The 64,505-nt window shown below is 50.0% G+C and overlaps 3 protein-coding genes across 11 annotated transcripts; all 3 read left to right on the top strand.

Moving 5' to 3' along the window:
• The first annotated feature begins 3,700 nt into the window (after nucleotides 1-3,700).
• On the top strand, nucleotides 3,701-20,202 carry SFPQ (splicing factor proline and glutamine rich). Of its 9 annotated transcripts, none has more exons than XR_012155626.1 (12): nucleotides 3,759-4,479; nucleotides 5,041-5,229; nucleotides 5,331-5,632; nucleotides 5,816-5,911; nucleotides 7,121-7,317; nucleotides 7,904-7,988; nucleotides 8,366-8,483; nucleotides 8,709-8,757; nucleotides 8,833-8,957; nucleotides 11,804-18,511; nucleotides 19,039-19,555; nucleotides 20,103-20,202. XR_012155626.1 is itself a non-coding variant. In XM_073317682.1 (11 exons), the coding sequence occupies exons 1-10, from the start codon at nucleotides 3,847-3,849 to the stop codon at nucleotides 18,485-18,487; spliced, it is 1,818 nt and encodes a 605-aa protein (XP_073173783.1). In that variant the 5' UTR covers nucleotides 3,759-3,846; the 3' UTR covers nucleotides 18,488-18,511; nucleotides 19,039-20,202. The 9 variants fall into 9 exon arrangements, 2 of the variants coding, with proteins under 2 accessions (XP_073173783.1, XP_073173782.1); XR_012155627.1 differs by having other exon boundaries at nucleotides 19,039-19,112; nucleotides 19,280-20,202; XR_012155629.1 differs by having other exon boundaries at nucleotides 19,039-19,112.
• An 11,763-nt stretch (nucleotides 20,203-31,965) lies between these two features.
• On the top strand, nucleotides 31,966-38,995 carry TMEM35B (transmembrane protein 35B). Its single transcript, XM_073317683.1, has 3 exons — nucleotides 31,966-32,316; nucleotides 35,511-35,691; nucleotides 38,246-38,995. The coding sequence occupies exons 1-3, from the start codon at nucleotides 32,209-32,211 to the stop codon at nucleotides 38,374-38,376; spliced, it is 420 nt and encodes a 139-aa protein (XP_073173784.1). The 5' UTR covers nucleotides 31,966-32,208; the 3' UTR covers nucleotides 38,377-38,995.
• A 13,620-nt stretch (nucleotides 38,996-52,615) lies between these two features.
• Nucleotides 52,616-57,218, top strand: LOC140900578 (platelet-activating factor receptor-like). Its single transcript, XM_073318084.1, has 2 exons — nucleotides 52,616-52,728; nucleotides 56,198-57,218. The coding sequence occupies exons 1-2, from the start codon at nucleotides 52,616-52,618 to the stop codon at nucleotides 57,216-57,218; spliced, it is 1,134 nt and encodes a 377-aa protein (XP_073174185.1).
• The last annotated feature ends 7,287 nt before the right edge of the window (nucleotides 57,219-64,505 follow it).

Below are 64,505 nucleotides of genomic sequence, written 5' to 3' on the forward strand. Positions count from 1 at the left end.
TCCATGAGTCAAACAGCATAGAGTTTTCAATCTTTTCTGCACCCTTCCTGTGTATAGTCCTTTGAGGTGGGATAATCTGGCCACATTTATTTCTTGTTGGTGACATTTTAAAAAGCAGTTTAGTATCTCAGCTATTTTCAAATCACTACTTTAATCCCCTTCCTCATTTATTAATGTACTTCATTTCTCCCTATATGCCATGTTCTTCTACATTTGTAAAAGCCCTCTTAGCCCATTCGATAGCATTAGCTTATTTTGCTGTTTTTCTATATTCCTTGTATACCTTAACTGATTCTGAGAATTCTTGTTTGGTTGCCTCCTCCTTTTCTATTTCCAGTTCATATGGATATTGACCTCAGAACACCCTGTGAAGTCATATGGACTGATTCTTATTTCTTGTATTCTTTTCAGAGAAACTGCAGTTGTAGTACCTCATTTATAGTGTCTTTTAGGATTCCCTAGCATTTTTTCACACACATGGATTTTACTAATTCCTCTCTCTGCATCTTACTCACCAGATTTAATAATTGCCTAAAATGAGTTTTCTTGAAGTCTAATGCCTTGTACTACAGCATTCTATGAATTCATTCTTTACTATGGTCAATACAAATACTGTGTGTATGGTCACTGGTCCAACCTTCCCAATTGTACTCGTATTCCCAGGAAGTTCCTCTCAATAAAGCTAGGTTGAAGTCTCCCCAAATTGGAATCCCTGCTTCCTGGAGTTATAAAATTGTTTTTTATACAACTCAAGGACGTCCTTGATATTGCCTATTTAGCTGTCTTTGTTAGCCACAAGATATCTTGTTTACATCCCCCATGAACACAGCATCCTGACACTAAAAGTACATTGAGAGTTGGTCCCAAGAATTGCCCCTTGTTTCCACTCACCTCTTGTCCGGTAGGTTTGTAGCAAATGATCATAGTTGTTTCTCCATTGCCTTTCATACTTTGTATCTAATCCAAAGAATGTTGTCAAATAGAAGTTCCCTAAACTAAAAATAGTTTTCACTTAAGACACAGCAAAGGTAGAAATATTGACTGTATATTGAATATTCTCTGTTTTCACTGCCTACTGAAAGGAAATAGTCCAGTGTGAGGGAGAAAATGACAATTATTTGTATTTTGGTTAGACTGAGTTAAAAAATGCTTTCTCCTGTCATACAACCACTGAGACACCTAGCGGTGGAAATGTTTACTGCTCTTGGCAGTTGGAACTCACATCTCAGGAGAGCATCCATTTTAAAACATCATTTTGGGTTCCATCCTGCTGGAATTAAGTCGATTGAAGTATCATGCCTGTTATGTATATAATGTTTTGAAAAATAATTAGAGCTGTAAGAAATTTCTCTTTAAGAAAACAGAAGTCATAGTGGAATCCAAACTTTGTTTCATGTACATATTCCATGCTCTGCCTTGGATCATCCAAAGGGTTAACAAACAATTTCAACAAACCTAGCTCGGCTTTAGAATTTCACACCAAAACCACATGAATGTTTTGGTTTCGGTGTGAAATCAAGCAAAACTTTTTGGTTTTGATTGAGTTTTGTTTTGAGTTTTGGGTCTCCTTCCAACCTAATACTGAATGTAAAATGGAGGGGAGAGGGGGAGAAATTGCAAATCCGTGTGGATTGAAACACTCAAAACTGAAACTACAGACTACCACATGCCTCTAATTATAGCAAACAAAATGAGTCCATGATATAACTTCACTGCAGTTAACGGTGCTATCCACCTGGGATGTATTTGGCCTACTGTCTATATTGATCTGCAGAACGTTGTGACAGCAGTATTATGGAGTAGTGATCTGTGTAGTATTACATTTAAGAGTAACTCGCTAGTGGGACTCCTCTGTTACTACTTTTGGGTCCCAAATCTGCTTTTTCCACCAGCTAATTGACATGGGTTTTTACCATACACCCATCTTGGGGCTGGTATTAAAATCTAGCAGTTGGATAAAATGTTAGCACAAAGCTCAAGGTCACAGCTTAAATGTAATGACTAGTTCTATATAATAGCAGGGGTTCATTAAATGGCTTAATTTTTCTAACTTGAAAATTTTTCACTTGTGATTAAAATTGGGGGAAATTTCTCACACTAAGCTTTTTTTGGAGTGAAAAATGCAGATTTGGTGACACCAAAATGTTTTGTGAATTTGTGTTGATTTTGCCAAATAGTTCATTTAGGAAAAAATAAAAAAATACCCCCCCAAATATAAAAATGTTTTGTTTGACATTTTGAAAGGAAACATTTCCATTTTCCCCACTGAGATATTGAAGTATGGTACAAAAGAGCCTATTTTGGTACTAAAAGATGTCACCTAACACATTCAAAAGTGACTTCTGATTTTGAGGGCCCAGACACCATTTCCTTTCATTTTATTTAAAATAATTAAAAAACATTTTAAAATGGTCACAAGGAAATGTTTAATCTGACCTAAAATTAATTTTTTAACTTTTTGATTTGCTGGACATTTTCCAATCTGAAATGATTTTTCAGTATCTCAGAATTGCCAACAAACCAATAATCTGTTTTTTACCAAGCTTTACTTGTGATGCCTTCCTGAGCTGTAGATCAGGTTAAATTTAATAAAAATGTTAATGATTGCAACCCCCTAAATTTCCCCCAATCAACTGTCCCGTGGATAAAACGAAAGACTTTCAAACATCTCACCCGCAAAAGCACAAAAAACTCACATAAAATATGTCTAATTAAAATGTCATTACATTCTGATGCTTTTTTATATTGTGCCTACAATTATTTCACCATTTCTTTATTGTTTACATTTATTTATAATCTCTTCTGTGGTACATTTTTCAGAGTGGTCGCCATGTTAGTCTGTATCAGCAAAAAAACCCGAAAAAACCGAGGAGCCCTTGTGGCACCTTAGAGACTAACCCGTTTATTTGGGCATGAGCTTTCGTGGGCTAAAACCCACTTCATCTGAGCACCGCGTACATACGAACTCCCCACTGAGATAATATTTTACAGCAGGGCCTATGATCTGGCTTAACATATTCAACAGCGGCCTCTGATTTTTGGGTACCCAGACACCACTGACTTCAGTTGGAGCTGGGGCTATTCAGCCCCTTTGAAAATCAGCCTAAATGGGGGACCAAGCAATGGAAGAACCCCACTCAGGAAAGTTGCTTTTGAAGGGAGCAGTGAGAAATCCCACTATGCTGAGTGCCAGACCAGTGCCTTATAACCGCACGAAGAGTCTTCCTCGGCTATTATCGGACCTCTTGGAGCACTCAGTGACCGCCTTTCCGTTGTTAATTAGCCACTGGCTCAGCCAAAAGCAGGACCCCCCCCCCCCCCCACCACACGGAAGGCGAGCCTGGCAGCTCAGGGTCATGCGCACCACGTGGCTGAGGCTGCATAGCGGATAGCAGAGCCATTGGTTACATTGTGGCAGTTGACAGACTCCTAGTCTTCCCTGCAGAGCCGGTAGCTTACTAGCATGAGTGACTCCGCTGCCGTCCAATCGTAATACACATTGTCTCATGTCCGACCCGCCTGCCGGTCAAATTGTCCAATCAGCGCACAGGAGTATAACGGATCATACCGTCGGGTATTCGGAGGTCAAACGGACCAATCAGCGGGGAGCAGATTTCCTACCAACGGGAGAAAAGATGTGGCATAGTAGGTGCGGACTATTGGCTATTAGATCTATCAGTCTTTGCACACTCGGCTCTCTATTGGTTACTCCGAGATGGAGGGTGGTTTCCGGGGGCGGAGAAGGTATATAAGGGGCGGACAAAGGCGCCGGCGAGGCCGTTTGGCGGAGCCGCCATTTTGTGCGCAAGGCGCCGAGCCTCAGGAGAAGAGAGCAACAGCGGCGCCATGTCTCGGGATCGGTTCCGCAGCCGAGGCGGTGGCGGTTTCCACCGGCGCGGAGGCGGTGGCGGAGGCCGGGGAGGCCCCAACCACGATTTCCGGTCTCCACCGCCCGGCATGGGGCTTGGTCAGAACCGCGGCCCCCTGGGGGGCGGCCCGCCTGGCGGGGTCCCGAAGCCCGAACCCCCGAAGCCGCCCGTCTCGACCGCCACGCCGCCCGCCTCGTCCGCGTCCGTTACTGCCACGGCCTCGGGTCCCTCCGGCAGCCAGGCCGGCCCTGGGGCCCCGGCGGGGCCCACCCCGGCCGCGGGACAGCAACAGCCGCAGGCCCCGGCGGGCGCCGCTGCCGCCCCTCCTTCCACCCCGGCCGGCCCTGGGGGGCAGGCGCAGCCGAAGCCGAGCCCCACCCCTGTCGGCGGCCCCAAGAAAGGTCAGGGCCAGTCTCCGGGCGGGGGGCCCAAGGGTCCGGGGGGCCCCCAGCAGGGCCCCGGCGGCCCGCACCCCAAGGGGGGGCAGGGACACCGCGGCGGCCCGGGCGGCGAGCAGCGCGGGCGCGGCCCGGGCCCGCAGCACCAAGGGCAGGGCCTCAGTTTGCAGCAGGGCTCGGCCGGAGGCAGCGGCGAGAAGACCACGGACGAGGTGAGCGAGTCCGGGATCCCCTCCCCCACCGCTACAAGATGGCGGCGGCGGCGCTCGGCCTCCCCGCGCGCCCGGCGCCATCTTGAAGGGAGCCGCGGGGATGTGCCGAGGGGCGCGCCGGGCTGGCCGTACCGTGTGGAGGGGCGTGCTCCTTGGGGGAGGGGGGGAAGGGGGGCGAGGAGATACCCCTGCACGGGGCCGGGGACGTGGCTCTGCGGAGGGAAGGTGCAATGGGCCCATTGGACGGGGCTACTCCCTGCCGAGGGTGCGTGGCCTTGCCTAAATGCGGGGCGGGTTACGGCAGGGAATGAGGCCCCCCCGACAGACCGCGTAGGCGCAGTTTGCATATTGGTGACTAAACCCCGTTACAGCTAGAGGGCTGGCTGGGGTACCTGTGACCATACGGGCTCCTGCTTGTGTTGATGTGGGCGACGTGCGATATTTGGTGGGCGGGGCCGTACTGTGATCAAGAGGGTGGCAGCGGTCTGAGCTTCTTTGATTGAAGGCTTGCAGCTGGTGTGAAAGCCACGGGTCTTTGAACTGGTCTCTGTTTTTTTGTAGGGCTTTAAAGCAAATTTGTCCCTTCTGAGGCGACCTGGAGAGAAGACTTACACCCAACGTTGCCGTCTGTTTGTGGGGAACTTGCCTGCTGATATTACAGATGAAGAATTCAAAAGATTATTTGCTAAATATGGGGAGCCTGGAGAGGTTTTTATCAACAAGGGGAAAGGATTTGGATTCATTAAATTGGTGGGTTCTCATACTATAGCCATTTAAATGTGTTATTGTTCAGCTAAATTACGGCGAGACAATTGTTTTGTTGAAACTGGGTCTCATTAAATTTTTTTCAGGAATCCAGAGCACTGGCTGAAATTGCAAAGGCAGAACTTGATGATATTCCTATGAGGGGCCGACAGCTTCGAGTTCGTTTTGCCACACATGCTGCTGCTCTTTCTGTGCGTAATCTTTCACCATATGTGTCCAATGAGTTGTTGGAGGAAGCTTTTTCACAGTTTGGTCCAGTTGAAAGAGCTGTTGTGATTGTAGATGATCGTGGCAGATCGACAGGAAAAGGCATTGTTGAATTTGCATCTAAGCCAGCTGCAAGGAAAGCATTTGAACGGTGCACTGAAGGAGTATTCTTGTTGACAACGTAAGCTATTTGACTATATAGAAATGTATCTTACTTAAACATGGCAGTTAGAGGTACACATTTAGTCTTTTACTGCCATTTTATCACAAGTCAGCTTAAGTGATAATTGTTATAAACAAATTTTCCTCTAAAAGCTGCAAGCAGCATTCATACTAGAAAAATCTGATTTTTGTTTTTGTTTAGTACTCCTAGGCCAGTTATTGTGGAACCACTTGAACAACTGGATGATGAAGATGGTCTTCCAGAAAAGCTTGCTCAGAAGAATCCAATGTATCAGAAGTAGGGGCACTCTCTTTTCCTCCACATAGAGCTAAGGCATATTGATCTCAAATATATTACGGTTTTCAGAGTAGTAGCTGTGTTAGTCTGTATTCGCAAAAAGAAAAGGAGTACTTGTGGCACCTTAGAGACTAACAAATTTATTTGAGCATGAGCTCAAAAGCTTATGCTCAAACATATTACAGTAAATGATAGTTTAGCATATGTACCTTATGATTTTTAAAACAAACTTTGTGTGTGTGGATATCTAAGCACTATACCCAGATGTGCAGACACTTTTCTTAACCTGTGTAGTAATGTAATTTTTTTAACATTAGCTTTCATAAAATTTTTGCTATGAAGCCAATGTTGAATTTGACAACATCATAGGTTATTTTTCTTTCTATCCACTAAAATAACTTTAAAATCACTGTTCTGCATAAAAATAGCTTTACTAATTTTACAAGTAATACAAAAAAATTTCTTTGCTTTGTGCACTTAATAGCACTTTGGGAGTTTTCACACAGCAACAGAGAAGAAGGAAATTAAAAAAGCACAAACATTGCAATGGCAGTTGTAGTATCTGATGCTGGGTAAAATGTTCAGATGTACCCAAATCATTATTGAAAATGGGAATTCTTAACTACATCTGAAAATTGTTTAAAAAAGAGATTTCAAGTTGATGCCACTTTAATGAAATGTTTTAATGTTAATGGTTTGTAACCAACACATTCAGAAAAGTTTAAACAAAAATGATATTTCAGAGAATTGCAGTGATAAAGATGTGGATATCATTTGACTTTTCAATGAGCTGTGAGTGTAAATACCCTTTCTCAGTCCAACTGCTGAGTCACTTATCCTCATGAGCAGAGTCTGTGGTTCATTAACTGTGAAACAGAATTTTTTTCTAATTCTAATATAAAAAACGTGTTTTGGACCTAGCTAACAATGTGTTCCTCCTTTGTTTATTAATTTCCTGCAAGAAATTACTGCTTCTATTAGTGGGATTTTCTAGATTCTTCTGAACATCTGGCCTGTGGTAGAATATGTAGTGTCAGCAGCATAGTTTTAGAAAAGACTTTAAAACTCTAAGCATAATTCGAATATTTCTTGAAAATACTGTGACTTAGGAAGAAACTGGTTAATTTTGAACTCTGTATTTAAGTGACCCTGTTACACAGCTCCTCTTTTAAATTCATTATTAGTAAATATTTTCTATTCCATTTGTAGGGAAAGAGAAACTCCACCCCGCTTTGCTCAGCATGGCAGTTTTGAATTTGAATATTCCCAGAGGTGGAAATCCTTAGATGAAATGGAAAAACAGCAAAGAGATCAGGTGGAGAAAAACATGAAAGATGCCAAGGACAAACTTGAAAGTGAAATGGAAGATGCCTATCATGAACATCAGGCAAATCTCTTGCGTCAAGGTGATTGGCACTAATTCTTCTGTTGCCTTTGTTTTCTGGTTGTGTGGGCTATTTATACAAATAGTCGTATTATATGGATGTTTGTGTTTTAGGTTTTCATTAACTGATCCACAATAAACAGCCAAGTGGAGCCTGAGAATTGTTTTTAAAAAGTACCTTGCAATTTAAATCTTGCTTCCTGATCCCTGTAAATTTTATTTTGCATAAAAATATGGGAGCCTATTAATTGACTTTGTATAGTCTGGGTGTACATTGTTATCGTGGCTTTGCGAGACTGGGAATTCTGGTTGCTCAGTAGGCTGCTGTGAGGAGAAAAAGCTTACCACAAAGTTGTCAGTTTGTTTTTCAGGGTTTTTTGTGAGTATAGCACAAATTCTGTTTGGCCAACTGTAATTTAAAAGGGGAATGGTTTATAATGACTCTAATTGAGAAAAGCAGTCCTGTTTCAGTATCAGTTGTGTGCCATGTAGAACTTAAATGGGGCTAGGGTAAGTGGTTGAAGTGAGCTAACACTCTGTAAGAATAAAAACTTATACAAGGAAAAAATATGTACAAAGGGGATATTGACAAACTATTTTTTTTCCAGACCTTATGAGGCGTCAAGAAGAATTGAGGCGTATGGAGGAACTTCATAATCAAGAAATGCAGAAACGCAAGGAAATTCAGCTGAGGTAGGCCTGGATTTGATAAACAAGATCTTGTCACTAAAAACTAAATTGACTACTGTGCAACAATGATCTTTGTGCAAATGACAGTTGTGCATGTGCTGATACAATTGCAAGTTGAGGTTTGCATGTTAAAGCTAGCTTATTTTTACTTGAACGTCTTGAGATTTGAATCGTAGGTATTTTTGAGTGGTGTCCAAAAACTACTTAGCATTACATGGTTAATCTTTAGCTCTTACTGAAGTTGAATTCACTTAATCTTTTCATCCACCAATCACCAGCACACATTGTGAGATGCTCACTCTTTATGTTCAGGTTGGTTATATACATATTAAGCGTGTAAATATTGTGCTTTTTGAGGTATAATAACACACAATTATCAGGCAGGAGGAAGAACGTCGTAGACGGGAAGAAGAAATGATGATTCGCCAGCGTGAGATGGAAGAACAGATGAGAAGACAGAGAGAAGAGAATTACAGTAGAATGGGTTACATGGATCCAGTAAGTATTAACAAAATAAAGCCTTGTGGTTTATGGATAATTAAACTAATTTGAGATGCTACTGGGATTTTCTTAGTTTCAAAAAATAGTTCAAAGTAACTAATAACCATGTAATTTTGGTAGGTGAATGGATACTGTTAAATGTTGCATCTGCTTCATGAAATGCAGGCCTTCAAAAGGGGAACAGAACTGATTACTCATTCTGATCTGTTTTTGCCTTTGCAGAGAGAGAGAGACATGAGAATGGGTGGTGCTAGCACAATGAACATGGGAGGTAAGGATTGTTAAATCCATTTACATAGTTAACATATAACTTGTCAGAATATGATTATGTATGTTTCTTTCTTAGATCCCTATGGTGCAGCAGCTCAGAAATTCCCACCTATGGGTGGTGGTGGTGGCGGCATAGGTTATGAAGCCAGTCCTGGTGTTGGCCAACCAGCCATGAGTGGTTCTATGATGGGAAGTGACATGGTAATGTATCCTGTGGTGGCTTTACTTTAGTAGGGGGGAAATTGAGGCAGGAAATTCTGAACTCTACCAATTTTTGAATGGTAGATGGTTTAAACCTCTCTAAGTACTGACTGCTTTTTTGTCAGTGTATGTAATAGCAATATTAAGGACTAGTCTGGCAGTATGTACAGTAATTCAGTTTTTGAGTGGTCATTTAGACAGAAGTTGTCTGTAAACAAATTCAAATGTGCATATGTGCTGGTAACCCTGTTACTGGTTGGGTTTTGAGTACCTGCATTATATTTAGCCTTGGAAGGATTTTTTCATCAATTTTGATGTTTCAAAATACTGGATTGATTTCCAACAGCTTAAATATTTGCTCTAACAAGAAATAAGGCTTATTTATCAAGATGTAATTACTTAAAAATTAATTTACAACAAATTGACACGAGAGCTTGAAGCGTGTCAATTCTATCTAAAACTATTTCATAATTGTATCAATTGTCAGCAAGTGCTATGTTCTACTCTTGTTCTCCAATGTGTAATTACTGAGACCAATTAAAATCTGGTCCTTCCAAGCCTAATTACAAAATCAGTGCACCCTTGCATTGATAACTGCAAAATGCAAACTGTACTCATGTATGTTTATGCAAAAGATTACTCATCACCGCCAACTTGTGAGTAATCAGATGGCAAACAGTATACCATATTGTGTGCTAATGTTTGCCATAATATCAAAAGAGCAGAAATGCAGTTAGCAGCCTTAGGCATGTTTAGATATTCCCAGTACTCCTTGACCTTAGTCATTTTGTGACTCCTATCTGACAAAAGAATGATAGCCTGTTCTTCTTGTTTCCCACTTGTTGGGCATGACTGTAGATGCAGGTTCTTAATCTACTGCATACCTCATGTTTAGAGGTATGTTTCCAAACAATACTATTTTTGGCACACTAAATGTGTGCATGGGGTTGGAGTCTGCTTGGTGCTATCCCACTGGAGCAGTGCTGACAGAAATGCTTTAATAGGCTGGAAGTCTATTCTGGGTCAAGTGGTTGATGGTAGTATGCTTCCACCTTCCCTGTCGAGGGTACACACCCTCTGGCACAAAATGCAGATAATCTTTTTCTGGGTGGGTTTAAGGTTAGACTGTACTCAGGCCTCTGGCTTCATATGGTGTGCTACCACAGTAGCTTACCAGGTATCTTCTTTTTATGGAAACCATACCTCTGGTATCTAACTTTGCAAAGCATTGATTCAGTAGATGATGCTGCTGGCCTTAATGCATCTATAATCTACTGATAACATTTTTAAGCAATTCATAAGTGTCAAGTGAACAGTTAGGTAGTCTGTGGCGAATGCTGTGTACATTTTTTTCCTCATTTTAAAAGTCTTGGTACAGGTGCATGTTGAACTTGCGTAATATTTTAAAACAACTTGATACCATCAAAACATGGCTGTTAAGATGGTTTAACTGCCTAAAGTTCCCTAGGACATGGCTCTCTATGCCACGAAGTGCAGTCCCAGTTATTAAACTTAAGAGTTGCAATTAGGTTTTAGTTGGTGTATAAACTTTGTAAAGAAGACATGAATTATGGAGAAGCTAGAAACTCCTTGTTTTCTGAAAATTCCTTCCTCAGAAAGATTGAAGCTAACTTTTAAATAATTCTGTGCCAGTAACGGGAGAAAAGTCTGAATTAACCCATGGTCTGTATTTACAGACTTAATTTAGTAAATTGAAATTACTGTTCTTTCAGGGGGTAGTGAAACTTTTATTTGAAAAGGAAGTTGAAAGCTATCTTCGACTTCACAGTATTGATGTAACTTTTAGAGATCTGCTGCCAGCCACACCTACTTGCTTATCTGGTAGCTTGGTAGAAATACGTGCAGCTAGATGCATTAGTAAAGATATTTGAAGTCTCTGCTTTATTGCAGTCCAATTCATTGTTTGCAACTCTGATGGGGAGACAGTCCCTGAAGTCTTTTAATAATTGTAAAGTCTTAGTGGACTTTCCAAGAGCTTGTGGTGAAGCTGGGAAGGGAGGGGGGCTTTAATGGGTGCACTTGGTGAAATGCACAAAGGGCAAACTTGAAACACTGTGACTAAAATGTAGTTCTGTGAATCCATTTTTACATTTGGTTATATAGCAATAGACCTGAAAATGTGAGAATAAATTAAGGTCTTTTGATCAAGCAATTGTGTTGGTTAGGTAAATCACTGCTTTATTAGCCTTTCACATTTTTCATTCTTGTAATCCAGTAGCACTGTATTACAGTTGTTTGTTTTACTACTTAAGGCTTCTGCAGTTTAGTCAGCAGATGTAGTCTTAAAGCCCATCTTGAAAAGCACATGGTCTCTAATGCAGCACATGCCATTAACTGGTGAGTAGGCATCCTCTTTACAATGACATTTTATTAATGTCAGCTCATACTTCAGTGAACTGAATCTGCCTTTTCTGGCTAGGTTTATTTGGAAATAACTTATTGACGTAAACAAAACCTGTACTGAACTAAAGTTGAGTTTGCAAGCTGTTTGCGTAAACTTGGTTGAAAATTGCTAGAGCTCATTTTGGAAAGGGTGTTAATTCACATCTGCACTAATGCTTACATTTCTAGCACTGCAGGGAATATCTGTTCTTTGTAACAGATGTATGAGAATGCATCAAGTTGGGAACATACCTCAAGGCATGTTTTACAATAAACTAATTTTTAAATTACCCTTTTTTCCTTTCTATGTTCCCGGTACCTGTGGATCGGCTCAATGGTGATTGTATCGACGAACCTTGACTACGGAACCTTCTAAAAATATATACTTAACACACATGGACATCAACTACATATAATGAACTGTTAATATATTGTTCCAATAGCGTGCTGAACGCTTTGGGCAGGGAGGTGCGGGGCCTGTGGGTGGCCAGGGCCCTAGAGGAATGGGGCCTGGAACACCAGCAGGATATGGTAGAGGGAGAGAAGAATATGAAGGCCCAAACAAAAAGCCCCGGTTTTAGATGTGACCAGTAGTTTCATTCCAGTTTGTTTTTGTCTGCCTTGTTTAGACACCAACTTTTTAATTCTTGCATTTTAGTAAGAAAGCTACATTTTTATGGATGTTAGAAACTAGTGACCTAATATTTGTAAGTGGTCTGTTTGGACAAGTAAAATTTAATTATGTAATGCAGTGTTTCAAAAAAAATTTAGCTTTTTTTTGATGTATAACATCCCTAACTTGATGGCAGTGTACCAACTTTTTTTTACTGTGCTTCAAATAAATAGAATACTAAATGTAGTAACTATTCTGATCTTAAACTCGCCATTCACGGTTCTAAATGAGGCTAAATGCCATACCTTTCAACATAGAAAAAATGAGTCTTGGATTTAGAGGTCTGATTTAGACCAGGATGTGGAAAATTAGCTTAAGGGTGAGGCCTCCTCCTGTTATGCCTCAAGCTTTAAGTTTGGGTCAAATAGTTGTAGACCGATACTTGATCTTCCAATGGATACAGATTTTCAGAGCATTCGTTATACTGCAATATGGAAATTGTGCAAGTGTTGTAAGATGCAGTAATGGAAACTAAACTGCAAATGAGGCTGCTGTCATGTAATGAGTTTTAGATTTTAACAATGGAGGGTGGGTTGGTAACAGACTTCTCTTTGGCATCCACTGCTTGAAATCTTTAAAGAAGTTGAAAAGGTCACTTTTTAAAAGAAATCCACAGAATGGCTTGGATTGACTTCCCAATTAAAGGGCTGTAAATGTGACAATGTTAGTTTTATACATAAGCTGTCTGCCTGAGATGCAGGATTGGCCTGGTTCAGTATTTAATACCTAACTGAAATTGCTTGGTAAGAAGACCAGGGAGTATTGAGTAAAACAAGGTGGTTTTTAATATGTACTCTGTAACTTGCTAACTATGCTAATTGAATGGACTAACTCTTACAGTTCAGAAATCAACTAGGGTTAATGTCAGGGGTCTGTAAAAACTGAAGTTATCTTTCATAGACCTTGTAGTACTTAAATCCTAAAATGCATCATGTTAAATTCAGATAAATAAATAGCCTCTTGCACTGTAGTAGGGCTCTCAGCTTTTTTTGAGTCATGCCCAGTCTTCGCATTTCTTAGGTGCTTCTGCTGCCCAGGTGCCAGGTCACAGTGCAACTTAAGTTTGGCTCAGCTCACCACACCTTCTGGTTGAGAACCCCTGTTCTGATATTGTCAGATCTTAATGCTGACATTTGGAAGGCAAGAGTAGGACTAAACCTGGAGTTCAATAGCTACTGTTAACATAGTACAAATAAAACTCCCTCTTAAGAGTCTGACAGAGGAGATGGTTTGATGAATTTACAGTTTGCTGTCCATTTAATTAAACCCCATAAGAATTCAAGATATGCTGGACTTCATTACCGTTATTGTGCCTGACAAGCTGGGAGCATGGCTTCCCAGTGTAAAATGCCTTGGTGTTAAGACAGGATACATCAACCTGTGCAAAGTTGGTAAACTTACTTGGTTTGGTTGTATTTTTACCTGACTCCCAAAATGTTGAGCATTCTGTGAATAGTTTTAATTGTTAGGTCTTTCCACTGTTTGTGCTAAGCATTGGCTAATCCTAAATTTTGTGTCTCTGGATAAAGTTTTAGTGTTTAGATTTCATTACCTTGGAATACAAACAGTCTGTCTTCAGAAGTGAGCGCTGTTTAAATGCTGACTGTTAAACTTCAATTGTAAAATACTGGCAAGCTGTGAAATGTTGATAACCAGCTGTGTGACTAAATATTAAGTGTCTAAATAGAGACTCAGCCAGTTTGGCAAATCTGTTCCTATTTTCCCAGAACTTTTTAAAGAGGGTAGATGACACTTTACCACTATGAATTGAAATGTAGGAAATCTTAGATCAGCAGTTCTTAAACTGGAGATCAAGTGGCTGGGATCCTTTGTATAGGATTCTTAGTTTAAAATCAGCAGTCCAATTACAACTTGTATGAATTTTATAGTAGGGACTCAATGCAAATACTTTCAAAAGGGTGTTCGTGGACACCCACAGAGGGTGAAAGTGTCTGAGATGGGGAACTCTGACCGTAAACATTAAATTAATTTTTTTCAGTTTATTTTTCAGATTACATGTCATTCTTTATTAAAGAGATGCTGGCACATATCCTAAAATGCTTTCTTTTGTAGTACTGTAACTTTGAAGAGTGAAGGATGCTGATGTCCTAAATCATTATCTTCCAGAGGTTTTCTTTTTAGTACCCCTATTTGTATGTAAGCTGTTGCTATGTCTTAAAAATAGACAGTTTGCGAAACTGTGTTTAGCAAACCTATACTGAAAGATTCAGCAGTTTCTACAACATTTTGAAATAGTTTTATTAAACCGTGTACCCAGTGTTGTAGTTGCATAAGCAGACTTTTTTAAAAAACAGTCAAGTCCTGCTTTGAGTTGCGTGTGTTAAACAGGCATACAGTAGCTTCTGCCCAATTGGATTTCAAAACCTTTTTAAAGGTACAGTCTTAAAAGCTGACAGACAAATGTCAGAATTTTAAAATTTTATACCCAGTTATTAAGTTGGTGGGAGGTGTTAAGGAAGTTGTCATGTTCCTGTGGTCTTTCCCCATGGTTCTGTGGTTTTGGAGTCTTCACAAAGTCAGGTGATTTACATAACTGAAGTGTAAAGGGTTTTCAAATCCTTTAAGAAAAGTCCTTGGTCTGGCAGACCCGTTTCTAGATGGTTTAGACCACCATGTAGAACCTTTTTTTTGTACTGGACTTAGAGAAAATATTGGCTTTTACAATTTAGTCTGCTTTAATTAAATTGAGCCCATTTAAACTTTTAATCTGCTGCATATAGAAATGGGTATCCTTTTGCATGTTTTCACACTTCCTTAAAAATGAATACAGAGCATATCTACAGTACTATGTAGATACATCACACCACCTAATAGAAATACAGCTTATGAGAAATTGAAACTGCTTTTGAGAGATTTTGTGGTATTTTTATGGTAGAAAAATTCTTGGCTTCTCCTTGGCGGCAGCCACTTACTGTGGCAGCAAGTTTTTGCTGGAGTTTTTGAGACTGCAATTTTACACTCTTAAAAGTAGTGGCCTGCTACATAACTGCACTTAGCCAGCATTTCTGCAGTTCATAACTGTGAGGAACGTAGTACCACAAATGGCAATGGACATTAGGACCCGGATGTAGTATTCCTGCTTGCTCCGAGATTCTCATTGCCGACTGCGTACAGGTAGGTAACAAGCAATATAATATAACTTGGTGACTTTCTGTGTAACCTTATTCTGTGGGTATTCTGACATCACACTTCCGACTATGAAATTACAGTGCAGCACTCTTCATACTTGTATAATGTTTAGGTTGCATCAAAGTTGCGTGGCTTTCGGTTTTAAGCTGTATCTTTTTCAGCAGCAATAAGCAACTTATTGCAATTCTTAGATAAATATCTCAGACCCGATTCCTTTGTACATGTGTGACTTGGCTTGTGTGGATTTTCTTAAAGTACATTGTAATGAAGAAGATATTCTTAGGTGAGCTCTGTGGGGAAGAGGGAATGTGATTTTAGAACGATTTAACTAGTCAACTGGGTGCAATTTGCACCTAGAAAACCTGTCACTTGTATTAACTTTCTGTAGTAGCAAAATATCCCATCTGCAGTGCATCCCCTTGTAGAGTCTTGGCTATTATAGAAAATATATTGGTAATCATTGCTCTAGCCTTCAATGAACTAGGTGATAAAGATGTAAAACTCACTGTAGTGAGTTTTAATACTGGGTCTAAGTACTTCTCAGGTCATAAATTGTTCAAATATCTCCATTATTAGTTTTCAGGGTTTATCAACTTAAGATACGTTTGTTTTAATTTTTAGGTGACAGTGATCATGATATATGTTCAATTAAAGTCAACTGAATATGCTGGGAATCTGTGGATTCCTGTCTTTACATATTCATCTTGGTAGTGAATGTACTGATCAAAGTAGCTTAATTTTTCATCAAAATATCTTTCAAGTGTGTGCTTATTCTAAATTCACTGCTTGAAATACCAGATATGGTGTTTCAAAAGGTTACATACCTAAATGTTTCCAAACTTCCGAATGTGTCGACCTTCAGCTCCTATCTGCTTTGTTGTGCTAGTTAGCTGTAACTACAGGGTCTGAATGTCATACGTTTCCTTATTTCATCCCCTGATCTGGTTCTTGGCAATGCATAAGAAACCTTTTTCAGAGGTATTGCGAGGGTTTTTCAACTTGAGATGCAAAGTTTTACTTTGCATACTTGTTTCTGGTGTACATTTTTGTCAAATTTGGACATTATACTTCTGTATTGTATCTTCCAAGAAAGAATCTTACTCACTGGTAAGCAGTTTATAAACTAGATAGGCTTGCCCTCTACTGTTTGTATTCATGTTCTTTTGAAAAGTCAAAGTAATTTCTGCACTTCATAACTCAGATAGTAACAGCTCTTTAGTTACATTGAATGTGTAGCTGAACTTAAGCTGTTCAACCTGTGACACCATTAGTCTTTAAGCCAGTTTGGGCTGTTGCCATTGTTTAGAGTTTTCTATGAGTAAAATTGAATAATGAAATTGGCAGTATGTTTGCTGTGAAACTGCAAGAATTGGATTATTAGGTATCTCTAAACCAACAGTCAGGTCTGTTCAGTTTTGCCAGTGTGCTGGGTATTTACTAGACACGTGACTTACCTTCAGGAACATCATGGAGGGGTTATATGGACACATCTACCTTCTTCTGAATACTTGGAATGGTAATAGGCTTTTTACACTCTTGGAGCAAGCAATTTGTGACAAAGCAATGGGTTTCATACTAGCTTTGATTTGTCTGCAGTAACGAAACTTAGTGCAGTAGGTTTCTTAAACAAATAGGCATGTCTATTTTAAGCAAACAACTTGTAATAAGTGGGTATGAGAAATAACAGTACACTGAAGTGCTTGCATTGTGTTTCATCTTGGTTTTATCTTTTTCTCTATAAACTATACTTTTCCCAAAAGTTTATCTGAAGCTCGGAAGTGTGGTGCCAGAATACATATGCGTACCTGTTAGATCAGATACTGGTGCTGTCAGGGGAGAGCACAGCACAGTGTAGCATATGGGGGCTTTTACTGTAACATTAAGCATATCAAGTCTTGCTTGCAGTTTCCCCAATAGCAAAACACTAAACAGCTAAATATTGAGGCCTGTGAGTAGTTTTAGGACTTGAGCGGTATTGGGGTTGCATGTCTGTTAATCATTGCCAGCTGCAGTGACATGATCAGGAAGGCCTGTGCGTTGTAACATGTTAAATGAGGCTAAGCATGTTGGAGAAATTGCATAGTGTGCTGTTTTGGACTGTTACTTGGCTTCTTCCACTACTAGCAAGGCTGGAATCAACTGATCAGCTTCTGATTTCTCTCCATATCAGCTAGTGGGGTTTTTAAATGGTTGCCTACTGGAAAAGAAAAAAATGGGAGGATTGGCCTTCTCCCATGTATGTCATTGCTGCTAGATAATGATTGACAAGTTAGGACTCGATTGTGCAATCCCACAGTGGACTGTGAATACCCCACCTATAAATGTTGCTTTTGAACACCAGTACTGAAGAGCTATCTGGGGAAAAGGGGGTGGCTACAAGTGCATAATCTGGAGTGTTGAAAAGATGCACAAAGATATAGTATCCCTTATGCATGGTGTTTGGTGCTACAGCATAGAAAACAATGTGCATACTAAATTTTGTCTATTGTTGATTTATAATTCAGTGTCAACACTGTACTAAGAGGTGGGTTTGATATTAAATTTGGGTGTCTCATCCCCTTGGCTGGCTAAGTAGCATTGTGAAGGCAGTGTGCTTTGCCTCCGACTAATAGTGTGCACAGAACTTTGTACAGACTTGTCCCTAGTTGCTGATGAGTAGATCTTCATTCAGCCCCTTGCAGTTTGCCCTCAACATAGCTGTAGTGAAAGGCTTAATATGCAGGGGAGGGGGGGAGCTGTGACAGAATGAAGGTAATGAAAAGCACATGACAAACTCTAGTGTCTTCCTTTGGATTGCAATGCACTTTTAGGATTCTTGGGCTGGGCACAGCTAGTATCAGGAACACTTTGCTTCATCCATATGGAGCGTGGATTACTACAGATAAGCCAAACTGTGGTTAAATAACTAGTATAGTTTCACAGTTACATACCTTCACATAAGGGATAGTATACCTCTGACTGCAATCAAACTTCATTGTACTCAGACTGGTGAAGCTAGCAGTTATGGCTTGGTGTTCAGATTAGGTGCAGTTCTTCACTCAACCACCTGCATATTCTTTTACTTTCTTACAAGTGTTTAGACTAGCCTATTTCTGCCCCTTATACTACTTCCACCTAGTATTTTTGAATAATTTGTAAATTCCCTCATAACTAATCAGTCCATGTATCTTTTAAACTTTTACTTTTAATTTAAAGGTTAGAATTTTGTAATGGGTTAGAACTTTGTTTTCAGAAACTTCCTAGTGTGTATATTTTTATAATTTCAGTTGTTATCCTTTAGGTGAAGATGATGCAAGCTGAGTGAAACAAACGTGCTCATCCATGTGAAGTAAGCATATCTGTTGATCTTTCATTTTAAAAAAAAGTTCAGAAACTGTGGTCTGTCTAAAGGGCTATGGCATAGTGCTGGTGGTGGTTCTTGTTTCCAGTAGCTAAATTGTGTTAAACTTACATTTTTGTGTAAGCAATTGCAGTGGTTGCCACAGGCAGCCCATTTTAATAGCAAATGGGGGAGAGTAGGTAGTTCTCAAACAATCTTGTTGGTATGGTTCACCCTCTGAATACATTTTTGGGAACCCCTGCCATAGAGTTAACATGCTTTTTAAACCTTCAAGGTAAGTAGTTACGATTCTGCAAGCTGTCATTTTTGGTTGGTCATGTTCTACTTTAGACTCCAAACTTCCTCTTAATTCCATGGCCTCTACTTTGCTGAGATGCTGCACCTCATAAAGGAATGGCCAAATGGAGAGTCACCAAATAAGTAATGGAGAGTCACCAAATAAGTGACTTGTATTTGGGGAGTATAAAATCATTTTATGGGAGACATAACTTACGTATTTTCTCCTTACTCAACAGTAGAGCCTGAGCACAATCCAGACTGTGACCTGATGTCAGGTGATGTGGAGTAGCCAGACTGCAAAGTGAATGGGGTGAGTAGTAGATTAATCTTGGGATACTGAGTTTGTAAGAAGAAATGACCCGAAGTGTACTTAGCAGTTTCTGCCTAAAACTTGACCTGATCTTAATATAGATTCTTAAGGTCAGAAGTAAATCTTCAATGGATTGTATATAAAAGCTTTTAATCTTTCTTTTGTAGAACCAAGATAAGCATTGTTTGAGGCTTTCCGGCTCTGCAGCATCAATAAACCCTGCTCAGTGAACTCTACAGATGCTCAGACAAAAACAAGGAACCTAACATGTTAATTTCAAGCACCATAAGAAATGCATGGTGCATTAGGAGGAGAGGTTTAGGGCAGATAGCGTAGCTCTTGAGTAAAACAATTACCTAAATTAAACTCGATGCAAAAAATTAGTTCTGCTTTTCATCTTCAAAACATTTTACAAACAGTTGAACTTCACAGCACCCAGCAAGGTAGGTGAATCAATATTATACCTGTTTTTTATATGTGGGGGAGCAAGCAGATAGTAGGTAGTATGCAGGGACCATAAGGAGGAATCTGCAGAGCTGGAATTAAACTAGAGTTCTTTTCTCCCACCATTTGACTAGACTTCAGTCTAAAACACTTACAGAATATTATGCCAGTTTTTAAAACCACAGACCCGGGGGAAACTTGCTAAATATTTTCTTTTGGACTGTTAATGGTTGTATGCATCTGATCTATCCTTTAGGCAGATTGAACAGAATGAACACTTTACATCACTGGTTTCAAAAAAGATCCTTACGAGTTGATTCCTAATGCTATGTGGTCCAATTCAGAACTGCTTCTGTGTCCCTGTTTCTATGCTATTCACTTAATCCCAGGTGTATCCTGAAAGTTTATATACATTGCTAAAGAACGTGTTGGCCAGATGCTTGATTTTTTTGTGTTCATTCAATATTTCTGTTAAAGTGATCTATGTATGAAGATTGCTGGTAACATCTCTAGAGTTTGGGGCTAACTTTGTTTTTGCATTCACAGGAAGAAGCAGTGTTTGAAGCCCAGAACCCAGTGGAGAGGACCTAAGGACTTAAGTGGCAATGTTTTTCTTCAATAAAATACTCAGTTGCTGTACAAATGACATTTCTGTTTTCTTAAGTTTTACTCCAGAAGTTAATTTAGTTGAACGTATTTATGTACTGTGGATATCACTGCTAAAAATGAGGTGGTGATTTGGGGTGGGGGGAGTGTAGCACAATGTGATAATCTGTGAACCCCTCCCCTAAGCATCCAAACATCAGTGTGTGGGGAATACTTAAGACTCTTGTCTTTTGAGCTTGTGTAAGCATTTGCATGGTTAATGTCTTCCAGTACTGTGCTGCACCTGTACTGAAGAAGGCAAACCCAAGATCCCAATGAAGCCTAGAAAGCAGTAGGCAGCTGCGTGAGCTGGGATGGGCAGTTGCCTATCATGTTTCCAAAACTAGAAGCCTGATTCTGAAAGTTCTTACTAGACAAAGCATCTTGTTCCAAAGTGCTCCCTTAAAGAGATCAGGTTCTTAATCAGACCAACTGCTTCTCCAGCAGTAGATCTCAAAATTGCAGTTACTCATTAGCCAGAGCCAGCTACCTACTGCAAAATAAGGTTGGTTGTGTAGAAAGCATGAATCCTGCAGCTGTCCAATCCTGTTGTAATGCTTTATTGCTTCAGTCCGTGGATGAGGATTTAAGTCTAGCAAAAAAGGCACATCGTGTCTTTACTTTTCCACTTCAGGAAAGAGTCAAGATAGCAGCTAAGTTAATGCTTTCATGATGAATCACAAAGGGATGTGACGACATTGCAGATGAAGCTTCACCTGTATTTATCTAGGTCCTTAAAGTGGTTTGGTTGGATAGTCAGTTTTATTGTGCCATCAAACATTTTGGCACCCAAGTGATTGCACTCAGTGTAGCAGCAGTCCTAGGTGAACACACTCTGGAATTCATTGGTCTTCCATTCTAATATGTCCATACCAAGAAAGCTGCCACAACCCAACCAGTGCTGGATGAAGGTGATTGCTGTGTTTAGCTTTGAATATCCATATTTCTGATCTTGTCCTGCCATGTGATACGGAGCAGCTCATGAAGTTTATGCTCTGCCAATAGCCATTATTGTGTGTGTATTCCTTTGCTAGCCAAGATTTGGGAGTAAACATTAGAACAGCGCAGATTACAGTAATCCCATTCATCCACACTAAGATAATACCAGCTACATTTTTCCCATATGTAATCAACCTTTCAAATAAAAGATCAATCATGGGTTTCTACAGTGCTGTAGAAAATTTCTTAAAACAGCTGGATTAAGGGGTTAGGGAGAAGCAGCCTTTTGCTTCATTGCTGCATGGGTCAAACTGAACAGCAGCGTGACAAGATGTGGAAATTTGAGTAGGAAACCTGCTGTAAATTTGAGTAGGAAACCAGTGGAGGCTTAAGTGTTAAAAATTGAGTTAGTGTCTTAGATGTCCTGGGAACATTCTTGGCAATCCTTGGGGTGTTACTTGGGAGGGGAAGAGAGTACTAGATTGGAGCATATACATAATTGTGGGAAGTGTACCCATGCTGTAAGTGAACAATCAGCCACGTGTATGTTACAGGTGCTTGAAGTGTGATACCAGTGACTCCTGTTTTGGCTTTTGGTTTCCTAACCTTGCTCCCAAAAGTAGTATATCAGCAAGTGGAACAGTAAGTGGTATAACTGGCCTTGAGCTTCCCATCATGTGGTCTCAGTTATCCTTAACAAACCACCCTGTTCAGTATGGTTAGCAGTACCTGCTCAAAGCAGGCCCAGAGCTGGGGGCTGCAGCAGTGGGAGTCCTGCCCCACAGTTGCAATGCTGAGTTTGCTGTCAGGCTTTTCTTCATCATAACAAGCTTGTACTGAGCTGATTTCCAGTTATCCCTACAATCACTTCAGCATTTGTTCAGATACAGGACAATCTCCCCAGGAAAAGGGGGATTTCAGTTATTTGGCATCTCATCAGTCATTGCTCTTTCTTTCAAGCAGCTACAAAAAATGAGGGTTTCAGCTGCAGAGGGATGTCTGATGTTGCATTTTCTTTGTGTTAATGCAACCATTTGTCTGGCAAGCTTGTGGGCAAGTCCTCATGTTACATACTCAAGCTAACTTCCCTTTAGGTTTGGGTGGTAATTAGGTCCCATTTTACTCATCACTCATGAATATTACATAGCTGAACTGAATTATTCATGTTTGTTTAGACCTGAGCTAAACTGGAGGGGGGCAGATGGTCAGGGAAAGAGGCTTAGAGATCTCTTCCAGGACTAGGTCTCGCCACTGCCTTTGGGAAGTTAGAAATGAATGAACGCAGCAGAATGTTACACTTAGCAGTGCCAAAAATATCCTTGGGACTGAGCAACCCACTTGTTCTGGACTTGCAAGCAAGGAAAGGGACTCCTGCTCTTCCAGATGCTGGGTATGTGGCTTTGTTGCCCCAGCTATCTAACAGATGCTCTAGCCTTTGTCAGCAGCAGTGCAGTTGGAAATTGGGCTTTGAGAGCAGGTGAGTCCCCTACCACCTGCTGTTTGTTGGTGTAACATTTTATTAAATACTTGTGAAATCTCTTTATTGTGCATGATTAAATCATAAGAATTAGAGATGGGGGTAGGGGAAGAATAGGCCTTGTCTGTCTTGGCTAATGCAGGACTCTGGTTTTCCTCTTCTCATCTCCTTCAGACAAATACTCTATTCTGCAATGATTTGTCTTAGCTTTGTCACCAGCAGTCTGGCTTCCACCACTCCCTGTGTGAGACTATTCCACCATCTAAATGTGATAGAATCCAGGACTTTCAATTAAAAGAATCCAAACTCAGCTATCTCTTGCTGCAAACCACCTTGCAAAGTCAGAAAGCAAAGGTAGGTCATGCACACCTGAGGCGGGAATGTGGCTTTAGCACTTGAAGCTCAGCTCAAGTCAAGTATTCACCTTGAATATATAGCTTACCATGCTGCCTGGGCCCTCACCCAAGCTCATGTTGCTTTACTCTCAAATAGAAACTCAGCATCTCTATCCACTCTGCAGCTGCAGTACTTTAGAAGTCTTGAGGTACCACTGCTGTGTTCCCAATGCATCAGGGATGCTAGAGTTGTGCCCTGCGCTGCCTTCAGGGGAGAGAAATGCCATGCTATGGATTGTAATCGCCATGAAATTGGAGCAACTAACTGTGGTATATAACGATCACTTAAATCAGCCTCTTTACCAGATGACTTCAGGGTAGCTAATGGCTGGCTTTTTTAAAAGAGGCTCCAGAGGTGATCCTGGCAATTACAGGCCATAAACCTAACTTCAGTTTTAGAAAAAGTGGTTGGAACTAGAGTAAAGAACAGAATTATCAGACACAGATGAACAGTCAAGCTAGAAGGGCCATATCAAGTGGTGTCCCCCAGGCATCGGTTCTGGGTCCAGTTCTGTTCAATATCTTCAATGATTTAGATAATGGCATAGAAAGTACACTTACAAAGTTTGGATGATACCAAGCTGAGAGGGATTGCAGGTGCTTTGGAGGATAGAATTAAAAATCAAAATGTTCTGGACAAATGGCCTGAAGTAAATAGTGAAATTCACTAAGGACAAATGCAAAATACTCCACTTAGGAAGAAACAGTTGTGCATGCACACCGGGAAATGACTGCCTAGGCAGGAGTACTGTGGAAGGGGATCTGTGGGTCATAGTGGATCACAAACTAAATGAGTTAAGTGTAACATTAGCAAAAAATAAGCAAACATTCTCGGATGTATTAGCAGGAGTGTTGTAAACAAGACATGAGCATTACTTCTTCTGCTCTACTCTGCGGTGATTAGGCTTCAACTGGAGTATTGTGTCTAGGTCTGGGTGCCGCATTTCAGGAAGGATGTGGACAGATTGGAGAAAGTCCAGAGAAGAGCAACACAAATGACTAAAGGTCTAGAAAACATGACCTATGAGGGAAGATTGGAAAAAATTGGGTTTGTTTAATCTGGAGAGGAGAAGAGGGAGGGATATAACAGTTCTCAAGTACATAAAAGGTGGTTACAAGGAGGAGGGAGAAAAATTGTTCTCATTAACCTCTGAGGCTAGGGCAAGAAGCAATGGGCTTAAATTGCAGCAAAGGCAGTTGAGGTTGGACAATAGGAAAAACTTCCTGTAGGCACTGGAATAAATTGCCCAGGGAGGTTGTAGAATCTCCGTCATTAGAGATTTTTAAGAGCAGGTTGGACAAAAATCACAAGATATTGGGCTCAGTGGACCATTGGTCTGACCCCAATGGCCATTTTTAATGTGTGGGGATCAGAAATGGGACTACGAATTGTGGAGGCAGGATGCAGTGAGGTGGGAGTGGAACTGCCAAGAGCACAAGAAAATCTGCTCAAACAGCTAGAGGAGCAGGTAGTGCTGGGAAAGATGTCTGGGGGTGGGAGTGGGGAAAGCATGCAGAAGGGTGGCAAGAGGGACAGAGCCATGAGTAGCTGCAAAGAAGTGGGATGGGGCTTAGTGCTTGGAAGAGAGGAGTAGCGGTTGAGGTAGATGGGAAAGGGGGGGAATAAGGCCATGGGGGGGGTAAGAATTAGCTGAGTTCGAATACAGTGCTGCCCCTTGCGGCAGGACACAGTATTTCTGCAATCCACATGGAATAATACCCCGCGTGTCTCCCTGCAAGCAGCCATCCTGCTCTCTAAGGCTGTGTGGCCAATAACTCCAGCCGTATGGGTGAAGCCATTACATCTTTCCTATTTTAAAGGGAGTCAAGACTGGAGACTGTAAATGTCACCCCTGCCCCCTTCACCCCAAAAGCTTTTAATGGAATGAATTTTCTTTGTACTCCAACATGCTTTTATTATCCTTTTATGCAGGTGAATGAATTAACCTGCTTGTAACAAAGCCCAGCTTGCCTGTAACAAACTCCTGCTCTGGCCTATGTCAAGGGTGTCCAAAGCAATGGGCTGTTAGCCTCAGGGTGTCACAGAGAGCTCCCTAGGGCTCACGCACCCCCACCCCCCTTATGGCTATATACTGTACTAGAGCAGTGTTTCTCAAACGGGGGTCTGTGGAACCCTGAGGGTGCTACAAGGGCCCCGCGGATCAACTCCTCTCCCTCTAGTAATGCAGCGGGGCTAAGGCAGGCTTCCTGCCTGCCCTGGCCCCGCACTGCTCCTGGAAGTGGCTGGCACGTCCCTGCAGTCCCAGAGGCGGGAGGGGCAGGGGGATCTCTGCATGCTGGCCCCCTTCCAACCACGCAGATCCTGTTGGCCGAGAACCCCTGGCTCCCCTGCCTAGGAGCCGCTGCCAGAGAGATGTGCCAGTTGCTTTCAGGAGCTGCCCAAGGTAAGCACCGCCCAGCCGGAGCCCACACTTCTCACCCTCTCCTCCATCCCAGCCCAGAGCCCCCTCCTGGAGCCAGCACCCAAAATCCCCTCCCCAGCCCGGAGCCCACATCCCGCACCCCTGCCTGCACCCAAACTCCCTCCCCGAGGCCTCACCCCCTCCTGCAGTAAAACTCCCAGAACCTGCACCCCCACACTCTTCTCCTAGCCTGGTGAAAGTGAATGAGGGTGGGGGAGAGCGAGCGACGGAGGGAGGGGGGATGGAGTGAGCTGGGGGCAAGAAGAGGTGGGGTTGGAGTGGGGCCTTGGGGGAAGGGGTGAGGTGGGGGCAGGGCCTGGGGCTGAGCGGGGTGTCTTGGGGGTCCCCAAAATTTTTAAATCAAAATGGGGGTCCTTGAGTTGCTGAAGGTTTGAGAATTGCTGTACTAGAGGTTCCCCAGACTACACTGCATTGTACCCCCAGGGACGGGATGGAAGAGCTTGAGAAACCACTGCTCAAAATCACCAGTTCTCAGACTTGGGGATCTGGTGTCCCAAATCTCAGCTGGACAAGTACTTGGCATGTCCCCTTCGTGGATGCAAGCAGTGTAGTCACCATGGGTTCTTGTTCTGCCACCAACCTGCGTTTGGCTCCATGCCACTGCTGTCTGAGACCCACTCTCAGAACGGCTGGGAGCCCTTTAAATCTGGTGCAGGCAGTGAACTCACCCCCAGGGCTGCACTTCGCCCACTACGAGGACTCCAAGGAGACCAGATGGATGTGTCTTGCAGGAAATGGAAATAACCCCTCCCAAGAGACCGTTCCCGGCAGCCTTTGCTGTTGCCCCTTCCTGTCCTGGGATTGTAAAGAAGAAATTCTTGTCCAGTAATTCCCTGGCTCAGATTCTGGCATGGACCCCAGCGCAGCCCTGCAAACGTGCTGCAATAGCAGAGCAAAGTATTGCCTGTATTTTAAGATCCAACAACCCCAGTTACATCCTTCCCCCCTCCCCCCAACAGGAGCAATAATTTGCCTAGATTTCCATTTCCTGAACAGGGGCTGTTTGTGTATCCATATGAGGCAGGGGACATCATGCCATACTGGGGGGTCAGGACACCTGGGTTCCATGCCCAGCTTTCCCACTGACCTGCTGTGTCATTTCACCTCTTTGTGCCTATAACAATACTGACCTGAGCTCTATAAGTCACCTTGTTGTGTCAGAAGCCGGATAGCAGCTCCCGACTTCTCCCTTGTGCTTCTCTTGCTGGGCAGAGCATTTCGGAGAGGTGCAGCAGCGGCTGGAACCTGGCCCCTGCTGAAGGCAGCTCATGCAAAGACCCTGACATTTAAAAGGTGGTGGTGATGTGGGAAGAACCCCACGCCAGCACAGAGCCAGCCCCGGAGTGGGAGCCATCCCTGACCTGCTCACCCAAGTGCCAGCAGCAGAGAGGGAAAAGGGGTTTGCAGCTCCAGACTTTGCAGAGAGGGCGAAGGGAAAGTGGGCTCCAGTCTTCCAAAGTGGCAGGCAGCTGGGCCCTGACAGAGTCTTTCAAAGGACTTCAACGGGTGTTGAATCGGGTCTTCAGTTTGGGGTTTGAACTCTTGCTCTCCTGTGCCTGCTCCCTGAGCTAACCCCTGGTCTTGTCTTTAAAGCAGGCGCAAAGCTTTTCTTACCAAAAGTGAACGCTCCACTCTGCAAGGCCTCCTAGAGAACAGCAAGTTACCCTTCCTAAGACCTCCTCCAGGGCTAAGTCACGCCACAGGTAGCAGAGCACAAGATGGTGGCATTTCCAACCTGAGGGAGAGGACAGGAACCCATCGAGGGCCAAGGAAGCAACAGGCCTATGTGCACTTCTCCAGTCCCATCCGACCAGCTGTCAAAACATCTCCCAGCAAGTCGAAGCCTAATGGGAACAACGTCCCAGCAGGAGCAGTGGCCCAGAGGAATATGCAGCCAGCAGCATTGAAACCCTTTCCTGGTGCTACAGCGCAGAGTTTGCTGGTGTGTGGGCTCACCTGCCTGCCATTGGCCTGGAGGGATCTGCCTTTGCTGCCCCAGATCAGAAAATCCAGAGCAGAGCTCCATGTCTATGTACCCAGAGGGGAAGACAACACAGACTGTGAATCGCTGAGTGAAGATGTGGACAGTAAGCTGAGCTCATTGAGCTTGCAAGATGAGAAGTGAATTAGTTCACTGGGAATTATTAGTGTCTGGCCTTAAAGAAACTAGCAATACAGTCTCAGGTGTGGTTCTGCTGTATAGCAGTTTGGCATCCCTAGCATATAACAATGGATTCTGTTCCCTTATAAATCTAATGATGAGGGTGGCGGGGAGGGGAACCATCTTGTGAGATCCTTTTTTCTAGGGTGTTCAGGACAGAGGGAAGGATTCCTGGGTTGTATCCCTAGCCCCACCGCTGTGTGTCTTTGGGCAAGTCCCTTAACCTCTCTGCGTCTCGGTTTCTCTAAAATGGGGATAACACTGACCCGCTGCGAGGTTTGATTCAGCAATACTTGTAAACGGCAATCAAAAGTTGCTGAAAGAAGTGTTAGGAAACAATACCCCGGAACCCTCCAGTAATGGTCCAGAACCCCACATGTCAGCGTCACTCCAGCGTTGATTGCTCAGTGCAACACCCGATCCCTATTGGCACATTTCTGATCTCATGCTGCTGAAGTCAGTGGATTTACAGGGGTGTGGTAACCTATAAATTCCCAGGCTGGCTCAGACCCATGGTCGACCTAGCCCAGTGTCCTGTCTGAGAGTGGCCAACACCATGTGCCTTAGAGGAAGGTAGAAGAACTGCTCCCTCCCCCCAGACAGGTGTAGAATAATCTGCCCCTGTGAAGGTCTCATCCTGACCGCTGATAGAGAGAGGCTGAAGCCCTGATTTTCAGAGCACAGCCCGAAGTCCATGTGCACTGAGCACACTCAGCTGTTTTGAAAAGCAGGCTCTCAGCTCCCAAGAAGAGGTGGGGTATGCACAGAGCATCTTTAGATGTGCTGGAATGTAAAGCTGTTGGGGTAAATCACAACGTAGGAGGTTATCCTTTCTGTCATCTCTGTTTTTAAATGCCTGGGGGGTGAGCATTCAGGCTGAGCATAACCCCACCCAGACTAGGGGTGTTGCAGCAGCAAGGTATTTGATCCTTATGGCACTTGAAACAGGCATCTTATGTTCTTGGATGAGGGGGAATTAAATGGTTCTTGGAGCATTTTAAAAATTAAAACCAGGCCTCTGTTTTGCACACTAAGCAGTCCCAGCAAGAGAATTTGGATCAAGATTACCGGGAGTTTCCAGAACACATGAAAAGATTGGGGTGAAACCTCTTCTCTATTTAAACACAAGCAGATTCTTTTTCAGCTGAAGTAAAATGATTTCCTCAGGCTGGCTTATGCTCTTCTGCCCTTTCCTGCTTTAACAAGAGTCCTGGGAGACCTGATTTATGTTTCATGCAGTGATGTGCAAGGTATTAAGAACACAAAATCCCACCCTGGAAGAAGGGAACGAGGTAGCCTGATGCAGGAATCTATTACTCAGAAAGGATTTTTAAAAAGGCTTTCACAGAAAACCCCACTTGAGTTCTGCCCTTGTCTCTGCTGTATTTCCAGTTATTGATTAGTTTGCAATCCAGAATAGCTTGGTGTGCTGCAGACTAGTGTGCTGGTGCCCTGTGACCAGCTCTCCAACATCTGAGGGGTCAGGGAGGGAAAATACGACAGCCAGAACTGGGCTGTGTTTGTTCCATTCTATTCCCCGGTCCCACGTGCTAAACTCTTCAAAGGAAGGACCGCTGGCAAAAAATATCCATGCAGAAACCTGACTCTGGTTTGACCCAAATAAATACAGCACGAGAGCAAAGATTGCTTTAGCCTCTGGAAAGGAACTGCAAAGACTTACGCGCGTGTTTAACTCTACTTACGCCCACTGAAGCCTTGAAGTCTGTAAAGGCCAGGGGCATGCCCTGAATCTGCCTCCTCGGTCTCCAGAAGCCCAGTGTAGTAAGATCAGGCCCTGAAACATAAACCCTTGTATCAGAGGCCTGGTATGAGACCTGAACTAAAATGATGGTCAAGACTTTGCGAACATAAAGCAAAGTTAAGCTGTTAGCCAGAGACAGGCCCTGCTCACAGAAGTTGGCAAGAAGGCTGCTAATTGCATGTATACATGTGCCAGGATGGCACCAGAACATCCTGTTACGAACACATTCCACAGAGATAATGAGGAATTGGCTGGCCCATTCTAAAGACAGGGTCAAAAGGATAACATGATGGATAGAGTTGTCTGTTCAAACCAACCTGTACCAGGAGACAGGCAGCACCCTAACACGCAGAGGGGTTGTACCTCAGTGCATCAGGAGTGATGTGTGACTTATTTGTACCTGTGTATAAGACTGCACCCCTGAGGGGATGTCTTTGTCCAGCCTAGGGGGCAGTGGAGAATCCCGCCATGGACTGCCGGTCCATTGTCAGGGTGCATTTTTCTTAGTATTTCCTGTAGAGTCTGCAGGAAACTATTACTGTGCTTCGTTTGGCAATAAACCTGGCCGGGTGCCTTCGTCCCTTATCAGAGTCTGTGGTCATTGGGGCTTCTCTCGGGGCCTGCTGGGTCAGCGATCTGCAGAGCTGGGGCAGCACACAGAGGGAACACACGCACACAGCTGTTATCATCACTGAACAGAGCAGAGCAGAACAGGTTTATTTATTTGTTTTTAAATGGAAGTTCCCAGCTGTTCAGGTTGCCTTGAAAACATGGACCCACATATTAGCAGATGCAGTGATGCCTTTCTGCATTTACACAACAGGAAGAGGGTGTGCCCCATGCATCAAAGACCATGCAATAAATGTCCACATTGTTAACTCTTTCACTGCTTACCAAAGCATGTAGGAAAGGAGACGGGGGATCAGCGTATGAGGACAGAGATGGCTTGTCTATACTTAAAGCGGCGCGGCCGTAGCATGTACCAATGGATTCTGTTCCATTATACTTTGGAGGGCATCTCCCATCGGCACGGGTAATCCACCTCCCCGAGAGGCAGGGTGGTAGCTGGGTTGATGGGAGAAGCTCTCCTCTGACGTAGTGCTGCCGTCTACACCAGCAGTGAGGTTGGCATAACTGCATCGCTCAGAGCGACGTAGTTATACTGACAAGTTGCTAGGGTAGGCCAAGCCTAAGCTTTTGTACGCTGTAACTGTCAGGGTTGCAGGGCTAGCTGCAGCTGTGTCCCCTTCCTGGTCTCCCTGAATGCACCCCCTTAGGCATCAGGCCTTTTGCTTCTGCCTATCCCAGGGGCAGACACCAGACTCTGGGCTACTGTACCCTGGATATCAACGGCCCTTACGCTGCAGGCCCAGCTCGGTTTGAGCACCTGCCATTCTGCCCATCGGGCGTCCATGCCCAGAGCCATGCAGTGATCAGACAGCCTTCTTACCCCCAAAGTACTGTTTATTTTAGCAGTGGAAACAAAGCATATGAGCAAAGAAAGGAGACTGAAGCAACAAACAATCTACATGTGTGTTTACAGTATCTACAAGCTCACCATTCCCTGAAGACAACACAGGCTGGCCTCGCGTCTTCAGATACCCCAGGGAGTGTCTATGTCTCTGCCTGGTTCCCCCAAACAGCTACCCCCACTCTTGGCAGGGGTTCTTGTTAAGCCTGCCAGCATCCTTTAGGTCTCCTGGGATCCTGCGCCTCTTCCTGACCTGGCACTGTCAGATCTTCACGTTTTTGCCAAGAAGCGGCTTATCTTGAGGCGTTCTCCCCCTTGCTGGTTATTTTTCCTACCAGCCCCTGTCAAACGAAACCCATGTGTTTGTACAGGCATACCCCAATATCCAGACCCCGTTTTCAGTGATGATTGCAGAACAGCTGCACATCCACCCCAGCACTGGTTTTTAGATTGTGAACGCTTTAGGGCAGGGGTCTAATCTGGCTCTTTGCTTTGTGTCTGTGCAGCACCTCCTGCCCTGGGGCTTCTGGTCCATGACAGGGGCTCCTGGGTGCCAACGGCAAAACAAATACTGCTACGAACAGAATGAAGATCTAAACACTCCGCTGCACGTGGGCTTGGGAAAACAGGGCAGTGCTGCCAACACTTGTGATTTTTCCATGAAATCTGCAATACCTGATTGATTAAAGCTCCAGCTGCTGGAGTCAGGTGATTCCACGACAGTCTCCACTTCTCAGTGTAAAAACGGAAGTTTCTAGCCTTCATGCTTGCCGAGGAAAGCTTGAAAACACGACATGAGAGTGCACCCGAAAGGCTCAGAAGCCAAGGGGAGGGGAGGGGGGGAAAATCTTGTACTTTCCAACATTTATTATTTTTTTTTAAAAATCTCATTGGGAGGGGGGGCCGCCCCCTGCTTTTTTAATGTTGAGTGTTGCCGATCCGAGGGTATGTCTAGCTACAAGCCCCGCAGCTGGAGGGCAGACACTTGCTACCGTGATGGAAGAGGCTTTTCCTTTGGTGTAATAAATCCCCCCCCCCCCAGGCTGTAGCTAGAAGTCTTCTACCAGCTGAGGTTGGCTTAATCGCCGGCGAGGGGGGTGAGGTTTTCACACCCGCAGCCAGGTAGAGACACACGCCGTAGGCGTACGGCAGGCCGGCGCTTGGCCCCACACCTCGGCCCCCCCCCGCCCCCGGGAGGGCGACGTGCCCGCAGCGCCAGGGACCAGCTGCCGCCTCCTCGCCGGCGCGGGGCGAGCTCGGGGGCGGGTCCCGCGTTCACCCGCCGCGCGCGCGCTGCCTTTCCCCGGGACCTGGCCGGGGAGCAGCCGCCGGAGCCCAGCCCAGCCCAGCCCGGGGCCATGGCGCTCGTCTTCCCCGCCATCCGGGTGCTGCTCGGCCTCTTCTTCCTGCTCACCGGGGCCGTGAAGCTGACGGACCAGATCTCGGCCGAGCTCTACCAGCAGCTGGTGAGTGCGGGGCTCGCAGCGGCTCCGGCCGGGGAATCGGGGCTCGCCTTGCAAAGCCGCCGCGGCTCGGGCTCGGGCTCGGCTCGGGGGCGGGGTGTTGTTTGTTCCAGGTCCTTGCAAGCAGCAGGTCGGGCTCGGGCTGGGGCCGAGGGGGTCGGTTTCGTTTCCCTACCTGGGCGGGAAGCGGGCTCGGCAAGCGGGGCTCGCCCGGCCCTGCAGCCTCCGAGCGGCTCCCCGTGAGTCTAACCCCGGTCCAAAGCGGCGCGGGTGGCGAGCCCCGACCCCTGGACCGCTCCCTGGCTCTCGCTGGGACTCTGGGCAGCCGGGCTGGCAAGTCCTCCCCCCGCCACAAGCGAGGCTCTGGGGGTATTTCCACCTTTCCCACTGGCACCGTGCGTTTAAACCCCCCCGCACCCCACTGCACCCCCTGGATTGTGGGGCGGTTCCCCACAATCCAGGCAAATGAAAGTGCATCGCAGATGCAGGCCAAGGGCTCTTCCCCAGATTGTTGTTGGTGCTGTGCGTTGTGGGAGAGCTCAAGTCATGGGGCAGCACCCCGGGGTGCGAGGGGCTGGAGTAGGATCAGGGCCACAGAGTGAAATAGTTGGCACATCTTACAAACACGTATCAAAAGAGATCTAAACCTCACGGCCTAACACTGGGCTCTGGTTACCTTCGCTAGGTACGCATTAAACCCTACGACGGCAGAACTGGCAGGGACTGGAGAAATTATCTTTGCTTCCAGCAAGTTTGTTTGTTTGTCTAACAGCATTTTGCCTGTAGTCACTTGCCCTGTTCCCTTGTCCAGTCAGTAAGTTTTCCCACTGTTGGTTGTGTGGCTTTCTCACAGCAGCAGGGGAAAGCAAAGCAAAAAACAAAAGAAAACAAAAGACGTATTTGCAAACCCACAACTGGTGGGGGCCTCAGGCCAGAGGTGGCATCTGAACGGGCTGTTACTGGCTTCAGGTGGGGTGGTCCAGTGGCGAGGGGTCAGGCGAACTGGGTTCTATTTCTCATCTCTGTCACTGGGGTTGGATTTTCCAAAACATCTCAGCCCCAACCATGTGAACTGGGCACGGCATGGGCATGCAGATTTTCAGAGGAGCTCTGCGTATGGACTACGTGTTGGATGCTGAGCAATCTGGAAAATCTAGTGCCATCCCTGGCTGCAGGGCAACCGCATTCAGCACCCCCAGTAGGCACAAGGATTGGTTATAAACCACAGCTTGGGAAGTGCCGGGGCTACGATAAACTGATTCTACGTTACTTTCCACGTAAGGGTTGTTGAGCCTCAACCAGTGCAGTTATCGGGAGAGTAAGCGCTTTCCAGAGTCACTTAAGCATGGACTGTCCAGAGAGCAGCAGGTTGGGTGCTGAGCTTGGAAAATCTGACCCCAGATGTGGGTGCTGAGCACTTGAAAATGGGGGGGGCCTGATTCTGCTCTCAGGTCCACCCGTGTCAATGAAGACTATCTCCACGGAGTCACACTAGTTTTACACCTGTACAGGTGAATGCAGCATCTGGCTCGCAGCCCTTAATATCTGTGGCTAGTAGTGTGGGATTGTGATGGCAATTTTTCAGGAACTGCCAATATCGCTGCGGAGCGCCCTGCCAAGAGGCTTTGCAGAATCTGACAAGAGAAGAAGTAGTTAAATAATCTGCCAATGAACTTTCCCTGATATGGCACACACCATAAATGAACTTTGATTTAAGCTGAGGCCAACAGGGAATAGAGGAGCAAAGAGCAGAGGTTTCCAGTTCTCTGTGGCTAAGGGGCAGTTTTTGCCAGCTGGCAATATTATCATAAGAGGAGAAAAGAAAAGGAGGACTTGTGACCCCTTAGAGACTAACCAATTTATTTGAGCATGAGCTTTCGTGAGCTACAGCTCACTTCATAAGAGGAGAGTTTTAGCACTGGAATGTCACCTAGAGCTGCAGGGAAATAAACTGTCCATATCTCAGCAGCAAGGCATTCTCTGCCACCTTGAAAAATTCCACCTGTAATCTCACCTGAAGCATTGATGATGATTTATCAGGGTCGCAGTACCTATACTCTCTGGCAGCACTGGTGTTGACTTCTTGCATAAGAACGGCCAGACTGGGTCAGACCAAAGGTCCGTCCAGCCCAGTGTCCTGTCTACCGACAGTGGCCAAGTGCCCCAGAGGGAGTGAACCTAACAGGTAATGATCAACCTAACAGGTAATGTTAGTAATTCTTAGTAATTATATTAATTATATTAAGTAATTAATTCTTAGTAATTCTTAGTCCTTATATAGCCCCTTCCATTGAAAAAGCATGTAGCTACCCACGGTGAGAAGTATCATTGGTCCCCTTTTATACACAGGGGAAGTAATTTGCCCAAGTGTCCCACTGATTTAGTGTCAGAGCTAGGGAGAGAACCCAGGAATCCTGGCTGCCTAAGCCCCCACTCAATGCACTGTAAGAACCTGTATAATTAAAATGCCCTAGAGTGGTTGTGCGAAGGGTTTTTAACTGCACCCCCCACTCTCACCCCACAGAAGGAACCTCGAGCTAGTCCAAAAGCAGCCTGGAGATGCAGGTTGGAGCCGTGCACCATGGTGTTCCAAGCGCAGGGCTGCTAGGCTGGGACCAGCTTCTTCAGGCACAGAGGGCCCCCGCCCCAGGGTGGAATTTGCTGTTGGATTGAAAGGTCCGGCTGCCTGTTTCACAGCCTGGCTGGGCCCTGAGTGCTTCAGAAAGCCTGGCCGGAGGTGTTGGGGAAAGTGGGATCCTATGGGATGGGAAGGTGCTGGTCAGAGGGTGGGCAGAAGGGGGGATAAGAGTGGGGTAAGAGTTTACTACACTGCAGGGCAGATTGTTGGTGTTTTACAAATAAATAATGTGTCCCTTCTAGGCCTAGGGCCTGATTTCCAGCAGTGCTGCGCCCGCGTTGCCCCGTCGACTGCCCTTGGGGGCATCTAGTGCTACTGCAGACAGGCCCTTTAATTGGGAGCCACCCAGCTGCCTTTCTATACCTCAAAGCAAGGGGTGCTCTGCTCCTTTCCTAGCCCCCTGTGGGCTCCAGGCTGTAGAAGGGGGCCGCCCAGCTTCTCTCTCCCAAGGACCATGCACTGTGGCTGAGCCCGTGCCGTGGGCCCGAATGCCCTGTCCCTGGGAAGGGAACCGCTGCGGCCCCATACCCGCTGACTGACGCTCCCTTCCCCGTTCCAGAAGTCCCAGTTTGTGCAGTTTGCTGACGTCTTCCCCCTGAAGGAGTTTGGCTACAAGCCAGAGCCGGAGCAGTACCTGCAGGTGGTCGGCTGGATCGAGGTGGTGGCCGGGGTGCTGCTGGCCTTTGGGCCGCAGCTTCTGCAGGAGATCAGCAACTTCGTGCTCACCATTGTCATGATCGGTAGGTGTCGGCCGCTGGGCTCCTAGGTGGAGCTGGCCAGCGGGGCTTGTTACTGAGAGTTCCCCGGCCCAGTTACCCCCTCTCCTCCCCTCCCACCAGGGGGTCCTGGCTTTTGTTGCAGGAGCCCCAAAATTGATATTTTCTCCTCTGCGGTGATGCCACCCCGTCCTCCAGAGCTCCCAGCCCAGCCCCCAGCTCTCCGGGTAAGGGGCTAGGATTCTCTTTGGAGCAGTCTCTGGTGGGCAATGCCCTGTGGCTCCCCAGGGGCTGGGTGCGGGGTCCCCACACTATCCCCAGCCACTGGGGCAACGGCGCCTTGAATGGCAGGCTCTGCCCGCCTGAGCCCTGTTACATGCCTATGCGGTGGCCGAGCCTACGAGTGACTAACATGACCCGCTGAAAGACACCCAGTGTCCTGAGCCAGAGATAGAAAAGGTCAGTCAGGTCTCTGCTCTCGGCAGGTGGATTGCTTTCTGCGGGAAGTTCCCCAGGGGCTTGGTCTGGTTGCAGGAACTGGGACTTCCAACAATTCCTTCTGCCCTGATATTCAGCCTAGATTTTCTGCTTCCTCCACCCCCACCCTCCATCTCCCTCCTATTCACACCTGTTGGCTAGCTCTCAAGCCTCCCCTGGCTCTTAATGATCACTGTCCAAGCTCAGCCAAACGAGCTCTTTATGTTCCGTCATTTAAATGCGCCACCCCCCGCCCCACCAGCCCCTGACGGGTATAAATCCTCGGCAGCCGCCTCCTCCTCTCTCGCACCAAGTCTCCTCAGAGCGTCTCTGGAACGGGTCGGTGTTAATGGGGGTGTTGCAATGAAAGGTGGGCAGCAGTTTGCAGCATGCCAGCAACCTAAGGGTTAAAGGCAAGTGCAAGCACCCTTGCTCGCTGGAAATACAACTGAAGAGGGAAGCTATTCTCCAGGGTGAAAGGCTGCCATGTCCATCTCCCGTCCCTGGCAGGATTCACCTAGCTGGGGGCTGGCTGATAACCATGTGCCCAAATGGCCTGTCAGTTACAGGCCAAAACACCACACTCTGGCAGCTCAAATCACGAAGCTGCACATGTTAAACTGGGGACCTTTGGCTTGCAATGACAGAGCTGACCTCAAGTAACCTAGCCCTGCAAGCTCCTGGGGCTAGCAGGCATGCATCAGGTTCAAATCTAGCATGTTAATAGCGTCTCCCTGTCTGCCAGGCCCGGGGCTGTGCAGGTCAGGTGGTGCCTCGTCTGTCCCGTCACAGGACGATGGACGTTAGATTCCTCTCGGGCCCCATCTAGCTCAGCCCCGTGGCCAGCACTGAGGGCTCCGTGCAGGGGATTTACTGCTGCTGTTTTGACCAGCTCCGTGGCAAGGTTAATTGGAAGAGAGAGTGGAAAGCACTTTAGAGTCATGTTTGCATCCCTTTGACTCTGACTCCATGCTGTGTTGCTCACAGGGGTGTGGTCTGGTGTGGGGAGGGGCAACGGGGGCTTTACATCCCCTCTGGGGATGCTGGGACCTGATCTGCCCCCTCCAGCATAAATTAGAGCATCCCCAGAGGCTGCTCTAAATTTACCGCCCCATTTGGACAGCTCCACCGCCCCAGAATAACAACCCCCATCCCCTCCTCAGCATGACCCTGGGGGCTGCAGGGTGAGCCCAGCAGGGCCGTTGTGCAGGCAGCATCCCACCCAGTGTCTGTCCGTGTCGTTCCCCTCCACCGCCCCATGCTGGGGATATTCCCCAGGGGCTGGTTAAACTGGCTGTGCAGCGGCTGAGCTGCTGTTAGGCTGCAGCAGGGCACAGCATGGGGACTGCCAAGGGGAGCGTTATCTGCGCCGGCAGCAGTTTCCTCGCACTCTCTAGTCTAGCCAAGGACCTTCCCAGAAATGCTGTGGAGGCTTGTGTGGTTGGTGATGGGGCGGGACCTGCTGGCCGCAGGTGTTTGCTGTTGCTGGCTGCCGCCAAGTCCCTGAGCAAGGCCAGGGAGCCACAATGGCAGAGCGGGAGCTGAGCCTGGGAACGTGTCCCCTTTCCACCCCCTGCTCCCAGCATCCTTGTCCTTAGGCAGCCGGGGCCGCTTCCCCGAGGTTCTCCAGGGGGAGCTGCGGTGGCTTCCCTCTCATGTTTGTTTGGCGCCCCAGCGGCGCTTGTGCAGAGAACAGTCCAAGCTAGCTGTCGGGCAGCTAATGCCGAGACCCTGAGAGAGAAATCTCTGGCAGAGGAACATGAGGTCTGCCCAAACTGGAGCTGGGCCTGGCACCTCAGGGCCTGGTCAGCATCTGTGGAGTTCAAAAATTATCCCCCAAAGAAAACCCTCTGCACCTGAGTCAGGGTGTTGCACCCTGCCTGAGACTGCAGAGTGCCTGAGACCGTAGCTCCTAGAGGTGTGAATTGCCCCCATCCATCTCATGAGGTCTGTTGACTCTGAAGTGTAATGACTGCGGTTCAAGGCCAGGGGGCTCCCTTTTGGACCTGGGTGCTTTGGGCTGCTGGTGAAGGAGTGACTCTGACCTTTCCTTGGTCCATCCCCTGACTTCCCCAGCGTGTTTTTTTCTCTCTCTTCCCAGGTGCCATCTACACCCTGCTGGTGCTGAAGGAGCCCTTCTCCATGTGCGCTCCGGCTACGATCTGCCTGGGTCTCCTGCTGCTGCTCAACATACGAGGAAGGGGGGGCAGGGCCAAGTCCAAGTTTGAGTGACTGGAATGAAATGGGGGGCGGGGGTGCTGGATTGGCAGGAAATTATGTCATTCCCCCCGACAAAGTGTTGCAATGACATGGCTTCCTGCCAATGAACTGGCCGCTTATGCGCAGTACAAACTCTAAAGCTCCTGGGGAGGGACCAGCAGGCTGATTAATCCGGGGGGCCTGGGGTACCTGCTGCAGGTGTGTGCAGAGCGTGGGAAGCAGCTGCCTGGCTGGAAGCTCTGCACAGAGGCTGGGAAGTTTCTCTTTCTGCCCTGGCTTTGAAGGCAGCCAGGTGGGGCAGGGTAATTGGAGCTGGGTCATGGTGAATTGTGCTGGGACCTCATGGGGGGGGAAGCTCTGGAGTGTGCCCCAAATGGGTAACAGCTGTGTGAGTTCCCACAATGGGTCACCCTCCAGCGTGACCTGGGGGGAGTCTGGGGGTCAAACTCCCGTGGCCTAGCGAGCCCTTCACCTCTCTGCCTATTTTGCTCTGTCGCTAAGAATCGTATCATGGCACCAGTGCCCCCATGGAGCTGTCTGGCCGGACCTCGGCGGGGGAGGTGGTGCCGACTCCGCTCTGTACGGGGGGCCGCATAGCGCTGATTTTTAAATAAAACCTCTATTTCCAGCGGGGCTGCCTCCTGTTCTGCCCCCGGTCTGGGCCTCAGCATCCAGCGGCGGCTGCAAATGGGTGGGTCGCTGCCATGGACTGTGCAATCCTCGCTGCTGAGGAATGGGAAAGGTTCTGGGGGTGCTAACCCCATCCTCGCCCCAGGGGGCAGCTGGGTGGAGCTTGCCTGTGGAGGGGCCATCTAATAGCTGTGACACCCCTCCCCCCCTTTCCCCTAGAAGTGGGGCTGGGCTCTGACTCACACCGGGTGGGAAGCAGCAGAGAGCCCTAGAGGTCAGAGCTGGGGAAAGCCCCAGTGCGTAGCTGTGGCCAGAATGATGGTGAAGGTTCATGAATCGTCCCAAGGGCCTGTTCTGTAGAACTGTTTAAGAAAAGACGTACGAAGGAGACAGACTGAATTAAGGTAAACAGAGGGGGTCTGCTGCTTGCCCCCAAGGACTGGGTTAAGATTATGAGTGGTAAACAAGAGGAGGAGGGGAGGGGAAATTAATGGACCAAAATTGGTGCTTTGGAAATTAGGCCTAACGGGTAGGCAGAAAGCAAGAGGCGGGACCATTCCACCCATCGCCCCTTTTGGGGCCCCTTAAAAGAGGCTTGAGGAGAAAGGAAGGGACTTCCACCACCGTGGCCGGGGCAGGATTTTTACTGCGACGCTCAGACCTTGATACCCCAGTGATGACACTTGAGCATCTGTGCTGCACCAGCAAGGACCCCAGCCTGCTACGTGCGAAATCCTGCTCTGTCTGCCCAGCCCCTGGGTGTCTTTCCATCCCCCATGATCATCCTGCTCTCCTCTCTTGGTTTTTCACCCTATCCTCGGATCGGCTGCACCGCAGGGCAAGAGGAGACAGCTCAGCCGGCTCTGAGGAAGCGCAATGAAGCAGAAGGACCTGCTGTGACCAACCAGGTGATGTCCCCAATTGGGGAGGCAAGCCAGGGCCCAGAACAGCAGCTGTCATGGCCGGCCTGCCAGCCCAAAGCATCCATTCATAATTGATCAACCACCCTGTGTCCTGCGACCGTCAACAAAATCTGTATTTCCCCCCATCTATGCTATTCTATCTCTCCTCTCCTTTCAGCCTCAGTGTTTTGTCGAATGTGGGGACTGATGTTACTGACTCAAAATTGACTGGAACTACCCACTTCTTTCCCAGCTGGGAGGGCTGTTTGGCAGAATGAGCCTCACCCATAATCACCCTCTCTAGAAAGAGACTTTGATCAGGTTTCATTATTTGTGTTGCATCATCTCTCAAGTTCAGTTTCAGAGTTTTGCCTTGTTTTGATTCTTTTCCTTTCCTGGGATTCAGTTAGTAAATTTCTAGCCTTTGGCATGAATTTCCTGCAGTGTTTGCTGAGTTACTGAGCGGCCGAGGTCTCCAGCTACTGCCTCTCCCCCCCCCCTCCGCATTTAACACTGTTTAATGTTGGACAGTGACAGGATCATGTTCGTGCTTTGGGCCTGCAGCATCCATCCAAGTTAATACAATGGCGTGGGCTGTGCCTCAAGGCCCCTGCAGCCTAGTACAGTCGCATGCAAGCAGGGAGCCCAGCCTTTCCTGCCCTGCTATGCCATCCCCTGCTGCCTCGGGCCGGGGTCTGTAATGGACACGCCTTACGGTGGGTTACGTTTCTCTTTCCTCAGTGCAACTGAGACTATGTTGGCATCAGCCTGAGGCTGTAGCATCGTGGCAAGAGTTGTGCCCGTGTATCAGAGACGTTGGTGGTTCTGTGGGCAGCAGAGCCTAGTGGGTCACTAGTGGTCAGCTCTGGGTTCAATGGCCTCTCCCTTGCCCCTGTAACTACATTGGCTGATTCACCCTGCACCCAGGGAGGGGAGGATCCAGCCATGGGGTGGGGTCGCAACTCTGGCTTGGAAAGGGCTGTGGCTCCCAGGAGGGCAGCTGGCGACTACAGCAGGTGCCCGGGGACAGCACAGGCCTCCTGGTGCCTTGAGGACGAGGTCTCCCACAGCCCCTCCCGGGGGCTCTCGCAGGGCAGAAGGGGGCTCCTAGCCCTTAGGTTGCTTGAGAAGATGCAGCAGGGACTGGTTTGGGGACAACCGCTTCCTGCACAAGCTCAGTCTAGCAAGCGAGGGCATGCGCGTGAGCTGCTGGCATCCCCAGAGCAGGCAGCGTGGCCATGGCTCGCGGGATCAGGGGGCAGTTGCTGGCAATTCGGGGAGGGACAAATCCCTGCCTCGCTCCCTCTGCTGCACCCCCACCCAGCAGCACTTAGCTTCACCCGCTGACATCCCCCCGAGCCTGGCTGTGAGGGATTCTGGCTGTGACAGGTGTGGCCCTGGCTCAGGATCCTGGGGGAAGGGGGAGGACTGTTCCTGCCGCAGCTGCCGGGCTGGGGTGGCTCTCTGGGACTCCAGGCCCCTGGGGGACGCCTGAGGCTCAGGGCTTCATGCTGGCTCCCCACCCCTCCATCACTTGTAACATTCCCCGCATTTTTCCCCAGCCCCGGTGGCTCCTGCTCTTATAGGAGCAGGGTTCACTTTCCTTCCTCTGCTGCCGAGTCTGGTGTTTGCCAGCCGTCCAGCAGGACGACTCCAGGGGCTGATACCCTCAGTGTGGGGCAGAGACGGACCAGGCTTCCCCACTCTCCCCCAGAGCAGGGCTCTGCTTGGGGTCTGAGAGCAAGGTTTGGTCTCTCGGGTGAACCAGTTAGCCTCCTTGCTGGCAGAGCCAGAGGCCAAGGGCCGTGTAGCCCCAAGGACTGAGCTCCTTGCTTGGCCCTACCAGGGAAGGGTAGCAGCATGTTGGCAGGTGGGTCTCTGCTTCTCATTGGTCTTGGGGGGGCCCCACAGCTTCCTAGACCCAGGCATGAGCCTTCCCGTCAGCCACTGCAGCATAGGGAGTGGTTTGCTGTGCAGACAGACCCCGGGGAGCAGACGATCAGAGAGCGATCGGCCTGTGGGCGGACGGCAGGTGAGGCAGAGCCACTGTGGGGGTGGGAGCCAGGCAGCAAGCTGGAGCCTCTCCGACATGTGCTGGACCAACTGTCACAGGGCCAGGGCATGAGAGCCCCAGAGTCCCTGGGGGCTTGCTTTTGTGGTGAGGCATGTGTGTGTCAGGGCTGTCAGACTGAGAATATAGGCCCCGATTCTCCATTGCCCTGCCTGGGAGTGGGAATCAACTCGGAATAGTGGCGCTCGCTTTGCACTAGTGCAAGGTTTCTTAAACTTCATTGCACCGCGACCTCCTTCAGACAACAACAACAATCACTACGTGGCCCTGGGAAAGGGGGACCAAAGCCCAAGCCCCGCCTCCCTGTGGGGTGCCAGAGCTCGAAGACTTCAGCCCTGGGTGGTGGGGCTCGGACTTTGGCTTCAGCAAGTCTAACACCAGCCCTGGCGAACCCATTAAAATGGGCTCCCGGCCCACAGTTTGAGAACTGCTGCACTAGTGGAAACAGCTACACCAGGAGCAGGGCAGTGGAGAATCAAGCCCAAAGGATTTGCCAGGCAAGCTCAGACAGCATGTGTCTAGATAACATCTGAGACCTCAGAGGAGGAGGAAATCCCTGCAATGTGCCTGATTCCCTGACTGGGATAGATTCCTTCCTGACCCCTACAGCTTACATGGTGGAGCCTGGGATTTGATTACCACCATCATCCTACCTTGCAGAGATAAAAAGGATGGGCCAAATCCTATCCACCTACTGAACCCCTGAAATGCCTGCTAGAGTCAGTGGGATTGAGAGTGCTCAGGATCTGATCTTGGGTTAGTGATCCAGCCTCAGCATTTGCCTCAAAGAACTCCTGCAGCAGGGAGTTCCACAGCTCGATTATGGGCTGCATGAGAAAGCACTGGGTTCATTTTGAAAATAAAAGAAGAGTCATCTATGCTTCACCCTGATGCTAATGTGTCTGAGTTGCCAGCACCACATCATAGCCCAGTGAGCTGCTTGGCAAACTGCTTCTTGGTCTGGTTTTCGCTGACAATCAAAAAGAATTATTTACCCCCTTCTCAAGCCTGAGACGAGTATCTGTGACTGGGGCCTGAAGGAGACCATGCGAGAGAGTCTCAGGGGCATAGGTGCTGGAACTAAGAGTGTGGAGGGGGCTGCCGCACCCCCTGGCTTGAAGTGGTTTCTATTATATAGTTTGGTTCAATGGCTTTCAGCACCCCTACTATACATATTGTTCCAGCCCCCGCCCTGCTCAGGGTCTCAGATCGGCACCTCTGACTCTCTTGCTCTTTGTTTCTGAGAATGGAGAATTAACTTTTGGGAAAGTTGTGGGCAGGACAACCTCTGAGAACCAGGTTGCCTCGCACGTTGCCTCTGCCCCCACCCAGTGAAAAGGCAGCCGGGTGGGCTCTGAGACCGGGGGAACACACGAGGGGACGCACTCGACAGGCTCGCTGAGGCATTTATTCCAGAATCCCTGGGGGATTGCAGCCAGACCCAGAGAGAGGCACTGGTCCCCAGCTCTGGACATTTTGCTGCTCCTGAAATCCCCAGCCTCAGAGGAGAAACAGCCCTTGGGAGATGACACATCCATGGTCAGGGAGGGCTTTTCTTGGTGTGTTTCTACTAGCATTGATTATTCAGTTGTCAAGTGCATGGGAAGGAAGATCTGAGGTCCCGGACGACTGGAAAAAGGCTAATGTAGCGCCCATCTTTAAAAAAGGGAAGGAGGAGGATCCTGGGAACTACAGGCCAGCCAGCCTCACCTCAGTCCCTGGAAAAATCATGGAGCAGGTCCTCAAGGAATCAATTCTGAAGCACTTAGAGGAGAGAAAAGTGATCAGGAACAGTCAGCATGGATTCACCAAGGGCAAGTCATGCCTGACTAATCTAATTGCCTTCTATGATGAGATTACTGGCTCTGTGGATGAGGGGAAAGCAGTGGGCGTGTTGTTCCTTGACTTTAGCAAAGCTTTTGACACGGTCTCCCACAGTATTCTTGCCATCAAGTTAAAGAAGTATGGCCTGGATGAATGGACTATAAAGTGGATAGAAAGTTGGCTAGATTGTCGGGCTCAACGGGTAGTGATCAATGGCTCCATGTCTAGTTGGCAGCCGGTATCAAGTGGAGTGTCTCAAGGGTCGGGCCTGGGGCTGGTTTTGTTCAATATCTTCATAAATGATCTGGAGGATGGTGTGGATTGCACCCTCAGCAAGTTTGCAGATGACACTAAACTGGGAGGAGAGGTAGATACGCTGGAGGGTAGGGATAGGATACAGAGGGCCCTAGACATATTAGAGGATTGGGCCAAAAGAAATCTGATGAGGTTCAACAAGGACAAGTGAAGAGTCCTGCACTTAGGACGGAAGAATCCCATGCACCGCTACAGACTAGGGACCGAATGGCTCGGCAGCAGTTCTGCAGAAAAGGACCTAGGGGTTACAGTGGACGAGAAGCTGGATATGAGTCAACAGTGTGCCCTTGTTGCCAAGAAGGCCAGTGGCATTTTGGGCTGTATAAGTAGGGGCATTGCCAGCAGATCGAAGGACGTGATCGTTCCCCTCTATTCGACATTGGTGAGGCCTCATCTGGAGTACTGTGCCCAGTTTTGGGCCCCACACGACAAGAAGGATGTGAAAAAATTGGAAAATGCCCAGCGGAGGGCAACAAAAATGATTAGGGGACTAGAACACATGACTTATGAGGAGAGGCTGAGGGAGCTGGGATTGTTTAGTCTGCGGAAGAGAAGAATGAGGGGGGATTTGATAGCTGCTTTCAACTACCTGAAAGGGGGTTCCAAAGAGGATGGATCCAGACTGTTCTCAGTGGTAGCAGATGACAGAATGAGGACTAATGGTCTCAAGTTGCAATGGGGGAGGTTCAGGTTGGATATTAGGAAAAAACTTTTTCACTAGGAGGGTGGTGAAACACTGGAATGCGTTACCTAGGGAGATGGTGGAATCTCCTTCCTTAGAAGTTTTCAAGGTCAGGCTTGACAAAGCCCTGGCTAAGATGATTTAGTTGGGGATTGGTCCTGCTTTGAGCAGGGGGTTGGACTAGATGACCTCCTGAGGTCCCTTCCAACCCTGATATTCTATGATCCTTGGTGCACATAGTCTGCCTGTCTCAGCAAAGAGACCCCCAGAGGGGGCAGGAGTCTCCCATTGGCGGGGGTTCCATTCTCCCAGCTCACAGGGAGGGTGGCAGGGATGCTTGGAGATTGGACCGCTGGAGGAAATGGAGGTCCTAATGAACTGGTGCTGGCCAGTACAACATATTGTGTGTTACGCTATCACTTCTCCTTATGTCTGCAAAGAAACCCCTGCAAAATGTGGCCCAGACAGTGCCGTGAGCCTGAGTCTGTAGACAGACTGAAACTCCAAGAGGGATGTGAGCATCGATCACCATGGCGTGTTGACTCTGAAACCTAATGACAAATGTAAACAAACACCAGCATATTTCATTGCGGATCCTTTTAATCAAGAAGTCAGTGACTCGCTGTTTGTGAGTGGAGCTTGGTGTGGGTGGAGCCTGAATAGAGGATGGCTACTTTTCCCTCTCCAGCCTGACCTCCGCTGTATTGGAGGCCTTGGGGATCAGTTAATTATTTCCTCTCATGCTTCCCACTCACAAACACAGAGCAGCAGGCCCGGTATTGGGTCTACGATCATACATTGGCACAGTGCCCAGTTGTGTGGTTTCTGGGCGCACACACCCATAGCTGGGAAGGGGCCCACAGGTTCCAAAAGGAAACCATCTAAGAATGTATTTCTTCCCTTCCAGCCAAGGTTCTCAAAGCATGTTATAAACATTAACTAACTAACTAACCCGTGCAAACCTTGATGCTCAGGTGGGAGGAAACTGAAGTACCGAGAGGGGGACGTCACGTACCTTAGGTCACGCTGTGAGTCTCGGAACAAAACCCAGGTCTCCTGAAGTCCCAGTGCTGGAGCCTTTGATGGAGCACAGCCCAATCAAGTGCTGCGCAGGGATCTGGTGGGACCTCTGGGTGTTAATTCTGAACATCACTTTGAAATGAACAAAGAGCAAAACCTGAAAGGAACAGAAACTCCAGCGTTGCTCTCCCTTTGCCGCTTGTTCAGCACAGCTGGTGAATTGTGGAAACTTGACCACATGGAGTTGTCATGCTCCCCATCCATCCCTCAGGCTGCACTGCACCAAATACATGCTCTGCAGGCTCGTGTCCCGCGGGCTCTCCCACTGTGGGTCTCTGCAGGAGCCCGGTTCTCGGGGATTCCTGCTAATGTTTCCCTTGGCTCAGAGCCCAGGGGGTTCAAACCCCTCAGGCCATGATCCTTGCTCCCCCCATTCCTGTGGGATACGCATAATTCAGCTAATGTGATCGTTAAAGGTGCAAACAGGAGCTTAGTGAGTAGGAACATAAGAACGGCAATACTGAATGAGACCAAAGGTCCATTTAGCCCAGTATCCTGTCTTCTGACAGAGGCCAGTGCCAGGGGCCCCAGAGGGAATGAACAGAACAGGTCATCAAGTGATCCATCCCCTGTAGCCCATTCCAAGCTTCTGGCAAACAGAGGGTAGAGACACCATCCCTGCCCATCCTGGCTAATAGTCATTGATGGACCTATCCCCCATGAACTTATCTAGTTCTTTTTTGAACCCTGTTATAGTCTTGGCCTTCACAACAGGAGCAGGATGGGGATTATACGTCAGTATACTGCACTGGTGAGACCAATACTGCATCCAGGTCTGGGCTCCACATTTTAAAAAGGATGTTGAAAAATTGGCAAAGGGGCAATGAAAAGCCACACAAGTTATTTGAGGGCTGGAGAAAATCCCCTGCAGTGAGAGATTTAAAGAGCTCCGGCTGGTTAGTTTATCTAAAAGGAGCTCGCAAGGTGACTTGATTACTGTGCACAAATAACTTCCCAGGGAGAAAATACCAGGCCCGAGAGGGCTCTCTAATCTAGCAGAGAGAGGCCGAACAAGAACCGGTGGCTGGTAGCTGGAGCCAGACGCGTGGGAACATAAAGGAGGTGCATGTTTTTAACTGCGAGGGTGAGTAGCCGTTGGAACGGGCTGCCAAAAGAAGTGTCGATGTCTCCATCTCCTGATGGTCCAGCCTGGCTGCCTTTCGGGAAGAGGCTTTAGCCCACACAAGTTCCTGGGCTCAGGACAGGGGTAACTGGGCAAGGGGCCGTGGTCTGTGCTATGCAGGGGGTCAGCCAAGCTGATCTGAAGGTCTCCCCTGGCCTTTGCATCTAGGAATCCACACGGGAGTCGCTCATCTCCCAAGGTGAGCGTTGTCCTACTGGAGTCTGGGGTTGAGGTCAGGACCAGTCGCGGTCAGGCACTGCCCCAGGGCCAGCCAGAGGTGCTAAGCCTAGTGCAGCTGGGCAAAGACACGACACCCTGTAACTTACAGTGGTGCATCTTGCCTGAGTAGTTAGCCACCAACAGCTGTAACCAGCTCCAGTCCCCAGGGGGTGAATTCTCACCAGGGGTGGGGCAGGTGATGCTGTTCCGCATCCCAGCTATGGTTAGGAAGAAACTTCACAACTGCGAGAGAAAGGGGGGCCAGGACACCTGGGTTCTGTGTTCAACTCTCCTACTGCGTATGGGTGAGTCACTGCCCCACTCTGTGCCTCAGTTTCTCCACTGGTAAACGGGGCTAGCGACACCCTGCTCTCGGCAGGGGTGGGGGAATTGCAAGTGTTAATTTCTCCAAGTTCTGTCCCTCCTTTCCATCCCTGATCCTGCAGCAAGTGCTCTGTGGTTAGATTCCTGAGCCCCACCGCAGTCCATGCCAGCGCAGACCCTGGCTTGCACCCTCAGCTGCCACATTGCTCAGTCAGTCCGACCCTGAGAGCAGGGAATGAAAGGGCCCATTATTGCTGCTGGTCACACACGGCTGATTCATCCCAGCCGGCACCAGGCTTTCCTGCTGGGCTAAGCACTCCAGGCTGGTGTGGGCAAGAGGACTGGGTCAGGGAAACAGGAACCCCCTTCACCTCCGCACAGAGTGGCCCCCGGTGCTTTGTGCCCGGGACTCTCTGTCTTAGCTGTTAGGTCCCATTGTTCTCATCTGCACCCTACTCCGTGCAGATGTGCATGACGTGGGCCAGGGGCTGACGTGGGAGCCAGGGCTGCGTCCCCACAGCCCCACTTGCAGTGCTGCTGGCCTCCTCGGGCTTGGGGAAGCCTTAGAAGGGCTTTTCCTCGAGAAGTCCCCTTTTACAAGCATGCACAGGTGCCTTGCCCTGCCCTGCCTCCAGCTGCCGCCCCATACCCCGCGACACCGACACCGTGCGGATTAACCCTTGACAGAGAGAGACGGCGCTCGGGGGCGGTGGAGATCAGACGTGCCACACAGCCTGGCCGGGCTCCTTAAAGCCTCCCAGAGACCTGGCTCAGCCAGACAGCGACGTGCAGCAGGGACGGGAACGCTGCCGACCCACAAGCCAGCCTTGCAGGGTAAGAGACCGGCTTGGAGCCAGGAACCTGAGCATCCCCCTTGCAGCGACATCTCATTGGAGGGGAGTGCTCAGAACTAGCCAGTTCTTTGGATGGGGCTCTCGGAAGAAGGGGGTGATTTGCTGGGGTAGGGCCCAGAGCCAGTTTCCCACCCCCCCTTCCAAGAGGACCGACTGGCTAGGGGGCTTTAGCAGGGCAGGCTGCTTTCCCCTCCTTGAAAAAACATTTAGCTCCCCCACTGTAGCTGCTCTGGTTTCTACACCAGCCACAGAGCATGGAATGGCCTGGAATGGTAGAGCCCTGTTATTCCTAGAGTTGGGAAAGTCCTAGAGATCACTGGGCTCCTTTTTCTGCCATGTGGGACAGGCCTGCCATTCAGCTGTGACAAACAACGCTTTTGGCTCAGCGCTGCAGAACCCAGTGGGGTAGCACTGTGTAAGAGTGAGCTTTGGAATTTGTATCCTGGGTGTGTGAAGAGTCTCTCTCTCTCTCTCCTTGGCCCATCACTTTGCTGCTCTGTGCCTCAGTTTCCCCATTTATTCAAGAGGGATATTGCTATATCACCTTTGTAGAGGGCTTTGAGAGGTACTGCTATTGAGCACAACATAAGAGCCAGGGCGCATTATGAGGATCTATATTCCAAGCTAAGTGCCACTCCTGTTTAGTAATAAACAGTCTAATGAGAAAGCTTAAGAGGGCCAAATATTTTTTTGTTATCGAACTCACTGCTCTGCCAGTGGGCTTGGAAACGAAGCTGGTATATGCGGAATAGTCTAACATGGGCTGTGTCATCGTGACATTCACAAGAGCACCAGCTTTTCGAGGGCTCTGCACCAACCGGTGGGGCTAGGTTCCCCGCCCCCGGTGCCGATTTGTTTGGAACTCAGCCCCGCTTGCGAGTGCCGAGCTCCCAGAAATCAGGCCACCCAGTGTTCCTGGCAGGTCTCCCATACAAGCACTAACCAGGCCTGACCCGGCTTAGCTGCCAAGATCAGACAAGATTGAGCACATTTGGGGTCTGGGGGCAGATCCTCAACTGTTGTCAGTGGAAATTAGGAGCCTAAATACCTCTGAGGATCAGGGCCTTGGTGAGTAAATACTGACACTTAAGGGGGGGGATGATTTTGGTGCTGGTCAATGGGAAAAGGTCAAGGCAGCCTGAACTCTGGGATGGCCTTAAGATCCCTTCTCTGTAGCACGTAGTGTTTCTGTGGCTGGGCCGAAAAGCTCAGCTCATGTGGTTTGAATCTCTTGAGAAAATCTGCAGCCTTTCGTGGCTGTCTGTCAGCTAAGGGCGCCTGGCAGTGTCTCAGCCTTCCAGCGCGGGGCTGAAATGACTCGCACCAAAAAAGCCACAGCTTCCTTGTAACTGTGACAACCAATCCCTGGCAAGCAGAATGTGTCTGGGCTGGGGAAGCCTCTGTCCCTCTCTCTCTCTCTCCCCGACTCCTGCTCATCTGCCCATTTGAAGCAGGGCTGCTGCAGAACAAGTCAGTCAGGCAGAGTCTGTGGGTAAGGACCAAACTGATTTTCTTACCACTCGGTCTCTTTGGGGGCTCTTTGCTGCATCTCTGGGGCTTTGCCTTGCTGCCTTTGAGCCCAGCCTTGGGTGTGTGTGTGTGTGAGAGAGTGAGTGAGAGATCTGCATGGCCCCCATGAATAGCCACAGAGCAGGGACAGTGTGAGCAGCAGCTTCCCGCACTCCCGCCCTGGGAGGGCTCCAGCTAGCCAGTCTTTCGGTGTGCTTGGCTTCATTGCTGAGACTGCTAACAAGGGGCCCAGCTAGTGTCCAGTGAGTTGGTGGTTTCAAAAGTGTGCGATGGGGGGAGACAGGAAACCTTTCTGGATGTCAGTAAGTCCTAGAGCTGTGCAAGCTTGAGGCAGGGTCACAGGGGCAGTGATTCAACCTCAAGCTTCAGGGCTCAAACCGATCGCCTGCAGGGGTCAGGAAGGAACGTCCAACCCCCTGGTCTCAGCACTCAACGAGTGGCTGAGTGCCTTTGCTGGAAGCTGGCCCCTCTCTGGGGCAGGGCAGTAGCTGCTGATCCGATCTGAGATGCTCGTTCCTTCCCGGTGGGAACGTAGCCCGTTGCTGTGGGAGTGGAGCGTGTGGCTAGCAGCAGGGCAGGGCGAATGTGCACAGCTGATGAACCAGCGACTGCCAGGCAGAGAGAAGCCAGCGCCTGGCTCGGCCGAGGGGGAGCCGCACTGCCCGGCTGGAGCAGGACGCAGGCAGGGACATTCCGACGGGCGCACATTCGCGGCTGTGGCGGGAGTGCTAAGCCCTTGCAGCTGCGAGCTGGAGCTGGGGCAGCATCTCTGCGGGATCTTCTCTCCGTGGCTTAGACCCTGTGGCCCTGGATGCAGCTGTGCCTCTGACTCACGGCAGCTTGGTAAATCCCTCAGGAAATCCCTCTCTCTGTGACAGCCCGGAGGGCTCTGGAGTGGGGCTGGGGATGAGGGGTTTGGGGTGTGGGAGGGGCTCAGGGCTAGGGCAGAGGGTTGGGGTGCGGGGGGAGGGCTGCAGGGTGGGGCTGGGGAGGAGGGGTTCAGGAGGGAGTTCAGGGTGGGGCAGAGGGTTTGGGATGTCAGGGGTGAGGGCTCTGGCTGGGGCTTGGGATGAGGGATTTGGGGTGTGGGGCAGCTCAGGGCTACAGCCACACAGAAGGGAAACTAGCAAAAGAAAAGAAAAGAAAAGCAGAGGAGAGGAAGGGACAGAAAAAGCCCAAAGCAGCCACCTGGGGCTTCCTGAGCTGCTGCGGTCGCCCATTCACTCCTCTGAACTTCCACCCAATCGCCTCAGCCTGCTGCTGGCACCGCTCCCTTGGGCAGCCGCCCGCTGCCCAGGGCTCAGGCAGGGACGCTTCAGGGGAGACACCCAGCCCCGAACACTGGTGGAGCCAGACCCCCCGTGCCCTGAATATTGCTGGAGCCCGGGCACCACAGGCCCATATAACTTGCTGCCCTGATCAAGTCAGACTAAATCTGGCTTCCTTTGCCTCTACATTCGGGGTTTTCCTTTGGCCCAGGGAATGGCAGAGGCTGAAGCTCGCTGCTCGGATCTATGCGGCAGCTGGAAATATCTGCAGTGGAGCAAGGGCCTATCTATCCTTTCCACCTCTAGCCATGCAACTGGGCCTGGTATTTCTAATGCAGGGCCACTGGCCCTGGCATCTCGGCCTCAAGGCCTCTCCTGGGCCAGGTCATGGGGCAGGGAAATTACTGACACTGGGTGAATGTCTGCCTATCACCTGCTCTTGGAGCAAAGAGCCACTGCCGGACTAGGGGTCTCGATTGGGCTGCAGTCCCAGGGGGTTTCCCTGGATTGAAAGGGATGGAAAAGTTGGATTGCATTGAGGATGTGCGGCCCGGCTGCTCGTGAGAACCACAGTGCTGAGCCTCCCGGCCCCTGCTCCGTCTGAGCAAAGCTCCGCCGAGTCGCCTCCTGAATGGTCCAGGCAAAGAGCTAAGGCTGGGAGGTGCTGCAGGAAGGGGGGGTGCTGGGGGAGGGACTTCAGCCAGCTCTGATGCCCCGCAGCCTTTCAGGAGCCAAGGCGTTGGCTTGGCTGGAGGGTGGCGTGGGGATGGCGCTGGCCGCGGTCCCAGCCCCTGTATCAGCTTGGCCCGGAGATGACCAGCAGGCATTTGGATCGCATGTCTGGGAAAGAAAAAACTCCAACTCCCCAATGCTGCCGCTGGTGCCTTCCTCCAAACCTGCTGCCGGTGAAACCTGGCGCTGATTTCCCCTGGGACAATGGCTCTGGCTGGGTAGTGGAGGTGCAGGGCTTGGCCTGCTCTGGCTGGGGCCTAGATGCTACGGGGATGGGTGCACTGCGTGATGACTAGGCAGTCAGATGTGCAGGGCTGGATTGAGGGATGGCTGGATGGACGGGAGCACGGATCCAGAGACGGACAGTCCCTTCCTCCTTAACCCACAGGGCTCTCTGGTGCGCCGACCGTCCGCCTTCAGGCGAGCAGCGGGAAGAACTGCACTCGCTTGGTTGAGACGTTAACGGCCAACCTGTCTGGCTGGCTGTCAGGCGCCGGGCTGTGGTTTGAGGTTAGGGTTCTCTGGTGATTCCCCTGCAGCCCTGTGGCTGCTGACAGTGCAGTGATGAGCAGAGAGTCCCGTAGGCCTAGACAATGGTCTACATGCTGACGGGGGCTGTACGGCATAAGGAGCCCGAGCTGCTGTCCCGTGAACTGTGTCCCAGCTCAGATGCAGGAACCTCCTCGCTCATCACGGAATGAGTCCTCTCCGGGGTCCTTTCGGGCTTGGCAGCCGGCTGACAGCCCCCCGGGCCAGCCTCCCTCCAGCGTCACAGGAAGCTGGGGCTCAGAGCTTCAGTGCGGCAACCGGGTAAGTGCTGTTGCTCTCCAGACCCTGCTCGTCCAGCCCTGCTCCCCAGACAGCTCTGCTGAGGCCTGTGAGGAGCAGGGGTCTGGGCTTGTCTCCGGGCAGTCATGGCGCTGGATTGCAGGGGGAGGCGGAGACGCTGCCCGCTGAGAGGGGCTGGGGGCGGACGGCAGGTTTGACAAGAATGGGCGCTGCCGAGGGGATGACTCGCTCGCCCTGCCGGCGAAGGATGGGGGCCAGAGGAGAATCCAGCTCTCTGGTTAGCGGGAGTTAGAAGAGCATTTTTGTCCCCTTGGGTCCTGGGGCCTGGCTGGCCCAGGGGACAGCGATGGGGGCTGAGTGCCCAACACCCGCAGCCATGGCCAGTTAGTGTCTGTGTCCTCGATCTCTAGGTGCTGAGGGAACAGGCAGCAAGGATGGACAGGACCCAACCCCCCTGCCATCCCCAGCTCCCAGCAGGAATGGGGCGTCCGGCTGGGGTCTGCTCTGCCCAGGGATCACATGAAACCTCCCTTCACCTGTCACCACCCCTTGCCTGCACTGCAGCCAGATAGGGAGGGGAGCTGCAGGCCGGGCAGGGATTTCCCCGCGCCTGGAGCACTTTGTTCCTTCTGCAAAGCGTTTCAAACCCATTGAGGACACAGCTGGCTCTGTTCTGCAGAGAGCCGCTGGGTTAAGGGCCAGGTTCTTCCCCTTGTTCAAACAGGGCTGGGCTGCCCAGTTCACATGGAGCACTGAGCATCAGTGTCGTGTGACTTCTATAAGTGGGGGGGCTGGGCTCCAGTCAGGCCAACGGGGCGGCGCGTGTGTGTGGGCAAATTCCCTGCCTGCCCACAGGGGCACCATTTCAGATGCTTCGGGGGGAGGAGGGGCATAACTTTAACCATGGTTCCAGGGACTACTTAGAAAACTGAAAACACTTGTTTTTTGGCAGATAATAGCTTACAATGCTCCTGTCAGATAATTTCTGTCTCATTCCTATAGCAAGAAAGAAAATTTAATAAATATTAGACCCGCTCAGCTCTAATACTAACATGTTCTGACCTCTTGTGGCAAGTCACTTACGGGACAGTGGTGAGGTTTAAATCATACTGTCTCGTCGTACTCAGATTCTCTTACTGAAGTCAGAAGGGACCATCATGATCATCTAGTCTGACCTCCAGCACATTGCAGGCCACAGAACCTCCCCAGCCCACTCCTGTGATAGATCCCGAACCTCTGGCTGAGTTACTGACCTCCTCAAATCATGGTTTAAAGACTTCAAGTTACAGAGATTCCACCATTTACACCGGCAAATGACCCATGCCCCAGGCTGCAGAGGTCTCTGCCAATTTGAGCCCGGGGGGAAATTCCTTCCTGACCCCAAATCCGATGATCAGTTAGATCCTGAGCATGTGGGCAAGATCCACCATACAGATACCTGGGAATAATTCTCTGTAGTAACTCAGCCCTCCCCATCTAGTGTCCCGCTCCAGCCATTGGAGATTTTTACTACAGGCAGTCGCCGATGGGCCACATGCCATTGTAGGCAGTCCTGTCACACCATCTCCTCTAGAAACTTCCCAAGCTCAGTCTTGAAGCCAGTTCGGTTTTTTTCCCCCACTGCTCCCCTTGGGAGGCTGCTCCAGAACTTCACTCCTCTGATGGTTAGAAACCTTCACCTAATTTCAACTTGGTGATGGACAGTTCCTATCCATTTGTTCTGGGGTCCACACTGGTGCTTAATTTAAATAACTCTTCTCCCTCCCTGGTATTTGTCCCTCTGATGTATTTATAGGAGGCAATCATCTCTCCCCTCAGACTTCTACTGGTTAGGCTAAACAAGCCAAGCTCTTTGAATTTCCTAAGGTAGGTTTTCCATTCCTCAGATCATCCTAGTAGGCTTTCTCTGCAGCTGTTCCACTTTGAATTAGTCTTTCCTAAACATGGGAGACCAGAATTGCACACAGGATTCCAGATGAGGTCTTGCCAGTGCCTTATATAATGGTACTAACACTTCCCTGTCTCTAGTGGAAACACCTCGCCTGAAACACCCCAGGACCGCATTAGCCTTTTTCACAGCTGCATACCACTGATGGTTCTTGTTCATCCTGTGAACAACAAATAGACCCAGGTCTTTCTCCTCCTCCTCTGTCACTTCCAACTGATAGGTCCCCCAGCTCATAGCAAAAATTCTTGTTGTTAGTCTCTAAGTACACGACCTTATACTTTGCCCTATTAAATATCATCCCATTTCTATCACTCCAGTTTACAAGGTCATCCAGATCTTCTTGTACGATATTCTGATCCTCCTCGGTATTGGCAATACCTCCCAACTTTGTGTCCTCTGCATATTTTATTAGCACGCGCCCACTTTTTATGCCAAGGTCAGTAAAAAAAAGTTTAAGATTGGTCCCAAGACTAATCCCTGAAGAACTCCACTGGTAAATGCCCTTTAGCCTGACAATTCACCTTTCAGTATGACCTGTTGTAGTCTTCCCTTTAACCAGTTCCTTATCCACCTTTCAGTTCTCATATTAATCCCCTTCCTATCCAATTTAACTAATTAATTGCTCACGTGGAACTGCATCAAACACTTTACTGAAATCCAGGTAGATTAGATCTACTGCATTTCTTTTGTCTAAAAAATCAGTTCTCTTTCCAAGGAAAGATATGAGTAACTTTGTAACTGCCTCTGGGATACAACAACTGAAATAATTGTAGAAAAATCTCCAATTACTTTCTATCATTTAGGTGACTTTTCCCAGTCCACCAAACTTGGAACAGATCATTTAACTTTAGGAAACATCCTACCAGTCCTTTCTTCTCTTAATCACCGTGTTTATAAACAAAATTCTGACTCCTAGACCCTGCCTCAGGGCTCAAGCTGGGAGCAGCTCATCTGTCTCCTCTGCAGAATTCATTGCATTGCACACTCAGGATGCCTGCCTGAGGCTTGCAGTTTGGGGGGGGGGGGACAAAGCCCTCCATGACCCCCCCCCCAAACTCCGCCTGTGGCTGCTGTGCTCATGTTTGCGCTGAGTCTTATGCTTTCAGGCTTTACTGGGAGTTCAGTGCCTAGATGCTTAGCTGGATGGATAGAGGAGTGTGTGTGGAGATGGATGGAGAGAGGGGCTGAATGGAGAGGGGGAGAGGTCTGGGTGGATGTATGGCTCATTGGAGGGGTGTGGATGGAGAGAGAGCTCGAGGGGTATTTATGGAGCTGGCTGGCTGGATAGATCAATGGGTGGATGGGGAGATAGGTGGAGGCTTGGGGATGGGGATAGGGATAGATAGAACTTCTCCGGAGTTTGAGGGGGTCAGGTTGGCTCCTCCTACCCAGCAAGGTGTGCAGGGCCCAGGTTGACAACATAGCGTTATGAGGGGCTCCTAATCAGTGTCAGTCCCCCGTGCCCCCAGCTCAGGACTCTGACCCCCTTTCAGGCACACAGCCCAGGCCTCCCCTCTAACCCTGCCCTCTCTTGTCTTCCAGCGGTGCTGAGATGAACAACTGGACGGCCGGGCTGGAGGCGACGGAGGCACCCCTGGGTGCTGCCCGCGGGGAGTGTGAGCTGAGTGACCCCGTGCAGTTGGTCCTGGTGCCCCTAGTGTACTGCGTGGTGCTCTGTGTGGGGCTGCCTGGCAATCTGGTGGCCCTGCTGGCCTTTCTGCAGAGTGGCCAGGTGAGGAAGGCCATCCGCATCTACCTCATCAACCTCACTCTGGCCGACATCCTCTTCAACCTCACCCTGCCCCTCTGGATCCCCTACTACTTGGCCGGGGGGCACTGGGTCCTCTCAGATGCCACCTGCCGTCTGGCCGGGGCTGCCTACTACATAGCCACCTACAGTGCCATCACCTTCATGACCCTCATCAGCTTCGATCGCTACTGCACCGTCCGCGTGGCCAGGCTGGACCTGGCTCTGAACCGGCGCCACGGGGCCATGGCAGCTTGCGTGACGGTCTGGCTGCTGTGTTTGGGCTGCGCCATCCCCTCCCTGGCAGCCCAGCAGACCTGGGCGGGCTCTCGGGGCACCAAGTGCTTTGAGCAGTCTGCAGGGCACAGGAACTATGCCTATGCCATGGTGGGCTTCTTCGTGGCCTCCTTCCTGGTGGTGCTGGGCGCGTACGCCTCCATCATGAGGTCGCTCTCGGCCACTGCCTCCCACGGTAGCCACCGCCGGCTGGCCCGGGCCATGGTGCTGGGCATGCTGTTGGTGTTCGTGGTCTGTGTGGCCCCCTACCACCTCACCCTGGCCCCCTGGGTGGCCAGCCGGACGCAGACCCCCGGCTGCAGCCCACCCTCCACCCTGGACATCCTGCACACCCTGAGTGTGGCCCTGCTGAGCCTCAACAGCTGCATCGATCCGCTGATCTACTGCTTCTCCATCAAGCGCTTCCGGGCTGATCTGTGGATGACTGCGCGCAAGATCGTCCGGTGCCTCCCACTGCCCCCCTCCCCACTGGAGAGATCCATTCCCAATGTCCGCTCCTCCTCCTTCACCTCCTCCTAGCATGGCCGCTGGGAGAATGGCTCACGGCTTAGCTCGGCTCCCTCTCCAGGGCACTGGTCCACCATAGCGCCAGCCTCCAGTGTCTTGGCCTCATTGTGAGAATCTTGAACTTGCTCCCGGGGCTCTTCCAGTTGGGTGGGTGGGGGGTCACCTGGTAACAGCATCTCCCTGGCCTGATTGGAGGGTGACCAAGTGTCCGATGTGAGCTGGGGATCTGCTCCCTGCCAGTGTGCCCCGTGGCAGGAGGTTGGCAGGAACGGCTTTGCTGACGAGTCTGAGCCAACCTGCCCGGATGCACCCAGCCCACCTGGATCTCACTCTCTGCCACCCCTCAGGCAGTCCAGCCCCCAGTGCTCCTCTGGGACATGGGCCTCCGTGGGGCTTTGGCTGGATCTGAAGATTCGAGGGACATGGCGGTGGCAGGTCTCTCTCCTCAGCAGTGCTGGCCTTGTTGCCTTCATGTTGCTGCCGGAGAGAGAGGCTTCTCCTGGGCTGCTCCTGCCTGTTTTGGAACCCCTTCTTTGCTCAGCACGGGTACGGAGCTGCCCCATCCCTGCCTTCCTGCTCCTCTGGCGCGTTAAACCCCGCTTGGGCAGATGTCCCCTACCGTCGCTGCTCAGGGTATGTCACTCACCCATCAGCCCCCTCAGAGCGTCTCCAACCTCTCGGCTGCATTGTGGGGACTTGAGCACTAGCAGTAATTAGCTTCTGGCCCTCCTGATGGGGATGTGCCCTGGAGGGTTACAACAGGCTGTTAGTTGGTGGGAGGGATGCATGGCTTTGTACCTGGTGTAACGCCCATGGCCAGGACAGAGGGTCCCGCCTGCTTGGAGACAAGGCTGCTTGGAAACGGGCCACGTGAATTTGTGCATAAACTGCGTTTTCTCTTCAAAGTTCTTTTCCTTGTCTCCTAGCTCGGCGGGACCAGAACGGAGCCCTGCAGCCGGCCCCTAGCAGGGACGGGTCGTCTGGCTGGGGTCTGCTCTCCCCAAGGGCCCGTTGATATGGGGTCTGTCATAGGGTGACACTGGCCCTTTAAGAGGGAAGAGGCCTGTGCACCTGTGACTGGGCACTTGACCCTCACTTAGGCTTAATTAGGGCCCTAGGGGATCAGAGTTGCCTGGGGCAAGCAAGGGAAGGTGCAGTTGAGAGCTGCTGGGAGAGTCGGGGTGCTTCAGGTCCCCTGGAGCAGGGAAAGGTTGCGCAGAGACCAGCAGGAGCCTGGCCACTGGCCTTCCTGAGCTGGAGAGCCAGTGCTGGGGCGCTGAGGGGGTTCTGAGCTGGGGGGCTGTGGTCAGGTCGAAGAGCCGTGAGGTCAAGTGGCTGGCCGGGCAAGTGGGGGCCTGCACTGAGGGTGGAAAGGCACTGGGGACCGAGTGCTGCTGGGCTCCCGGGTGGGTGACCTGGAAGTGATGTTGCTGGGAAGGGGAGTGGAAAACCAGCATGCATTGGTGTGTTTTACTAGGGGAACTGGGAGAAGGGTTTTTCCCATGAGGGGTCCACGGACTAGTGCACGTGTACATGAATAAATTCTGCCCAGAGGTGGCATCATTTGTATCAGACAGTGAGAGAGACTGTGCTCTTTTTTTGTGGCTGGGCTGAGGGGAAACTGAGGCACATGCACCTCAGGTTGGGTGCCTTATTACAGGGTCACTGTAAGGTCCCTCCCAATGCATCTTCCCCCAGCAAAAACCCAGACAGCTAGTGCCAGGGGCCCTGTGGGGCACTGTCGTATGCGGTCCTCTGTGGTGACTGGGGACAGCTATCTGTAGGGCACTCTCTAGTAACAGTTCCCCAGACTAATGGGAAGGGGGCACAGCTGCTCCAGGAGGGCAGATCCATAATCATGAGGGGGCAGTGACCCGGGGGTTTGCTGTACTGATGGGGAGGTGCTTACTCGTTGGGGAGACTTTAGTAGCAGCAGTGGGGAAGGTTATCCAGGGCAGGGCACTGGGAAATAGCAATGCCCCCTCCAAGTATAATGCCCCCTCGATGTATGGATGGCTACTAACTGGCTCTGCGTCTGCACACGTGTCTAATAATTGCTGGGTGTTTGACCCCCAACCCCATGATTATTTTATACTAAATGAGGCTATTTGGGAACTTAATTTCACACCCCAGCCCCCATGCAGCGAGCCCCCCTGAGCAGCAGGGTCTCCCCAGCCCCAGGCTTCTGCCTGGCGCAGTGAGCCTTAGAACCTCCCAATGCCCTGTCCTGTCCGCACCGGGTGCATGTTAAAGATCCTTGTGGCGCATCTTGGAAGAGCAGGCAGGGCTGCCCCAGAGTCCTCGCCGGGGTTTCCCTCCCCCGGGGCGTGCAGTGTTGCTGTATGCCTGGCTGCTGCCCTCTGCCCCAGAGGTAGCCACATTTCAGTGCGTGGCATGTGCAGGCAGTTGGTGAGCTGCTTTGGGAGCCTTGGGGATGAAAGGGGGCCAAGGGCTCTGCTTGGCGTTAGCGGGGCGAACACATGGTGCTGTTGGGAAGTCAGTGCCACCAGCGGTGGGTCCTAGAGGCTCTTGCAGGGGAGCAGAGGGATGGAGCCAGGGTTCACCGGTCCCCAGGGGCTGCAGGCGCTGAGATAGCACATTGCGCTATCGTCTGTCACCCTGCAGCGCCGCTGGCATGTGTGGGGCTGGCTCTGGCTCGGGGCTGCCTGGATAATTGCTGGCAGGACTAACAGCACCTACCGTGAGCTTCATTTCTGTGGCCTGTTCGGCCGGGCCCTGCTGCCAGGCACTCCGGCTTCGCAGCCCATCCCGTCCTGCCAACCCCCCTCGTTTGAGTGATGACAAGCCCAGCCCACACCAGGCATCTCCAGAGCTGCAGTTCCCAGCGGGGTCCTGGCTTGTCCCACCTGGGAGCAGGTGGCCTCTGGGGTGTGGCTCTCTTGAGCGACTGAGCTTGTGCCCGCTGGCGAGGGAGCGTCATGCTGCTGATGAGAGGTTCGGAGGTTTCTGCTCTTGCCCTTGGACAGCCAGTGTCTGCCTTGAGTTCTGGGTAGGCGGCTGCTGCCCACTGGGTGCTGCTTGCTGGGATGCTGGGCAGAGATGGGCCTCGAGTCTGTTGTAGCTGAACTAGGAGCATTTTGGTCACTGGTGTGTTTCAGAGCAAAACTAGTAGCCAGCCTGGCTGTGTCAGGGAGGAGGCAGCTTGTGTGAGCGGCAGGCAGGAGAGACGCTGCAGCCCCATGAGCTGGGCTGGGTAGGCATCATACAATCAGCGGAATGAAGGACAGGGGTTTGTCCAACTTGTTTTAAAAACCTCCAGTGTGGATTCCACCACCTCCCTTGGGAGCCTGTTCCAGAGCTTAACCACCCTTATCATTAGAAAGTGTTTCCAGCTATCGAATCCCAAATCTCCTTTGCTGCAGATTAAGCCCATTCCTTCTCATCCTACCTTCCGGGGACAGGGAGAACAACTGAGCCCTCTCCTCTGGAATGGCCCTTCACGTATCTGAAGGCTGTGATCAGCTCCCGGCCAAGCCCAGAGGTGCCCAGGTTTTTTAACCTTTCCTCAGAGGTCGGGTTTTCCAAACCTTTTAATCATTTTTGTTGCTCTCCTCCGGACTCCCCGATTTGTTCCCATCTTTCCTAAAGTGTGCTGCCCAGACCTGGACCCAGTCCTCCAGCTGCGGCCTCGTAGTCCTGAGTAGAGCAGGACAACTACCCTCCATGTCTTACGTCTGACACTCCCGTGAACCTGTGTATCTGTGCTTTTGCATGTGTTCCTATCTGGGTGTGCGGGTGTGGTTAGTGTGAATTTGCACGATTGTGTGTGCAGTGTGCATGTGTCTATTGTGTGCAATTGCGTATGCATGCTTCTCTATGATGCATATAATTGCGCACACATGTCCCTGTGCGTCTAGGATCTGTGCAGTGCATGGGCGTGTTTCTGAATTTTGTGCGCATCCCCAGTGTATGTCTATGCTGTGTGCATTTGCACAATCACGCATGCATAGATTGTAAAGCCCAAAGGGAGCACTGTGATCCTCTCTTCTACCCTCCTGTCTGACGCAGATGCAGACCCAGACCCAGACCTGAATTAATTCCTGGTGAAACTAACACAGATCTTTTAGAAAAAACATCCCGTCCTGCTTTACAAGTTGCCCATTATGGAGATTCCACCACAAGTCTTGGAAGTTGTTCCAATGGGGAATGACCCTCGCCTTCCTTCCCCTCTGAATTTGTTCTAGCTTCAACTTCCAGCCGTTGGGTCTGTGTGTGTATGTGTCTTTTGATGTGCCTAGTTGCATACGTGTGTGTCTTCATGCACATCTATGCTGTGTGCAACTGCCCAGGGGTGTGTGTGTCTTGCTGAGTGCAATCAAATGGGCCCCTGTGTGTGTGTATCCGCATTTACATGTGCGTGAGAGTCAGAGCTGTGGTTTCTTTGCCGAAGAGCTGACTGTTAGAATCTGTTCCTCCTGGTCTGAATGGAGCTGCTTGTCATGCAAACATTTCAGCTTCCTTCGCTCCCACACTGAGTCACAGCTGTCTAACAAGGTCCGGATGCACTAACCTGCCCCTGTGAATGAGCTTGTTTACCGCCCTGAGAGCAGGCTGCGACTCTGCTATGCTCTGGGGGTTGGCACAGCCCCTGTGGAGGTTCCCGTGGTGATATCACCGGCTGGTGATGTGTAGGCAGCCCGGGGACCTGGACCCTGCAGTAGGGTGCCTAGATAGCAAGTGTGAAAAATCAGGACGGGGGTGGGGGGTAATAGGTGCCTATATCAGACAAAGCCCCAAATATCAGGACTGTCCCTATGAAATCGGCACCTCTGGTCACTCTCCCCTGCAGCCCCAGCTTGGAATCTGTTTAACCCCAAGCCTTGGCACCTACTCCAATGAAGAAATGCCAGTCCCCACCCCAGGGCGTACGGTCCCTGTGGGGCACTACAAATGTACCTAAGCATCTCCCACTCCCGCCAGGGCTCTAGCAGGGGCTGAGGCTGGGGGCATTGTTTGCAAAGCCCCCAGATGAGAGGACACCTGCACCATGACCCCCTGTGCTGAGCTAGGAGAGGCCCTGCTGGGCCATGCAGTCCCCCGCTGTGCCATGCCTGAGACACCTGATTCCACTGGGCGGGGTGCAGCGGGAGGGAGAGACCCCTTTCAGAGGCACGAAGGAGGGGAATCTTCTCTGCCCTGCCTGCTCCTGTGCGGGTACCTCTGGCTGCCAGGAGGGGGAGTGCTGGTGCAGGGCAGCAGGTGCAGACCCACTGAGCTGAGTGAGTCATGGGACTTGGTGCAGAGTAGCAGCCTTGTTAGTCTGTATCTGCAAAAAGAAAAGGAGGACTTGTGGCCCCTTAGAGACTTGGTGCAGAGTTGGTGGGGGTGCGGGGGATGGGGGATGGAAGAGGGGGAGCCAAGCTGCTGGGGGAAGAACAATAGAATCCCTCCAGCCTCCATCATTCAGGCTGTCGCCTCTGGAGAGGTTAGCACTGGCTGGGGCAGAGGGTGGGGGGCCGGGAGCAGTGGAAGGATGCCAGTTCCCACTTACTTGCTCAGAGATCCCCTAGAAAGGGCAGCGTCTCTTTAGGAAGCTCAGCTCCCTTCTGTAGCCACCTGTGGCAGTCCCTGCGGCAGGGGAAACAATCCTGGCTCTGCACAGAAATAAGATGCCCCAACATTGGGCAACCACCTGCAGTCTGACTCATGCCAGTCTGGTGTTTTTCCTTAAAGCCCCAGCTCCCGGAGTCACATGAGCATCTCAGCATTCAAAGTTTCTAGCCCGGTTGACTGTAGAGAAGCTTGAGAAAAGGCTCAGACACCAGAAGGCAAAGCACCCCACATGGATTGTGAGTCCTTTAAAACTCCTGCTGCCGGGGGGCCTGGTTTCTGGCCGCGTGCGGCTGGCAGTGCTGTGGGAGAGGTGACCTTGAGCCCTGGAGAACACAGGCAGTGAGCGGCTCGCAGAGAGGACTGTTATACACCTGTGCTCCCCCAGAGGGCAGCAGCTCACACGCGTAGACAGGTCTAGAGATCCATTCATAAATAACGCACGAGGCGCGGCTGCTCCCCAGGTGACGGAGCTGCACAGCAAGGGGAGCCAACCGAGGTGCGTGGCCAGGGTGCCAGCCCCCTGCTGCTGGAGCTGGCGGCCACCACCGTCCTCAGCCAACACCAGCCCCACCTACGCTCGTGTCACGCCTGCCCCTGCCCAGCTGCATCAGCCCAGCCAGGAGGGGGTGCTGCCCCCCGCTCACGGCTCCTGTGGTCCCGGCTGCCTCAACCACCCAGGGAGAGCCGAGGGCCCCAGGGAGAAATTCAGCAGCGTGGCCTGGGCCCAGCTGGTCACGGCAGCGGGAGGGCGCTGGACTCGCTCAGGGATTCTGCTCACCAGGCTGAAGGTGAGAGGCTGGGCTAGGTAGCGACAGGGGCTGGTCTCAGCATTCCAGGCACACAGCACGATAGATCGATGCTGCGCCCGGAGCCTGTCCCCCACCCCCAGCGCTGAATGACATCGCCGGAGAGTCAAGTGACGAACCCAGACAGGGGGAGAGAAAGCCAGAGACAGGGAGAAGGGCACTGTTCACTGCTGAGGCCAGGAGTCCTGACTCTTAGGCCTCTGGCTTTAATTGCTCTAACCACCAGATGCCCCCACCTCTCCCAGAGCAGGAATAGAACCCAGGAGTCCTGACCACCAGCCCCCCCATCCCCTGCTCTAACCCACCCCCAGAGCAGGAATAGAACCCAGGAGTCCTGACCACCAGCCCCCCTACCCCCTGCTCTAACCCACCCCCAGAGCAGGAATAGAACCCAGGAGTCCTGACCGCCAGCCACCCCCCCCACTCTAACCCACCCCCAGAGCAGGAACAGTGTAACCCCAGTGTAACCAGTAGACACCTCTCCAGTGACAGAGCTGGATGCCAGGTGAAGCCAGGCCTGTTTCCTCCCAGAGGGTGAGACCCGGGTGCTATGTTAGCCCTGGCTAAGGGCTGTTGGCGGCTCCAGAGAGCTGGCTGCTCCCTGGCAGGGTGGAGTGTGCACTCCTCCCCATGCTCCCACTTCCTGGTCTTCTTCAAATAGCCTGCGGGGGCCTTAGCAGAGCATTATGGGGGAGCCTGTAGTAAAGCCGGCTGGGGCACAGGGGGTGCAGAGCACTTGGGAGGGGCAGCCCGCAGACTGCTGGAGCGAGAGGAGGGGAGGGACGTGCGGCAGGGAGCCAGGGACGCCCGCAGGGGTCTCCGATGGCTCTCCCTCTCTCTTTCGGTCGCTGGCTGTCACCTCTCCGTGCACCTCTGTCCATGCCAGCCCCTGCTGCTGACGCAAGGAGTCCTGGGAAGT

The sequence above is a fragment of the Lepidochelys kempii genome, chromosome 19, assembly GCF_965140265.1.
Source record: "Lepidochelys kempii isolate rLepKem1 chromosome 19, rLepKem1.hap2, whole genome shotgun sequence".
Classification (NCBI taxonomy): Eukaryota; Metazoa; Chordata; order Testudines; family Cheloniidae; genus Lepidochelys; species Lepidochelys kempii.

Excerpts from the sequence above, each read along its gene's own strand:
- SFPQ (XM_073317681.1), top strand. The coding sequence starts at position 3,847 with ATGTCTCGGGATCGGTTCCGCAGCCGAGGCGGTGGCGGTTTCCACCGG. Across the intron at positions 5,912-7,120 it reads AAGAATCCAATGTATCAGAA|GGAAAGAGAAACTCCACCCC; the intron begins GTAGGGGCACTC and ends TTCCATTTGTAG. Across the intron at positions 7,989-8,365 it reads CGCAAGGAAATTCAGCTGAG|GCAGGAGGAAGAACGTCGTA; the intron begins GTAGGCCTGGAT and ends CACAATTATCAG.
- TMEM35B (XM_073317683.1), top strand. The coding sequence starts at position 32,209 with ATGGCGCTCGTCTTCCCCGCCATCCGGGTGCTGCTCGGCCTCTTCTTC. Across the intron at positions 32,317-35,510 it reads CCGAGCTCTACCAGCAGCTG|AAGTCCCAGTTTGTGCAGTT; the intron begins GTGAGTGCGGGG and ends TCCCCGTTCCAG. Across the intron at positions 35,692-38,245 it reads GCTCACCATTGTCATGATCG|GTGCCATCTACACCCTGCTG; the intron begins GTAGGTGTCGGC and ends CTCTCTTCCCAG.
- LOC140900578 (XM_073318084.1), top strand. The coding sequence starts at position 52,616 with ATGAGTCCTCTCCGGGGTCCTTTCGGGCTTGGCAGCCGGCTGACAGCC. Across the intron at positions 52,729-56,197 it reads AGCTTCAGTGCGGCAACCGG|CGGTGCTGAGATGAACAACT; the intron begins GTAAGTGCTGTT and ends CTTGTCTTCCAG.